The sequence below is a fragment of the Phyllobates terribilis genome, unplaced genomic scaffold, assembly GCF_046119375.1.
Source record: "Phyllobates terribilis strain yellow unplaced genomic scaffold, ASM4611937v1 Scaffold_182__1_contigs__length_3807330, whole genome shotgun sequence".
Classification (NCBI taxonomy): Eukaryota; Metazoa; Chordata; class Amphibia; order Anura; family Dendrobatidae; genus Phyllobates; species Phyllobates terribilis.
The window spans coordinates 1,381,503-1,453,591 of NW_027362942.1; positions in this window are offsets into that span (position 1 = coordinate 1,381,503).

Genomic DNA, 72,089 nt, shown 5'->3' on the forward strand with positions numbered 1-72,089 from the left:
TCCAGGCCAAAATATTACTCCACCTCCTCCTTGTTGGCGCTGTAGTCGTGTTTGCGTGGGGTGTCCATCAACCAGCCATCCTCCACTCCATCCATCTGGACCATCGAGCGCTGCACGGCACTCATCCGTGAACAAAACAGTTTTGAAATCAGTCTTCATGTAATGTTTGGCCCACTGGAGCCGTTTCTGCTTGTGTGAAGTGGATAGAGGAGGTCGACAGGATGGCGTATGCACAGCTGCAAACCTCTGAAGGACCCTGCATCTTGTTGTTCGGGGGACGTTGGAGGCACAAGCAGCTTCAAAAACTTGTCTGCTGCTATGACAAGGCTTTTTTGCCGCTGCTCTTTCAACCTGACGTAATTGCCTGTAGGAAAGAGTCCTCAATTTGCCCTTATCAGCACGCACACGTGTGTACTGTGAATCAGCTACATACTTCTTGATTGCCAAGACACTTCATCCTGATCATCGCACAATGTTGATTGTAGTCATGCCTTGACCTAAACACTCCACAATTTGTTGCTTCTCAGCAGCCGACACATCCTTTTTCTTTCCCATTTTGGCAGAAAATGTAGGCTGCTTAATAATGTGAGACAGCCTTCTTAAGTAGTCTTGCCTTTCATTGGACACACCTGCCAAACTAATTAGCACAGGTGTCTGCAATTGCTTACAGTGATATAAAGAGCCCTGACACACATCACCATCAATGAGTTTAACTGACAAACAAACAAATTCTTCCCTTATCACTCCTAAACACTTTTTGCATAATAATTTGGAACGCGGTGTACATGTGCTTTTCCACAAAACACCAGTGGTTCACGTAGTGAATCTTACAGTTCTAACTTGCCAACCGTGGTCTGTATGGAGTTGTTCAATAAAGGGCCCAAAATTAAGATAACATAGATGGGAGAGGTCTCTATGAATAGGAATTCCTAAGTATTTGATACCCTGTGAGGGCCAGGCAAAGGGAAAGTTGGACTGGATGGAATCCTATATGGATTTGGGGAGGGAGACATCGAGGGCCTCAGACTTCGCTGCATTGATTTTAAAATTTGACCATGTAACAAAGTGATCTATTTCAGCCATAACAGCATGGATGGATATATGTGATTGAGTGATATATACTAGGACATCATCAGCAAATAGAGAGCACTTGTACTCGGTGCCTCCCACCTCAATCCACCTAATATTGGGGTTATGGCGAATTGATGAGAGCAGGTGCTCCGTCACTAGGATGTATAAGAGAGGGGACAGAGGACATCCCTGCCTTGTCCCATTGGTGATTGTGAAAGGTGATGAAAATGTTCTGACGCACCCCCTGGGCCTTGGGACACCCGGAGTCGGACCCTTTTTGGTGGATGCTGGTGGTTGTAGTCTTCGTGGCGGCGATCCGGTTCCGTGGCTCAGGGTGGTCAAACCAGTGGCGTAACTATTTATGTGGTTTTGATGTTTAAATGTCCGACTACGCCACCCGTGGATTGCGGTCAGAGTGAACCGCCGCTACAGGGCAGACCGCTAAGGCTGGTGTTGTGGGTGCAGCAGAGCGTAGCATAACTCCCCACAGGAGGAGTATAGCCTCAGGGCAGTGTATGCGGAGGATGGGGGTGATGGTGCAAGGCAGCAGCAGTAACGACACGGAGTCAGTGATGCAGTTCAGGGCCTTTACTCACAGTTCTTATTATCCAGACCACGTCTGCAGGTAACGGCTGCCCACGTCGTACTGTGCTCACCAGGTGAGGGGCTCAGACAACTCCCAGATAACTTTGGAGCGCTTCACAGGACCCCCTTTGTGTGTCCTTTGTCTGGCCTTTCTTACCAACACTTCTGTCCGGCTGCCTCGGGCCTCCTCTTGGTAAACTTGGCGCCAGTTTCCCTGACCTTATGTGGTGCCTTCCTAGCGGGTGTAGCAAGGGGCTGCGCCACATAAAATGTCAGAGCCTCCGGTTTCTAGCTGAGGGTCGTTTCCTGCCTCCACTAGTTCGGGGACCGGTCTCCCCCTTTGGCCTGACCCCTCCACGCAGGTGGATTTGGGCGTGCGGTGGCGACTCGCCCGTCCACACCTCTGGGATCCCTTCATTCCTCGTTCCTGGAGCCTTCTCCGCTCCTCTTCCTTCCTTCTCCCTCTTGCAGGCCTGGGCCTCTGTTACTAGGCCCGCCTCCGGAGCAGAGCTCATGCAGAGCCCCTGCTCCCTGCCACTTCTGCTCAGACTTCTCTGCACTGAACTAAGATGGTGCCCACCTTTTATACTCCCTTCTCAATGCACCCAGGAACTGCTTCCTCCCTGCTCCTGCACTGCAGGGTTCCCCTTCCTCAGTGTTCCCTCCCCCCACTCCAGCCAGGGACAGGGACTGTCGTGCCCATCTCAGGGGCATATTGGTCGCCCTGCCCCACGGCAATGTGGTGTAATGCATGCAGGTGTCGGGTCCTGATCCACACTCCATCCTTATCTGAGAGTGAGATATCACACCTCTGGGTGAGGTGCAATACGTCTGTAGCAACCGAGCCCTCAGGGTGCTACAGTTCCATTTATCTTCAGCCTAGGTGACGTATTGTGATACAGGGCCGTGATTTTGGCTATAAAAGGGTCCCCTAGACCCCTACCCCAAGCTTTTTAAGAGAATCATATATGGCGTGCCAGGAGACTCTATGGAATGCTTTCTCAGCATCCAACGAGAGTATCTACTTACAAATTTTTAACTGCATCTAGCCCAGGAAATACTTTGTGCCTAGTAGCAGTATCTGCTAGTCAGCGGATTATCCCGGCTGTTAAGCAAGCTACACGACCTGTAGTTTGGACACTTAATTTTTTCAAAGGAAATGCTTCAGGACCACGGGATACTCAGTGAAGAGCATCAGGAGGCACCCCAAGGCATAGGGGCTGGGACTGGCAGTAGGATGCCTTGCGGTGGACAGCCGAGCTCGATCCTTATAAAAGCTTTTTAACTGCAGCAGCTTTAGTGGACGCTACTGGAGCTGGAATTACGCGGCTGCTGGCATGAGACTTGCCCTCCAATAGATCCTTGTAAATGGATTTAAAGTGTATTCATTCAAATTAGAGAGACAATTTAAATTAAAAAGCTTAGAGCTGCCTCCACCACAGGGGGGCTCGCTCGACCCACCAGCGGACAGGCACCAGTATTGGGAGAGGGGGGCTGGCCGTCAGGGTTCACCGCGGCTCTGGCACAAACCCGGCGACACGGAGGTGGCAAGGGCAGGAGCGGACTGGCCGTGTCGGCTTCTCACTTTTTGGATTTTAGAAGGGCATGACATGCCTATATCTGTGTCTACCCCTCCTTTTACTCCTCCACCTCTTTTCTTTTCGCATGACTATATGTACTTGTCACTTTTCCATGTGTTAGTTGTGTCTTCTGAGCAGTTTTTCAGCTTTTGGACACCTTTGAAGGTGTTTTATATGTGTTTCTATGTGTTTTTGTTTGCCTGCCATTGGTTTTAATGGTGTTCGAAGGTGTTCGACGAACAGTTCGACGAACAGTTCGGCGAACACACGGGTGTTCGACGAACCGAACCGAACTCGAACACTACGGGGGTGGCTCAACACTACTCCTCTTAGCATGATAAAGAAGATTCAAAGAGAGTGAGATGCCAGCTCTTTTCATTCAGTCAGTAGCTTCAAACATTTCTGGTATATGAATAACATGATGTTTTTCAATGGCAAAAATCAATGAATATTGTAAATGCACAAACAGTAATTTCTCCGCATTGCAAGGTGCAATTCTGAAATTTTTTGCTTTTTCCTGCTCCTCTTAGCATGATAAAGAAGATTTAAAGAGAGTGAGATGCCAGCTCCTTTCATTCAGTCAGGAGCTTCAAACATTTCTGGACGTTTTTCAATGGCAAAAATCAATGAATATTGTAAATGCACAAACAGTAATTTCTCCACATTGCAAGGTGTAATTCTGAAATTTTTTGCTTTTTCCTGCTCCTCTTAGCATGGTAAAGAAGATTCAAAGAGAGTGAGATGCCAGCTCTTTTCATTCAGTCAGTAGCTTCAAACATTTCTGGATGTTTTTCAATGGCAAAAACCAATGAATATTGTAAATGCACAAATAGTAATTTCTCCACATTGCAAGGTGCAATTCTGAAATGTTTTGCTTTTTCCGGCTCCTCTTAGCATGATAAAGAAGATTCAAAGAGAGTGAGATGCCAGCTCTTTTCATTCAGTCAGTAGCTTCAAACATTTCTGGTATATGAATAACATGATGTTTTTCAATGGCAAAAATCAATGAATATTGTAAATGCACAAACAGTAATTTCTCCGCATTGCAAGGTGCAATTCTGAAATTTTTTGCTTTTTCCTGCTCCTCTTAGCATGATAAAGAAGATTTAAAGAGAGTGAGATGCCAGCTCCTTTCATTCAGTCAGGAGCTTCAAACATTTCTGGACGTTTTTCAATGGCAAAAATCAATGAATATTGTAAATGCACAAACAGTAATTTCTCCACATTGCAAGGTGTAATTCTGAAATTTTTTTGCTTTTTCCTGCTCCTCTTAGCATGGTAAAGAAGATTCAAAGAGAGTGAGATGCCAGCTCTTTTCATTCAGTCAGTAGCTTCAAACATTTCTGGATGTTTTTCAATGGCAAAAACCAATGAATATTGTAAATGCACAAATAGTAATTTCTCCACATTGCAAGGTGCAATTCTGAAATGTTTTGCTTTTTCCGGCTCCTCTTAGCATGATAAAGAAGATTCAAAGAGAGTGAGATGCCAGCTCTTTTCATTCAGTCAGTAGCTTCAAACATTTCTGGTATATGAATAACATGATGTTTTTCAATGGCAAAAATCAATTAATATTGTAAGTGCACAAACAGTAATTTCTCCGCATTGCAAGGTGCAATTCTGAAATTTTTTGCTTTTTCCTGCTAATCCTAGCATGATAAAGAAGATTCAAAGAGAGTGAGATGCCAGCTCCTTTCATTCAGTCAGGAGCTTCAAACATTTCTGGACGTTTTTCAATGGAAAAAACCAATGAATATTGTAAATGCACAAACAGTAATTTTTCCACATTGCAAGGTGCAATTCTGGAATTTTTTGCTTTTTCCTGCTCCTCTTAGCATGATAAAGAAGATTCAAAGAGAGTGAGATGCCAGCTCTTTTCATTCAGTCAGTAGCTTCAAACATTTCTGGTATATGAATAACATGATGTTTTTCAATGGCAAAAATCAATGAATATTGTAAATGCACAAACAGTAATTTCTCCGCATTGCAAGGTGCAATTCTGAAATTTTTTTGCTTTTTCCTGCTCCTCTTAGCATGATAAAGAAGATTTAAAGAGAGTGAGATGCCAGCTCCTTTCATTCAGTCAGGAGCTTCAAACATTTCTGGACGTTTTTCAATGGCAAAAATCAAAGAATATTGTAAATGCACAAACAGTAATTTCTCCACATTGCAAGGTGTAATTCTGAAATTTTTTGCTTTTTCCTGCTCCTCTTAGCATGGTAAAGAAGATTCAAAGAGAGTGAGATGCCAGCTCTTTTCATTCAGTCAGTAGCTTCAAACATTTCTGGTATATGAATAACATGATGTTTTTCAATGGCAAAAATCAATGAATATTGTAAATGCACAAACAGTAATTTCTCCGCATTGCAAGGTGCAATTCTGAAATTTTTTGCTTTTTCCTGCTCCTCTTAGCATGATAAAGAAGATTCAAAGAGAGTGAGATGCCAGCTCCTTTCATTCAGTCAGTAGCTTCAAACATTTCTGGACGTTTTTCAATGGCAAAAATCAATGAATATTGTAAATGCACAAACAGTAATTTCTCCACATTGCAAGGTGAAATTCTGAAATTTTTTGCTTTTTCCTGCTCCTCTTAGCATGATAAAGAAGATTCAAAGAGAGTGAGATGCCAGCTCCTTTCATTCAGTCAGTAGCTTCAAACATTTCTGTTATATGAATAACATGATGTTTTTCAATGGCAAAAATCAATGAATATTGTAAATGCACAAACATTAATTTCTCCGCATTGCAAAGTGCAATTCTGAAATTTTTCCTTTTTCCTGCTCCTCTTAGCATGATAAAGAAGATTCAAAGAGAGTGAGATGCCAGCTCCTTTCATTCAGTCAGTAGCTTCAAACATTTCTGGTATATGAATAACATGATGTTTTTCAATGGCAAAAATCAATTAATATTGTAAATGCACAAACAGTAATTTCTCCGCATTGCAAGGTGCAATTCTGAAATTTTTTGCTTTTTCCTGCTAATCCTAGCATGATAAAGAAGATTCAAAGAGAGTGAGATGCCAGCTCCTTTCATTCAGTCAGGAGCTTCAAACATTTCTGGACGTTTTTCAATGGAAAAAACCAATGAATATTGTAAATGCACAAACAGTAATTTCTCCACATTGCAAGGTGCAATTCTGGAATTTTTTGCTTTTTCCTGCTCCTCTTCGAATGATAAAGAAGATTCAAAGAGAGTGAGATGCCAGCTCTTTTCATTCAGTAAGTAGCTTCAAACATTTCTGGTATATGAATAACATGATGTTTTTCAATGGCAAAAATCAATGAATATTGTAAATGCACAAACAGTAATTTCTCCGCATTGCAAGGTGCAATTCTGAAATTTTTTGCTTTTTCCTGCTCCTCTTAGCATGATAAAGAAGATTCAAAGAGAGTGAGATGCCAGCTCCTTTCATTCAGTCAGTAGCTTCAAACATTTCTGGACGTTTTTCAATGGCAAAAATCAATGAATATTGTAAATGCACAAACAGTAATTTCTCCACATTGCAAGGTGTAATTCTGAAATTTTTTGCTTTTTCCTGCTCCCCTTAGCATGATAAAGAAGATTCAAAGAGAGTGAGATGCCAGCTCTTTTCATTCAGTCAGTAGCTTCAAACATTTCTGGTATATGAATAACATGATGTTTTTCAATGGCAAAAATCAATGAATATTGTAAATGCACAAACAGTAATTTCTCCGCATTGCAAGGTGCAATTCTGAAATTTTTTGCTTTTTCCTGCTCCTCTTAGCATGATAAAGAAGATTCAAAGAGAGTGAGATGCCAGCTCCTTTCATTCAGTCAGTAGCTTCAAACATTTCTGGACGTTTTTCAATTTCAAAAATCAATGAATATTGTAAATGCACAAACAGTAATTTCTCCACATTGCAAGGTGCAATTCTGAAATTTTTTGCTTTTTCCTGCTCCTCTTAGCATGATAAAGAAGATTCAAAGAGAGTGAGATGCCAGCTCTTTTAATTCAGTCAGTAGCTTCAAACATTTCTGGTATATGAATAACATGATGTTTTTCAATGGCAAATATCAATTAATATTGTAAATGCACAAACAGTAATTTCTCCGCATTGCAAGGTGCAATTCTGAAATTTTTTGCTTTTTCCTGCTAATCCTAGCATGATAAAGAAGATTCAAAGAGAGTGAGATGCCAGCTCCTTTCATTCAGTCAGGAGCTTCAAACATTTCTGGACGTTTTTCAATGGAAAAAAACAATGAATATTGTAAATGCACAAAGAGTAATTTCTCCACATTGCAAGGTGCAATTCTGGAATTTTTTGCTTTTTCCTGCTCCTCTTAGCATGATAAAGAAGATTCAAAGAGAGTGAGATGCCAGCTCTTTTCATTCAGTAAGTAGCTTCAAACATTTCTGGTATATGAATAACATGATGTTTTTCAATGGCAAAAATCAATGAATATTGTAAATGCACAAACAGTAATTTCTCCGCATTGCAAGGTGCAATTCTGAAATTTTTTGCTTTTTCCTGCTCCTCTTAGCATGATAAAGAAGATTCAAAGAGAGTGAGATGCCAGCTCCTTTCATTCAGTCAGTAGCTTCAAACATTTCTGGACGTTTTTCAATGGCAAAAATCAATGAATATTGTAAATGCACAAACAGTAATTTCTCCACATTGCAAGGTGTAATTCTGAAATTTTTTGCTTTTTCCTGCTCCTCTTAGCATGATAAAGAAGATTCAAAGAGAGTGAGATGCCAGCTCTTTTCATTCAGTCAGTAGCTTCAAACATTTCTGGTATATGAATAACATGATGTTTTTCAATGGCAAAAATCAATGAATATTGTAAATGCACAAACAGTAATTTCTCCGCATTGCAAGGTGCAATTCTGAAATTTTTTGCTTTTTCCTGCTCCTCTTAGCATGATAAAGAAGATTCAAAGAGAGTGAGATGCCAGCTCCTTTCATTCAGTCAGTAGCTTCAAACATTTCTGGACGTTTTTCAATTTCAAAAATCAATGAATATTGTAAATGCACAAACAGTAATTTCTCCACATTGCAAGGTGCAATTCTGAAATTTTTTGCTTTTTCCTGCTCCTCTTAGCATGATAAAGAAGATTCAAAGAGAGTGAGATGCCAGCTCTTTTCATTCAGTCAGTAGCTTCAAACATTTCTGGTATATGAATAACATGTTTTTCAATGGCAAAAATCAATGAATATTGTAAATGCACAAACAGTAATTTCTCCGCATTGCAAGGTGCAATTCTGAAATTTTTTGCTTTTTCCTGCTCCTCTTAGCATGATAAAGAAGATTCAAAGAGAGTGAGATGCCAGCTCCTTTCATTCAGTCAGTAGCTTCAAACATTTCTGGACATTTTTCAATGGCAAAAATCAATGAATATTTTAAATGCACAAATAGTAATTTCTCCGCATTGCAAGGTGCAATTCTGAAATTTTTTGCTTTTTCCTGCTAATCCTAGCATGATAAAGAAGATTTAAAGAGAGTGAGATGCCAGCTCCTTTCATTCAGTCAGTAGCTTCAAACATTTCTGGACGTTTTTCAATGGCAAAAACCAATGAATATTGTAAATGCACAAACAGTAATTTCTCCACATTGCAAGGTGCAATTCTGAAATTTTTTGCTTTTTCCTGCTCCTCTTAGCATGATAAAGAAGATTCAAAGAGAGTGAGATGCCAGCTCTTTTCATTCAGTCAGTAGCTTCAAACATTTCTGGTATATGAGTAACATGATGTTTTTCAATGGCAAAAATCAATGAATATTGTAAATGCACAAACAGTAATTTCTCCGCATTGCAAGGTGCAATTCTGAAATTTTTTGCTTTTTCCTGCTCCTCTTAGCATGATAAAGAAGATTCAAAGAGAGTGAGATGCCAGCTCCTTTCATTCAGTCAGTAGCTTCAAACATTTCTGGACGTTTTTCAATGGCAAAAATCAATGAATATTGTAAATGCACAAATAGTAATTTCTCCACATTGCAAGGTGCAATTCTGAAATTTTTTGCTTTTTCCTGCTCCTCTTAGCATGATAAAGAAGATTCAAAGAGAGTGAGATGCCAGCTCTTTTCATTCAGTCAGTAGCTTCAAACATTTCTGGTATATGAATAACATGATGTTTTTCAATGGCAAAAATCAATGAATATTGTAAATGCACAAACAGTAATTTCTCCGCATTGCAAGGTGCAATTCTGAAATTTTTTGCTTTTTCCTGCTAATCCTAGCATGATAAAGAAGATTCAAAGAGAGTGAGATGCCAGCTCCTTTCATTCAGTCAGTAGCTTCAAACATTTCTGGACGTTTTTCAATGGCAAAAATCAATGAATATTGTAAATGCACAAACAGTAATTTCTCCACATTGCAAGGTGTAATTCTGAAATTTTTTGCTTTTTCCTGCTCCCCTTAGCATGATAAAGAAGATTCAAAGAGAGTGAGATGCCAGCTCTTTTCATTCAGTCAGTAGCTTCAAACATTTCTGGTATATGAATAACATGATGTTTTTCAATGGCAAAAATCAATGAATATTGTAAATGCACAAACAGTAATTTCTCCGCATTGCAAGGTGCAATTCTGAAATTTTTTGCTTTTTCCTGCTCCTCTTAGCATGATAAAGAAGATTCAAAGAGAGTGAGATGCCAGCTCCTTTCATTCAGTCAGTAGCTTCAAACATTTCTGGACGTTTTTCAATTTCAAAAATCAATGAATATTGTAAATGCACAAACAGTAATTTCTCCACATTGCAAGGTGCAATTCTGAAATTTTTTGCTTTTTCCTGCTCCTCTTAGCATGATAAAGAAGATTCAAAGAGAGTGAGATGCCAGCTCTTTTAATTCAGTCAGTAGCTTCAAACATTTCTGGTATATGAATAACATGATGTTTTTCAATGGCAAATATCAATTAATATTGTAAATGCACAAACAGTAATTTCTCCGCATTGCAAGGTGCAATTCTGAAATTTTTTGCTTTTTCCTGCTAATCCTAGCATGATAAAGAAGATTCAAAGAGAGTGAGATGCCAGCTCCTTTCATTCAGTCAGGAGCTTCAAACATTTCTGGACGTTTTTCAATGGAAAAAAACAATGAATATTGTAAATGCACAAAGAGTAATTTCTCCACATTGCAAGGTGCAATTCTGGAATTTTTTGCTTTTTCCTGCTCCTCTTAGCATGATAAAGAAGATTCAAAGAGAGTGAGATGCCAGCTCTTTTCATTCAGTAAGTAGCTTCAAACATTTCTGGTATATGAATAACATGATGTTTTTCAATGGCAAAAATCAATGAATATTGTAAATGCACAAACAGTAATTTCTCCGCATTGCAAGGTGCAATTCTGAAATTTTTTGCTTTTTCCTGCTCCTCTTAGCATGATAAAGAAGATTCAAAGAGAGTGAGATGCCAGCTCCTTTCATTCAGTCAGTAGCTTCAAACATTTCTGGACGTTTTTCAATGGCAAAAATCAATGAATATTGTAAATGCACAAACAGTAATTTCTCCACATTGCAAGGTGTAATTCTGAAATTTTTTGCTTTTTCCTGCTCCTCTTAGCATGATAAAGAAGATTCAAAGAGAGTGAGATGCCAGCTCTTTTCATTCAGTCAGTAGCTTCAAACATTTCTGGTATATGAATAACATGATGTTTTTCAATGGCAAAAATCAATGAATATTGTAAATGCACAAACAGTAATTTCTCCGCATTGCAAGGTGCAATTCTGAAATTTTTTGCTTTTTCCTGCTCCTCTTAGCATGATAAAGAAGATTCAAAGAGAGTGAGATGCCAGCTCCTTTCATTCAGTCAGTAGCTTCAAACATTTCTGGACGTTTTTCAATTTCAAAAATCAATGAATATTGTAAATGCACAAACAGTAATTTCTCCACATTGCAAGGTGCAATTCTGAAATTTTTTGCTTTTTCCTGCTCCTCTTAGCATGATAAAGAAGATTCAAAGAGAGTGAGATGCCAGCTCTTTTCATTCAGTCAGTAGCTTCAAACATTTCTGGTATATGAATAACATGTTTTTCAATGGCAAAAATCAATGAATATTGTAAATGCACAAACAGTAATTTCTCCGCATTGCAAGGTGCAATTCTGAAATTTTTTGCTTTTTCCTGCTCCTCTTAGCATGATAAAGAAGATTCAAAGAGAGTGAGATGCCAGCTCCTTTCATTCAGTCAGTAGCTTCAAACATTTCTGGACGTTTTTCAATGGCAAAAATCAATGAATATTTTAAATGCACAAATAGTAATTTCTCCGCATTGCAAGGTGCAATTCTGAAATTTTTTGCTTTTTCCTGCTAATCCTAGCATGATAAAGAAGATTTAAAGAGAGTGAGATGCCAGCTCCTTTCATTCAGTCAGTAGCTTCAAACATTTCTGGACGTTTTTCAATGGCAAAAACCAATGAATATTGTAAATGCACAAACAGTAATTTCTCCACATTGCAAGGTGCAATTCTGAAATTTTTTGCTTTTTCCTGCTCCTCTTAGCATGATAAAGAAGATTCAAAGAGAGTGAGATGCCAGCTCTTTTCATTCAGTCAGTAGCTTCAAACATTTCTGGTATATGAATAACATGATGTTTTTCAATGGCAAAAATCAATGAATATTGTAAATGCACAAACAGTAATTTCTCCGCATTGCAAGGTGCAATTCTGAAATTTTTTGCTTTTTCCTGCTCCTCTTAGCATGATAAAGAAGATTCAAAGAGAGTGAGATGCCAGCTCCTTTCATTCAGTCAGTAGCTTCAAACATTTCTGGACGTTTTTCAATGGCAAAAATCAATGAATATTGTAAATGCACAAATAGTAATTTCTCCACATTGCAAGGTGCAATTCTGAAATTTTTTGCTTTTTCCTGCTCCTCTTAGCATGATAAAGAAGATTCAAAGAGAGTGAGATGCCAGCTCTTTTCATTCAGTCAGTAGCTTCAAACATTTCTGGTATATGAATAACATGATGTTTTTCAATGGCAAAAATCAATGAATATTGTAAATGCACAAACAGTAATTTCTCCGCATTGCAAGGTGCAATTCTGAAATTTTTTGCTTTTTCCTGCTAATCCTAGCATGATAAAGAAGATTCAAAGAGAGTGAGATGCCAGCTCCTTTCATTCAGTCAGGAGCTTCAAACATTTCTGGATGTTTTTCAATGGCAAAAACCAATGAATATTGTAAATGCACAAACAGTAATTTCTCCACATTGCAAGGTGCAATTCTGAAATTTTTTGCTTTTTCCTGCTCCTCTTAGCATGATAAAGAAGATTCAAAAAGAGTGAGATGCCAGCTCTTTTCATTCAGTCAGTAGCTTCAAACATTTCTGGTATATGAATAACATGATGTTTTTCAATGGCAAAAATCAATGAATATTGTAAATGCACAAACAGTAATTTCTCCGCATTGCAAGGTGCAATTCTGAAATTTTTTGCTTTTTCCTGCTCCTCTTAGCATGATAAAGAAGATTCAAAGAGAGTGAGATGCCAGCTCCTTTCATTCAGTCAGTAGCTTCAAACATTTCTGGACGTTTTTCAATTTCAAAAATCAATGAATATTGTAAATGCACAAACAGTAATTTCTCCACATTGCAAGGTGCAATTCTGAAATTTTTTGCTTTTTCCTGCTCCTCTTAGCATGATAAAGAAGATTCAAAGAGAGTGAGATGCCAGCTCTTTTCATTCAGTCAGTAGCTTCAAACATTTCTGTTATATGAATAACATGATGTTTTTCAATGGCAAAAATCAATGAATATTGTAAATGCACAAACAGTAATTTCTCCGCATTGCAAAGTGCAATTCTGAAATTTTTTGCTTTTTCCTGCTCTTCTTAGCATGATAAAGAAGATTCAAAGAGAGTGAGATGCCAGCTCCTTTCATTCAGTCAGTAGCTTCAAACATTTCTGGACGTTTTTCAATGGCAAAAACCAATGAATATTGTAAATGCACAAATAGTAATTTCTTCACATTGCAAGGTGCAATTCTGAAATTTTTTGCTTTTTCCTGCTCCTCTTAGCATGATAAAGAAGATTCAAAGAGAGTGAGATGCCAGCTCTTTTAATTCAGTCAGTAGCTTCAAACATTTCTGGTATATGAATAACATGATGTTTTTCAATGGCAAAAATCAATGAATATTGTAAATGCACAAACAGTAATTTCTCCGCATTGCAAGGTGCAATTCTGAAATTTTTTGCTTTTTCCTGCTAATCCTAGCATGATAAAGAAGATTCAAAGAGAGTGAGATGCCAGCTCCTTTCATTCAGTCAGGAGCTTCAAACATTTCTGGACGTTTTTCAATGGAAAAAAACTATGAATATTGTACTTGCACAAAGAGTAATTTCTCCACATTGCAAGATGCAATTCTGGAATTTTTTGCTTTTCCCTGCTCCTCTTAGCATGATAAAGAAGATTCAAAGAGAGTGAGATGCCAGCTCTTTTCATTCAGTAAGTAGCTTCAAACATTTCTGGTATATGAATAACATGATGTTTTTCAATGGCAAAAATCAATGAATATTGTAAATGCACAAACAGTAATTTCTCCGCATTGCAAGGTGCAATTCTGAAATTTTTTGCTTTTTCCTGCTCCTCTTAGCATGATAAAGAAGATTCAAAGAGAGTGAGATGCCAGCTCCTTTCATTCAGTCAGTAGCTTCAAACATTTCTGGACGTTTTTCAATGGCAAAAATCAATGAATATTGTAAATGCACAAACAGTAATTTCTCCACATTGCAAGGTGTAATTCTGAAATTTTTTGCTTTTTCCTGCTCCTCTTAGCATGATAAAGAAGATTCAAAGACAGTGAGATGCCAGCTCTTTTCATTCAGTCAGTAGCTTCAAACATTTCTGGTATATGAATAACATGATGTTTTTCAATAGCAAAAATCAATGAATATTGTAAATGCACAAACAGTAATTTCTCCGCATTGCAAGGTGCAATTCTGAAATTTTTTGCTTTTTCCTGCTCCTCTTAGCATGATAAAGAAGATTCAAAGAGAGTGAGATGCCAGCTCCTTTCATTCAGTCAGTAGCTTCAAACATTTCTGGACGTTTTTCAATTTCAAAAATCAAGGAATATTGTAAATGCACAAACAGTAATTTCTCCACATTGCAAGGTGCAATTCTGAAATTTTTTGCTTTTTCCTGCTCCTCTTAGCATGATAAAGAAGATTCAAAGAGAGTGAGATGCCAGCTCTTTTCATTCAGTCAGTAGCTTCAAACATTTCTGGTATATGAATAACATGTTTTTCAATGGCAAAAATCAATGAATATTGTAAATGCACAAACAGTAATTTCTCCGCATTGCAAGGTGCAATTCTGAAATTTTTTGCTTTTTCCTGCTCCTCTTAGCATGATAAAGAAGATTCAAAGAGAGTGAGATGCCAGCTCCTTTCATTCAGTCAGTAGCTTCAAACATTTCTGGACGTTTTTCAATGGCAAAAATCAATGAATATTTTAAATGCACAAATAGTAATTTCTCCGCATTGCAAGGTGCAATTCTGAAATTTTTTTGCTTTTTCCTGCTAATCCTAGCATGATAAAGAAGATTTAAAGAGAGTGAGATGCCAGCTCCTTTCATTCAGTCAGTAGCTTCAAACATTTCTGGACGTTTTTCAATGGCAAAAACCAATGAATATTGTAAATGCACAAACAGTAATTTCTCCACATTGCAAGGTGCAATTCTGAATTTTTTTGCTTTTTCCTGCTCCTCTTAGCATGATAAAGAAGATTCAAAGAGAGTGAGATGCCAGCTCTTTTCATTCAGTCAGTAGCTTCAAACATTTCTGGTATATGAATAACATGATGTTTTTCAATGGCAAAAATCAATGAATATTGTAAATGCACAAACAGTAATTTCTCCGCATTGCAAGGTGCAATTCTGAAATTTTTTGCTTTTTCCTGCTCCTCTTAGCATGATAAAGAAGATTCAAAGAGAGTGAGATGCCAGCTCCTTTCATTCAGTCAGTAGCTTCAAACATTTCTGGACGTTTTTCAATGGCAAAAATCAATGAATATTGTAAATGCACAAATAGTAATTTCTCCACATTGCAAGGTGCAATTCTGAAATTTTTTGCTTTTTCCTGCTCCTCTTAGCATGATAAAGAAGATTCAAAGAGAGTGAGATGCCAGCTCTTTTCATTCAGTCAGTAGCTTCAAACATTTCTGGTATATGAATAACATGATGTTTTTCAATGGCAAAAATCAATGAATATTGTAAATGCACAAACAGTAATTTCTTCGCATTGCAAGGTGCAATTCTGAAATTTTTTGCCTTTTCCTGCTAATCCTAGCATGATAAAGAAGATTCAAAGAGAGTGAGATGCCAGCTCCTTTCATTCAGTCAGGAGCTTCAAACATTTCTGGATGTTTTTCAATGGCAAAAACCAATGAATATTGTAATTGCACAAACAGTAATTTCTCCACATTGCAAGGTGCAATTCTGAAATTTTTTGCTTTTTCCTGCTCCTCTTAGCATGATAAAGAATATTCAAAGAGAGTGAGATGCCAGCTTTTTTCATTCAGTCAGTAGCTTCAAACATTTCTGGTATATGAATAACATGATGTTTTTCAATGGCAAAAATCAATGAATATTGTAAATGCACAAACAGTAATTTCTCCGCATTGCAAGGTGCAATTCTGAAATTTTTTGCTTTTTCCTGCTAATCCTAGCATGATAAAGAAGATTCAAAGAGAGTGAGATGCCAGCTCCTTTCATTCAGTCAGGAGCTTCAAACATTTCTGGATGTTTTTCAATGGCAAAAACCAATGAATATTGTAAATGCACAAACAGTAATTTCTCCACATTGCAAGGTGCAATTTTGAAATTTTTTGGTTTTTCCTGCTCCTCTTAGCATGATAAAGAAGATTCAAAGAGAGTGAGATGCCAGCTCTTTTCATTCAGTCAGTAGCTTCAAACATTTCTGGTATATGAATAACATGTTTTTCAATGGCAAAAATCAATGAATATTGTAAATGCACAAACAGTAATTTCTCCGCATTGCAAGGTGCAATTCTGAAATTTTTTGCTTTTTCCTGCTCCTCTTAGCATGATAAAGAAGATTCAAAGAGAGTGAGATGCCAGCTCCTTTCATTCAGTCAGTAGCTTCAAACATTTCTGGACGTTTTTCAATGGCAAAAATCAATGAATATTTTAAATGCACAAATAGTAATTTCTCCACATTGCAAGGTGCAATTCTGAAATTTTTTGCTTTTTCCTGCTAATCCTAGCATGATAAAGAAGATTTAAAGAGAGTGAGATGCCAGCTCCTTTCATTCAGTCAGTAGCTTCAAACATTTCTGGACGTTTTTCAATGGCAAAAACCAATGAATATTGTAAATGCACAAACAGTAATTTCTCCACATTGCAAGGTGCAATTCTGAAATTTTTTGCTTTTTCCTGCTCCTCTTAGCATGATAAAGAAGATTCAAAGAGAGTGAGATGCCAGCTCTTTTCATTCAGTCAGTAGCTTCAAACATTTCTGGTATATGAATAACATGATGTTTTTCAATGGCAAAAATCAATGAATATTGTAAATGCACAAACAGTAATTTCTCCGCATTGCAAGGTGCAATTCTGAAATTTTTTGCTTTTTCCTGCTCCTCTTAGCATGATAAAGAAGATTCAAAGAGAGTGAGATGCCAGCTCCTTTCATTCAGTCAGTAGCTTCAAACATTTCTGGACGTTTTTCAATGGCAAAAATCAATGAATATTGTAAATGCACAAATAGTAATTTCTCCACATTGCAAGGTGCAATTCTGAAATTTTTTGCTTTTTCCTGCTCCTCTTAGCATGATAAAGAAGATTCAAAGAGAGTGAGATGCCAGCTCTTTTCATTCAGTCAGTAGCTTCAAACATTTCTGGTATATGAATAACATGATGTTTTTCAATGGCAAAAATCAATGAATATTGTAAATGCACAAACAGTAATTTCTCCGCATTGCAAGGTGCAATTCTGAAATTTTTTGCCTTTTCCTGCTAATCCTAGCATGATAAAGAAGATTCAAAGAGAGTGAGATGCCAGCTCCTTTCATTCAGTCAGGAGCTTCAAACATTTCTGGATGTTTTTCAATGGCAAAAACCAATGAATATTGTAAATGCACAAACAGTAATTTCTCCACATTGCAAGGTGCAATTCTGAAATTTTTTGCTTTTTCCTGCTCCTCTTAGCATGATAAAGAATATTCAAAGAGAGTGAGATGCCAGCTCTTTTCATTCAGTCAGTAGCTTCAAACATTTCTGGTATATGAATAACATGATGTTTTTCAATGGGAAAAATCAATGAATATTGTAAATGCACAAACAATAATTTCTCCGTATTGCAAGGTGCAATTCTGAAATTTTTTGATTTTTCCTGCTCCTCTTAGCATGATATAGAAGATTCAAAGAGAGTGAGATGCCAGCTCCTTTCATTCAGTCAGTAGCTTCAAACATTTCTGGACGTTTTTCAATGGCAAAAATCAATGAATATTGTAAATTCACAAACAGTAAATTCTCCACATTGCAAGGTGTAATTCTGAAATTTTTTGCTTTTTCCTGCTCCTCTTAGCATGATAAAGAAGATTCAAAGAGAGTGAGATGCCAGCTCTTTTCATTCAGTCAGTAGCTTCAAACATTTCTGGTATATGAATAACATGATGTTTTTCAATGGCAAAAATCAATGAATATTGTAAATGCACAAACAGTAATTTCTCCGCATTGCAAGGTGCAATTCTGAAATTTTTTGCTTTTTCCTGCTCCTCTTAGCATGATAAAGAAGATTCAAAGACATTGAGATGCCAGCTCCTTTCATTCAGTCAGTAGCTTCAAACATTTCTGGACGTTTTTCAATGGCAAAAATCAATGAATATTGTAAATGCACAAACAGTAATTTCTCCACATTGCAAGGTGCAGTTCTGAAATTTTTTGCCTTTTCCTGCTCCTCTTAGCATGATAAAGAAGATTCAAAGAGAGTGAGATGCCAGCTCTTTTCATTCAGTCAGTAGCTTCAAACATTTCTGGTATATGAATAACATGATGTTTTTCAATGGCAAAAATCAATGAATATTGTAAATGCACAAACAGTAATTTCTCCGCATTGCAAGGTGCAATTCTGAATTTTTTTGCTTTTTCCTGCTCCTCTTAGCATGATAAAGAAGATTCAAAGAGTGAGATGCCAGCTCCTTTCATTCAGTCAGTAGCTTCAAACATTTCTGGACGTTTTTCAATGGCAAAAATCAATGAATATTGTAAATGCACAAACAGTAATTTCTCCACATTGCAAGGTGCAATTCTGAAATTTTTTGCTTTTTCCTGCTCCTCTTAGCATGATAAAGAAGATTCAAAGAGAGTGAGATGCCAGCTCTTTTCATTCAGTCAGTAGCTTCAAACATTTCTGGTATATGAATAACATGATGTTTTTCAATGGCAAAAATCAATGAATATTGTAAATGCACAAACAGTAATTTCTCCGCATTGCAAGGTGCAATTCTGAAATTTTTTGCTTTTTCCTGCTAATCCTAGCATGATAAAGAAGATTCAAAGAGAGTGAGATGCCAGCTCTTTTCATTCAGTCAGTAGCTTCAAACATTTCTGGACGTTTTTCAATGGCAAAAACCAATGAATATTGTAAATGCACAAACAGTAATTTCTCCACATTGCAAGGTGCAATTCTGAAATTTTTTGCTTTTTCCTGCTCCTCTTAGCATGATAAAGAAGATTCAAAGAGAGTGAGATTCCAGCTCTTTTCATTCAGTCAGTAGCTTCAAACATTTCTGGTATATGAATAACATGATGTTTTTCAATGGCAAAAATCAATGAATATTGTAGATGCACAAACAGTAATTTCTCCGCATTGCAAGGTGCAATTCTGAAATTTTTTGCTTTTTCCTGCTCCTCTTAGCATGATAAAGAAGATTCAAAGAGAGTGAGATGCCAGCTCCTTTCATTCAGTCAGTAGCTTCAAACATTTCTGGACGTTTCTCAATGGCAAAAATCAATGAATATTGTAAATGCACAAACAGTAATTTCTCCACATTGCAAGGTGCAATTCTGAAATTTTTTGCCTTTTCCTGCTCCTCTTAGCATGATAAAGAAGATTCAAAGAGAGTGAGATGCCAGCTCTTTTCATTCAGTCAGTAGCTTCAAACATTTCTGGTATATGAATAACATGATGTTTTTCAATGGCAAAAATCAATGAATATTGTAAATGCACAAACAGTAATTTCTCCGCATTGCAAGGTGCAATTCTGAAATTTTTTGCTTTTTCCTGCTCCTCTTAGCATGATAAAGAAGATTCAAAGAGTGAGATGCCAGGTCCTTTCATTCAGTCAGTAGCTTCAAACATTTCTGGACGTTTTTCAATGGCAAAAATCAATGAATATTGTAAATGCACAAATAGTATTTTCTCCACATTGCAAGGTGCAATTCTGAAATTTTTTGCTTTTTCCTGCTCCTCTTAGCATGATAAAGAAGATTCAAAGAGAGTGAGATGCCAGCTCTTTTCATTCAGTCAGTAGCTTCAAACATTTCTGGTATATGAATAACATGATGTTTTTCAATGGCAAAAATCAATGAATATTGTAAATGCACAAACAGTAATTTCTCCGCATTGCAAGGTGCAATTCTGAAATTTTTTGCTTTTTCCTGCTAATCCTAGCATGATAAAGAAGATTCAAAGAGAGTGAGATGCCAGCTCCTTTCATTCAGTCAGTAGCTTCAAACATTTCTGGACGTTTTTCAATGGCAAAAACCAATGAATATTGTAAATGCACAAACAGTAATTTCTCCACATTGCAAGGTGCAATTCTGAAATTTTTTGCTTTTTCCTGCTCCTCTTAGCATGAAAAAGAAGATTCAAAGAGAGTGAGATTCCAGCTCTTTTCATTCAGTCAGTAGCTTCAAACATTTCTGGTATATGAATAACATGATGTTTTTCAATGGCAAAAATCAATGAATATTGTAAATGCACAAACAGTAATTTCTCCACATTGCAAGGTGCAATTCTGAAATTTTTTGCTTTTTCCTGCTAATCCTAGCATGATAAAGAAGATTCAAAGAGAGTGAGATGCCAGCTCCTTTCATTCAGTCAGGAGCTTCAAACATTTCTGGACGTTTTTCAATGGCAAAAAACAATGAATATTGTAAATGCACAAACCGTAATTTCTCCACATTGCAAGGTGCAGTTCTGAAGTTTTTTGCTTTTTCCTGCTCCTCTTAGCATGATAAAGAAAATTCAAAGAGAGTGAGATGCCAGCTCTTTTCATTCAGTCAGTAGCTTCAAACATTTCTGGTATATGAATAACATGATGTTTTTCAATGGGAAAAATCAATGAATATTGTAAATGCACAAACAGTAATTTCTCCGCATTGCAAGGTGCAATTCTGAAATTTTTTGATTTTTCCTGCTCCTCTTAGCATGATATAGAAGATTCAAAGAGAGTGAGATGCCAGCTCCTTTCTTTCAGTCAGTAGCTTCAAACATTTCTGGACGTTTTTCAATGGCAAAAATCAATGAATATTGTAAATTCACAAACAGTAAATTCTCCACATTGCAAGGTGTAATTCTGAAATTTTTTGCTTTTTCCTTCTCCTCTTAGCATGATAAAGAAGATTCAAAGAGAGTGAGATGCCAGCTCTTTTCATTCAGTCAGTAGCTTCAAACATTTCTGGTATATGAATAACATGATGTTTTTCAATGGCAAAAATCAATGAATATTGTAAATGCACAAACAGTAATTTCTCCGCATTGCAAGGTGCAATTCTGAAATTTTTTGCTTTTTCCTGCTCCTCTTAGCATGATAAAGAAGATTCAAAGACATTGAGATGCCAGCTCCTTTCATTCAGTCAGTAGCTTCAAACATTTCTGGACGTTTTTCAATGGCAAAAATCAATGAATATTGTAAATGCACAAACAGTAATTTCTCCACATTGCAAGGTGCAGTTCTGAAATTTTTTGCCTTTTCCTGCTCCTCTTAGCATGATAAAGAAGATTCAAAGAGAGTGAGATGCCAGCTCTTTTCATTCAGTCAGTAGCTTCAAACATTTCTGGTATATGAATAACATGATGTTTTTCAATGGCAAAAATCAATGAATATTGTAAATGCACAAACAGTAATTTCTCCGCATTGCAAGGTGCAATTCTGAATTTTTTTGCTTTTTCCTGCTCCTCTTAGCATGATAAAGAAGATTCAAAGAGTGAGATGCCAGCTCCTTTCATTCAGTCAGTAGCTTCAAACATTTCTGGACGTTTTTCAATGGCAAAAATCAATGAATATTGTAAATGCACAAACAGTAATTTCTCCACATTGCAAGGTGCAATTCTGAAATTTTTTGCTTTTTCCTGCTCCTCTTAGCATGATAAAGAAGATTCAAAGAGAGTGAGATGCCAGCTCTTTTCATTCAGTCAGTAGCTTCAAACATTTCTGGTATATGAATAACATGATGTTTTTCAATGGCAAAAATCAATGAATATTGTAAATGCACAAACAGTAATTTCTCCGCATTGCAAGGTGCAATTCTGAAATTTTTTGCTTTTTCCTGCTAATCCTAGCATGATAAAGAAGATTCAAAGAGAGTGAGATGCCAGCTCTTTTCATTCAGTCAGTAGCTTCAAACATTTCTGGACGTTTTTCAATGGCAAAAACCAATGAATATTGTAAATGCACAAACAGTAATTTCTCCACATTGCAAGGTGCAATTCTGAAATTTTTTGCTTTTTCCTGCTCCTCTTAGCATGATAAAGAAGATTCAAAGAGAGTGAGATTCCAGCTCTTTTCATTCAGTCAGTAGCTTCAAACATTTCTGGTATATGAATAACATGATGTTTTTCAATGGCAAAAATCAATGAATATTGTAGATGCACAAACAGTAATTTCTCCACATTGCAAGGTGCAATTCTGAAATTTTTTGCTTTTTCCTGCTCCTCTTAGCATGATAAAGAAGATTCAAAGAGAGTGAGATGCCAGCTCCTTTCATTCAGTCAGTAGCTTCAAACATTTCTGGACGTTTTTCAATGGCAAAAATCAATGAATATTGTAAATGCACAGACAGTAATTTCTCCACATTGCAAGGTGCAATTCTGAAATTTTTTGCTTTTTCCTGCTCCTCTTAGCATGATAAAGAAGATTCAAAGAGAGTGAGATGCCAGCTCTTTTCATTCAGTCAGTAGCTTCAAACATTTCTGGTATATGAATAACATGATGTTTTTCAATGGCAAAAATCAATGAATATTGTAAATGCACAAACAGTAATTTCTCCACATTGCAAGGTTCAATTCTGAAATTTTTTGCTTTTTCCTGCTCCTCTTAGCATGATAAAGAAGATTCAAAGAGTGAGATGCCAGCTCCTTTCATTCAGTCAGTAGCTTCAAACATTTCTGGATGTTTTTCAATGGCAAAAATCAATGAATATTGTAAATGCACAAATAGTAATTTCTCCACATTGCAAGGTGCAATTCTGAATTTTTTTTGCTTTTTCCTGCTCCTCTTAGCATGATAAAGAAGATTCAAAGAGAGTGAGATGCCAGCTCTTTTCATTCAGTCAGTAGCTTCAAACATTTCTGGTATATGAATAACATGATGTTTTTCAATGGCAAAAATCAATGAATAATGTAAATGCACAAACAGTAATTTCTCCGCATTGCAAGGTGCAATTCTGACATTTTTTGCTTTTTCCTGCTAATCCTAGCATGATAAAGAAGATTCAAAGAGAGTGAGATGCCAGCTCCTTTCATTCAGTCAGGAGCTTCAAACATTTCTGGACGTTTTTCAATGGCAAAAACCAATGAATATTGTAAATGCACAAACAGTAATTTCTCCACATTGCAAGGTGCAATTCTGAAATTTTTTGCTTTTTCCTGCTCCTCTTAGCATGATAAAGAAGATTCAAAGAGAGTGAGATGCCAGCTCTTTTCATTCAGTCAGTAGCTTCAAACATTTCTGGTATATGAATAACATGATGTTTTTCAATGGGAAAAATCAATGAATATTGTAAATGCACAAACAGTAATTTCTCCGCATTGCAAGGTGCAATTCTGAAATTTTTTGCTTTTTCCTGCTCCTCTTAGCATGATAAAGAAGATTCAAAGAGAGTGAGATGCCAGCTCCTTTCATTCAGTCAGTAGCTTCAAACATTTCTGGACGTTTTTCAATGGCAAAAATCAACGAATATTGTAAATGCACAAACAGTAATTTCTCCGCATTGCAAGGTGCAATTCTGAAATTTTTTGCTTTTTCCTGCTCCTCTTAGCATGATAAAGAAGATTCAAAGAGAGTGAGATGCCAGCTCCTTTCATTCAGTCAGTAGCTTCAAACATTTCTGGATGTTTTTCAATGGCAAAAATCAATGAATATTGTAAATGCACAAACAGTAATTTCTCCACATTGCAAGGTGCAATTCTGAAATTTTTTGCTTTTTCCTGCTCCTCTTAGCATGATAAAGAAGATTCAAAGAGAGTGAGATGCCAGCTATTTTCATTCAGTCAGTAGCTTCAAACATTTCTGGTTTATGAATAACATGATGTTTTTCAATGGCAAAAATCAATGAATATTGTAAATGCACAAACAGTAATTTCTCCGCATTGCAAGGTGCAATTCTGAAATTTTTTGCTTTTTCCTGCTCCTCTTAGCATGATAAAGAAGATTCAAAGAGTGAGATGCCAGCTCCATTCATTCAGTCAGTAGCTTCAAACATTTCTGGACGTTTTTCAATGGCAAAAATCAATGAATATTGTAAATGCACAAACAGTAATTTCTCCACATTGCAAGGTGCAATTCTGAAATTTTTTGCTTTTTCCTGCTCCTCTTAGCATGATAAAGAAGATTCAAAGAGAGTGAGATGCCAGCTCTTTTCATTCAGTCAGTAGCTTCAAACATTTCTGGTATATGAATAACATGATGTTTTTCAATGGCAAAAATCAATGAATATTGTAAATGCACAAACAGTAATTTCTCCGCATTGCAAGGTGCAATTCTGAAATTCTTTGCTTTTTCCTGCTAATCCTAGCATGATAAAGAAGATTCAAAGAGAGTGAGATGCCAGCTCCTTTCATTCAGTCAGTAGCTTCAAACATTTCTGGACGTTTTTCAATGGCAAAAACCAATGAATATTGTAAATGCACAAACAGTAATTTCTCCACATTGCAAGGTGCAATTCTGAAATTTTTTGCTTTTTCCTGCTCCTCTTAGCATGATAAAGAAGATTCAAAGAGAGTGAGATTCCAGCTCTTTTCATTCAGTCAGTAGCTTCAAACATTTCTGGTATATGAATAACATGATGTTTTTCAATGGCAAAAATCAATGAATATTGTAGATGCACAAACAGTAATTTCACCGCATTGCAAGGTGCAATTCTGAAATTTTTTGCTTTTTCCTGCTCCTCTTAGCATGATAAAGAAGATTCAAAGAGAGTGAGATGCCAGCTCCTTTCATTCAGTCAGTAGCTTCAAACATTTCTGGACGTTTTTCAATGGCAAAAATCAATGAATATTGTAAATGCACAAACAGTAATTTCTCCACATTGCAAGGTGCAATTCTGAAATTTTTTGCTTTTTCCTGCTCCTCTTAGCATGATAAAGAAGATTCAAAGAGAGTGAGATGCCAGCTCTTTTCATTCAGTCAGTAGCTTCAAACATTTCTGGTATATGAATAACATGATGTTTTTCAATGGCAAAAATCAATGAATATTGTAAATGCACAAACAGTAATTTCTCCACATTGCAAGGTTCAATTCTGAAATTTTTTGCTTTTTCCTGCTCCTCTTAGCATGATAAAGAAGATTCAAAGAGTGAGATGCCAGCTCCTTTCATTCAGTCAGTAGCTTCAAACATTTCTGGACGTTTTTCAATGGCAAAAATCAATGAATATTGTAAATGCACAAAGAGTAATTTCTCCACATTGCAAGGTGCAATTCTGAAATTTTTTTGCTTTTTCCTGCTCCTCTTAGCATGATAAAGAAGATTCAAAGAGAGTGAGATGCCAGCTCTTTTCATTCAGTCAGTAGCTTCAAACATTTCTGGTATATGAATAACATGATGTTTTTCAATGGCAAAAATCAATGAATAATGTAAATGCACAAACAGTAATTTCTCCGCATTGCAAGGTGCAATTCTGAAATTTTTTGCTTTTTCCTGCTAATCCTAGCATGATAAAGAAGATTCAAAGAGAGTGAGATGCCAGCTCCTTTCATTCAGTCAGGAGCTTCAAACATTTCTGGACGTTTTTCAATGGCAAAAACCAATGAATATTGTAAATGCACAAACAGTAATTTCTCCACATTGCAAGGTGCAATTCTGAAATTTTTTGCTTTTTCCTGCTCCTCTTATCATGATAAAGAAGATTCAAAGAGAGTGAGATGCCAGCTCTTTTCATTCAGTCAGTAGCTTCAAACATTTCTGGTATATGAATAACATGATGTTTTTCAATGGGAAAAATCAATGAATATTGTAAATGCACAAACAGTAATTTCTCCGCATTGCAAGGTGCAATTCTGAAATTTTTTGCTTTTTCCTGCTCCTCTTAGCATGATAAAGAAGATTCAAAGAGAGTGAGATGCCAGCTCCTTTCATTCAGTCAGTAGCTTCAAACATTTCTGGACGTTTTTCAATGGCAAAAATCAACGAATATTGTAAATGCACAAACAGTAATTTCTCCGCATTGCAAGGTGCAATTCTGAAATTTTTTGCTTTTTCCTGCTCCTCTTAGCATGATAAAGAAGATTCAAAGAGAGTGAGATGCCAGCTCCTTTCATTCAGTCAGTAGCTTCAAACATTTCTGGACGTTTTTCAATGGCAAAAATCAATGAATATTGTAAATGCACAAACAGTAATTTCTCCACATTGCAAGGTGCAATTCTGAAATTTTTTGCTTTTTCCTGCTCCTCTTAGCATGATAAAGAAGATTCAAAGAGAGTGAGATGCCAGCTCTTTTCATTCAGTCAGTAGCTTCAAACATTTCTGGTATATGAATAACATGATGTTTTTCAATGGCAAAAATCAATGAATATTGTAAATGCACAAACAGTAATTTCTCCGCATTGCAAGGTGCAATTCTGAATTTTTTTGCTTTTTCCTGCTCCTCTTAGCATGATAAAGAAGATTCAAACAGTGAGAAGCCAGCTCCTTTCATTCAGTCAGTAGCTTCAAACATTTCTGGACGTTTTTCAATGGCAAAAATCAATGAATACTGTAAATGCACAAATAGTAATTTCTCCACATTGCAAGGTGCAATTCTGAAATTTTTTGCTTTTTCCTGCTCCTCTTAGCATGATAAAGAAGATTCAAAGAGAGTGAGATGCCAGCTCTTTTCATTCAGTCAGTAGCTTCAAACATTTCTGGTATATGAATAACATGATGTTTTTCAATGGCAAAAATCAATGAATATTGTAAATGCACAAACAGTAATTTCTCCGCATTGCAAGGTGCAATTCTGAAATTTTTTGCTTTTTCCTGCTAAACCTAGCATGATAAAGAAGATTCAAAGAGAGTGAGATGCCAGCTCCTTTCATTCAGTCAGTAGCTTCAAACATTTCTGGACGTTTTTCAATGGCAAAAACCAATGAATATTGTAAATGCACAAACAGTAATTTCTCCACATTGCAAGGTGCAATTCTGAAATTTTTTGCTTTTTCCTGCTCCTCTTAGCATGATAAAGAAGATTCAAAGAGAGTGAGATGCCAGCTCTTTTCATTCAGTCAGTAGCTTCAAACATTTCTGGTATATGAATAACATGATGTTTTTCAATGGCAAAAATCAATGAATATTGTAAATGTACAAACAGTAATTTCTCCGCATTGCAAGGTGCAATTCTGAAATTTTTTGCTTTTTCCTGCTAATCCTAGCATGATAAAGAAGATTCAAAGATAGTGAGATGCCAGCTCCTTTCATTCAGTCAGGAGCTTCAAACATTTCTGGACGTTTTTCAATGGCAAAAACCAATGAATATTGTAAATGCACAAACAGTAATTTCTCCACATTGCAAGGTGCAATTCTGAAATTTTTTGCTTTTTCCTGCTCCTCTTAGCATGATAAAGAAGATTCAAAGAGAGTGAGATGCCAGCTCTTTTCATTCAGTCAGTAGCTTCAAACATTTCTGGTATATGAATAACATGATGTTTTTCAATGGCAAAAATCAATGAATATTGTAAATGCACAAACAGTAATTTCTCCGCATTGCAAGGTGCAATTCTGAAATTTTTTGCTTTTTCCTGCTCCTCTTAGCATTATAAAGAAGATTCAAAGAGAGTGAGATGCCAGCTCCTTTCATTCAGTCAGTAGCTTCAAACATTTCTGGACGTTTTTCAATGGCAAAAATCAATGAATATTGTAAATGCACAAACAGTAATTTCTCCACACTGCAAGGTGCAATTCTGAAATTTTTTGATTTTTCCTGCTCCTCTTAGCATGATAAAGAAGATTCAAAGAGAGTGAGATGCCAGCTCTTTTCATTCAGTCAGTAGCTTCAAACATTTCTGGTATATGAATAACATGATGTTTTTCAATGGCAAAAATCAATGAATATTGTAAATGCACAAACAGTAATTTCTCCGCATTGCAAGGTGCAATTCTGAAATTTTTTGCTTTTTCCTGCTCCTCTTAGCATGATAAAGAAGATTCAAAGAGAGTGAGATGCCAGCTCTTTTCATTCAGTCAGTAGCTTCAAACATTTCTGGTATATGAATAACATGATGTTTTTCAATGGCAAAAATCAATGAATATTGTAAATGCACAAACAGCAATTTCTCCGCATTGCAAGGTGCAATTCTGAAATTTTTTGCTTTTTCCTGCTCCTCTTAGCATGATAAAGAAGATTCAAAGAGAGTGAGATGCCAGCTCCTTTCATTCAGTCAGTAGCTTCAAACATTTCTGGACGTTTTTCAATGGCAAAAATCAATGAATATTGTAAATGCACAAACAGTAATTTCTCCACATTGCAAGGTGTAATTCTGAAATTTTTTGCTTTTTCCTGCTCCTCTTAGCATGATAAAGAAGATTCAAAGAGAGTGAGATGCCAGCTCTTTTCATTCAGTCAGTAGATTCAAACATTTCTGGTATATGAATAACATGATGTTTTTCAATGGCAAAAATCAATGAATATTGTAAATGCACAAACAGTAATTTCTCCGCATTGCAAGGTGCAATTCTGAAATTTTTTGCTTTTTCCTGCTCCTCTTAGCATGATAAAGAAGATTCAAAGAGAGTGAGATGCAAGCTCCTTGCATTCAGTCAGTAGCTTCAAACATTTCTGGACGTTTTTCAATGGCAAAAATCAATGAATATTGTAAATGCACAAATAGTAATTTCTCCACATTGCAAGGTGCAATTCTGAAATTTTTTGCTTTTTCCTGCTCCTCTTAGCATGATAAAGAAGATTCAAAGAGAGTGAGATGCCAGCTCTTTTCATTCAGTCAGTAGCTTCAAACATTTCTGGTATATGAATAACATGATGTTTTTCAATGGCAAAAATCAATGAATATTGTAAATGCACAAACAGTAATTTCTCCGCATTGCAAGGTGCAATTCTGAAATATTTAGCTTTTTCCTGCTAATCCTAGCATGATAAAGAAGATTCAAAGAGAGTGAGATGCCAGCTCCTTTCATTCAGTCAGGAGCTTCAAACATTTCTGGACGTTTTTCAATGGCAAAAACCAATGAATATTGTAAATGCACAAACAGTAATTTCTCCACATTGCAAGGTGCAATTCTGAAATTTTTTGCTTTTTCCTGCTCCTTTTAGCATGATAAGGAAGATTCAAAGAGAGTGAGATGCCAGCTCTTTTCATTCAGTCAGTAGCTTCAAACATTTCTGGTATATGAATAACATGATGTTTTTCAATGGCAAAAATCAATGAATATTGTGAATGCACAAACAGTAATTTCTCCGCATTGCAAGGTGCAATTCTGAAATTTTTTGCTTTTTCCTGCTAAACCTAGCATGATAAAGAAGATTCAAAGAGAGTGAGATGCCAGCTCCTTTCATTCAGTCAGTAGCTTCAAACATTTCTGGACGTTTATCAATGGCAAAAACCAATGAATATTGTAAATGCACAAACAGTAATTTCTCCACATTGCAAGGTGCAATTCTGAAATTTTTTGCTTTTTCCTGCTCCTCTTAGCATGATAAAGAAGATTCAAAGAGAGTGAGATGCCAGCTCTTTTCATTCAGTCAGTAGCTTCAAACATTTCTGGTATATGAATAACATGATGTTTTTCAATGGCAAAAATCAATGAATACTGTAAATGTACAAACAGTAATTTCTCCGCATTGCAAGGTGCAATTCTGAAATTTTTTGCTTTTTCCTGCTAATCCTAGCATGATAAAGAAGATTCAAAGACAGTGAGATACCAGCTCCTTTCATTCAGTCAGGAGCTTCAAACATTTCTGGACGTTTTTCAATGGCAAAAACCAATGAATATTGTAAATGCACAAACAGTAATTTCTCCACATTGCAAGGTGCAATTCTGAAATTTTTTGCTTTTTCCTGCTCCTCTTAGCATGATAAAGAAGATTCAAAGAGAGTGAGATGCCAGCTCTTTTCATTCAGTCAGTAGCTTCAAACATTTCTGGTATATGAATAACATGATGTTTTTCAATGGCAAAAATCAATGAATATTGTAAATGCACAAACAGTAATTTCTCCGCATTGCAACGTGCAATTCTGAAATTTTTTGCTTTTTCCTGCTCCTCTTAGCATGATAAAGAAGATTCAAAGAGAGTGAGATGCCAGCTCTTTTCATTCAGTCAGTAGCTTCAAACATTTCTGGTATATGAATAACATGATGTTTTTCAATGGCAAAAATCAATGAATATTGTAAATGTACAAACAGTAATTTCTCCGCATTGCAAGGTGCAATTCTGAAATTTTTTGCTTTTTCCTGCTAATCCTAGCATGATAAAGAAGATTCAAAGATAGTGAGATGCCAGCTCCTTTCATTCAGTCAGGAGCTTCAAACATTTCTGGACGTTTTTCAATGGCAAAAATCAATGAATATTGTAAATGCACAAACAGTAATTTCTCCACATTGCAAGGTGCAATTCTGAAATTTTTTGATTTTTCCTGCTCCTCTTAGCATGATAAAGAAGATTCAAAGAGAGTGAGATGCCAGCTCTTTTCATTCAGTCAGTAGCTTCAAACATTTCTGATATATGAATAACATGATGTTTTTCAATGACAAAAATCAATGAATATTGTAAATGCACAAACAGTAATTTCTCCGCATTGCAAGGTGCAATTCTGAAATTTTTTGCTTTTTCCAGCTCCTCTTAGCATGATAAAGAAGATTCAAAGAGAGTGAGATGCCAGCTCTTTTCATTCAGTCAGTAGCTTCAAACATTTCTGGTATATGAATAACATGATGTTTTTCAATGGCAAAAATCAATGAATATTGTAAATGCGCAAACAGTAATTTCTCCGCATTGCAAGGTGCAATTCTGAAATTTTTTGCTTTTTCCTGCTCCTCTTAGCATGATAAAGAAGATTCAAAGAGAGTGAGATGCCAGCTCCTTTCATTCAGTCAGTAGCTTCAAACATTTCTGGACGTTTTTCAATGGCAAAAATCAATGAATATTGTAAATGCACAAACAGTAATTTCTCCACATTGCAAGGTGTAATTCTGAAATTTTTTGCTTTTTCCTGCTCCTCTTAGCATGATAAAGAAGATTCAAAGAGAGTGAGATGCCAGCTCTTTTCATTCAGTCAGTAGCTTCAAACATTTCTGGTATATGAATAACATGATGTTTTTCAATGGCAAAAATCAATGAATATTGTAAATGCACAAACAGTAATTTCTCCGCATTGCAAGGTGCAATTCTGAAATTTTTTGCTTTTTCCTGCTCCTCTTAGCATGATAAAGAAGATTCAAAGAGAGTGAGATGCAAGCTCCTTTCATTCAGTCAGTAGCTTCAAACATTTCTGGACGTTTTTCAATGGCAAAAATCAATGAATATTGTAAATGCACAAATAGTAATTTCTCCACATTGCAAGGTGCAATTCTGAAATTTTTTGCTTTTTCCTGCTCCTCTTAGCATGATAAAGAAGATTCAAAGAGAGTGAGATGCCAGCTCTTTTCATTCAGTCAGTAGCTTCAAACATTTCTGGTATATGAATAACATGATGTTTTTCAATGGCAAAAATCAATGAATATTGTAAATGCACAAACAGTAATTTCTCCACATTGCAAGGTGCAATTCTGAAATTTTTTGCTTTTTCCTGCTCCTCTTAGCATGATAAAGAAGATTCAAAGAGAGTGAGATGCCAGCTCCTTTCATTCAGTCAGTAGCTTCAAACATTTCTGGACGTTTTTCAATGGCAAAAATCAATCAATATTGTAAATGCACAAACAGTAATTTCTCCACATTGCAAGGTGTAATTCTGAAATTTTTTGCTTTTTCCTGCTCCTCTTAGCATGATAAAGAAGATTCAAAGAGAGTGAGATGCCAGCTCTTTTCATTCAGTCAGTAGCTTCAAACATTTCTGGTATATGAATAACATGATGTTTTTCAATGGCAAAAATCAATGAATATTGTAAATGCACAAACAGTAATTTCTCCGCATTGCAAGGTGCAATTCTGAAATTTTTTGCTTTTTCCTGCTCCTATTAGCATGATAAAGAAGATTCAAAGAGAGTGAGATGCCAGCTCCTTTCATTCAGTCAGTAGCTTCAAACATTTCTGGACGTTTTTCAATGGCAAAAATCAATGAATATTGTAAATGCACAAACAGTCATTTCTCCACATTGCAAGGTGCAATTCTGAAATTTTTTGCTTTTTCCTGCTCCTCTTAGTATGATAAAGAAGATTCAAAGAGAGTGAGATGTCAGCTCTTTTCATTCAGTCAGTAGCTTCAAACATTTCTGGTATATGAATAACATGATGTTTTTCAATGGCAAAAATCAATGAATATTGTAAATGCACAAACAGTAATTTCTCCGCATTGCAAGGTGCAATTCTGAAATTTTTTGCTTTTTCCTGCTCCTCTTAGCATGATAAAGAAGATTCAAAGAGAGTGAGATGCCAGCTCCTTTCATTCAGTCAGTAGCTTCAAACATTTCTGGACATTTTTCAATGGCAAAAATCAATGAATATTGTAAATGCACAAATAGTAAATTCTCCACATTGCAAGGTGCAATTCTGAAATTTTTTGCTTTTTCCTGCTCCTCTTAGCATGATAAAGAAGATTCAAAGAGAGTGAGAGGCCAGCTCTTTTCATTCAGTCAGTAGCTTCAAACATTTCTGGTATATGAATAACATGATGTTTTTCAATGGCAAAAATCAATGAATATTGTAACTGCACAAAGAGTAATTTCTCCACATTGCAAGGTGCAATTCTGAAATTTTTTGCTTTTTCCTGCTAATCCTAGCATGATAAAGAAGATTCAAAGAGAGTGAGATGCCAGCTCCGTTCATTCAGTCAGTAGCTTAAAACATTTCTGGACGTTTTTCAATGGCAAAAATCAATGAATATTGTAAATGCACAAACAGTAATTTCTCCACATTGCAAAGTGTAATTCTGAAATTTTTTGCTTTTTCCTGCTCCTCTTAGCATGATAAAGAAGATTCAAAGAGAGTGAGATGCCAGCTCTTTTCATTCAGTCAGTAGCTTCAAACATTTCTGGTATATGAATAACATGATGTTTTTCAATGGCAAAAATCAATGAATATTGTAAATGCACAAACAGTAATTTCTCCACATTGCAAGGTGCAGTTCTGAAATTTTTTGCTTTTTCCTGCTCCTCTTAGCATGATAAAGAAGATTCAAAGAGAGTGAGATGCCATCTCCTTTCATTCAGTCAGTAGCTTCAAACATTTCTGGACGTTTTTCAATGGCAAAAATCAATGAATATTGTAAATGCACAAACAGTAATTTCTCCACATTGCAAGGTGCAATTCTGAAATTTTTTGCTTTTTCCTGCTCCTCTTAGCATGATAAAGAAGATTCAGAGTGAGATGCCAGCTCCTTTCATTCAGTCAGTAGCTTCAAACATTTCTGGACGTTTTTCAATGGCAAAAATCAATGAATATTGTAAATGCACAAACAGTAATTTCTCCACATTGCAAGGTGTAATTCTGAAATTTTTTGCTTTTTCCTGCTCCTCTTAGCATGATAAAGAAGATTCAAAGAGAGTGAGATGCCAGCTCTTTTCATTCAGTCAGTAGCTTCAAACATTTCTGGTATATGAATAACACGATGTTTTTCAATGGCAAAAATCAATGAATATTGTAAATGCACAAACAGTAATTTCTCCGCATTGCAAGGTGCAATTCTGAAATTTTTTTGCTTTTTCCTGCTCCTCTTAGCATGATAAAGAAGATTCAAAGAGAGTGAGATGCCAGCTCCTTTCATTCAGTCAGTAGCTTCAAACATTTCTGGACGTTTTTCAATGGCAAAAATCAATGAATATTGTAAATGCACAAATAGTAATTTCTCCACATTGCAAGGTGCAATTCTGAAATTTTTTGCTTTTTCCTGCTCCTCTTAGCATGATAAAGAAGATTCAAAGAGAGTGAGATGCCATCTCTTTTCATTCAGTCAGTAGCTTCAAACATTTCTGGTATATGAACAACATGATGTTTTTCAATGGCAAAAATCAATGAATATTGTAAATGCACAAACAGTAATTTCTCCGCATTGCAAGGTGCAATTCTGAAATTTTTTGCTTTTTACTGCTAATCCTAGCATGATAAAGAAGATTCAAAGAGAGTGAGAGGCCAGCTCCTTTCATTTAGTCAGGAGCTTCAAACATTTCTGGACGTTTTTCAATGGCAAAAACCAATGAATATTGTAAATGCACAAACAGTAATTTCTCCACATTGCAAGGTGCAATTCTGAAATTTTTTGCTTATTCCTGCTCCTCTTAGCATGATAAAGAAGATTCAAAGAGAGTGAGATGCCAGCTCTTTTCATTCAGTCAGTAACTTCAAACATTTCTGGTATATGAATAACATGATGTTTTTCAATGGCAAAAATCAATGAATATTGTAAATGCACAAACAGTAATTTCTCCGCATTGCAAGGTGCAATTCTGAAATTTTTTGCTTTTTCCTGCTCCTCTTAGCATGATAAAGAAGATTCAAAGAGAGTGAGATGCCAGCTCCTTTCATTCAGTCAGTAGCTTCAAACATTTCTGGACGTTTTTCAATGGCAAAAATCAATGAATATTGTAAATGCACAAACAGTAATTTCTCCACATTGCAAGGTGCAATTCTGATATTTTTTGCTTTTTCCTGCTCCTCTTAGCATGATAAAGAAGATTCAAAGAGAGTGAGATGCCAGCTCTTTTCATTCAGTCAGTAGCTTCAAACATTTCTGGTATATGAATAACATGATGTTTTTCAATGGCAAAAATCAATGAATATTGTAAATGCGCAAACAGTAATTTCTCCGCATTGCAAGGTGCAATTCTGAAATTTTTTGCTTTTTCCAGCTCCTCTTAGCATGATAAAGAAGATTCAAAGAGAGTGAGATGCCAGCTCTTTTCATTCAGTCAGTAGCTTCAAACATTTCTGGTATATGAATAACATGATGTTTTTCAATGGCAAAAATCAATGAATATTGTAAATGCGCAAACAGTAATTTCTCCGCATTGCAAGGTGCAATTCTGAAATTTTTTGCTTTTTCCTGCTCCTCTTAGCATGATAAAGAAGATTCAAAGAGAGTGAGATGCCAGCTCCTTTCATTCAGTCAGTAGCTTCAAACATTTCTGGACGTTTTTCAATGGCAAAAATCAATGAATATTGTAAATGCACAAACAGTAATTTCTCCACATTGCAAGGTGTAATTCTGAAATTTTTTGCTTTTTCCTGCTCCTCTTAGCATGATAAAGAAGATTCAAAGAGAGTGAGATGCCAGCTCTTTTCATTCAGTCAGTAGCTTCAAACATTTCTGGTATATGAATAACATGATGTTTTTCAATGGCAAAAATCAATGAATATTGTAAATGCACAAAAAGTAATTTCTCCGCATTGCAAGGTGCAATTCTGAAATTTTTTGCTTTTTCCTGCTCCTCTTAGCATGATAAAGAAGATTCAAAGAGAGTGAGATGCAAGCTCCTTTCATTCAGTCAGTAGCTTCAAACATTTCTGGACGTTTTTCAATGGCAAAAATCAATGAATATTGTAAATGCACAAATAGTAATTTCTCCACATTGCAAGGTGCAATTCTGAAATTTTTTGCTTTTTCCTGCTCCTCTTAGCATGATAAAGAAGATTCAAAGAGAGTGAGATGCCAGCTCTTTTCATTCAGTCAGTAGCTTCAAACATTTCTGGTATATGAATAACATGATGTTTTTCAATGGCAAAAATCAATGAATATTGTAAATGCACAAACAGTAATTTCTCCACATTGCAAGGTGCAATTCTGAAATTTTTTGCTTTTTCCTGCTCCTCTTAGCATGATAAAGAAGATTCAAAGAGAGTGAGATGCCAGCTCCTTTCATTCAGTCAGTAGCTTCAAACATTTCTGGACGTTTTTCAATGGCAAAAATCAATCAATATTGTAAATGCACAAACAGTAATTTCTCCACATTGCAAGGTGTAATTCTGAAATTTTTTGCTTTTTCCTGCTCCTCTTAGCATGATAAAGAAGATTCAAAGAGAGTGAGATGCCAGCTCTTTTCATTCAGTCAGTAGCTTCAAACATTTCTGGTATATGAATAACATGATGTTTTTCAATGGCAAAAATCAATGAATATTGTAAATGCACAAACAGTAATTTCTCCGCATTGCAAGGTGCAATTCTGAAATTTTTTGCTTTTTCCTGCTCCTATTAGCATGATAAAGAAGATTCAAAGAGAGTGAGATGCCAGCTCCTTTCATTCAGTCAGTAGCTTCAAACATTTCTGGACGTTTTTCAATGGCAAAAATCAATGAATATTGTAAATGCACAAACAGTCATTTCTCCACATTGCAAGGTGCAATTCTGAAATTTTTTGCTTTTTCCTGCTCCTCTTAGTATGATAAAGAAGATTCAAAGAGAGTGAGATGTCAGCTCTTTTCATTCAGTCTGTAGCTTCAAACATTTCTGGTATATGAATAACATGATGTTTTTCAATGGCAAAAATCAATGAATATTGTAAATGCACAAACAGTAATTTCTCCGCATTGCAAGGTGCAATTCTGAAATTTTTTGCTTTTTCCTGCTCCTCTTAGCATGATAAAGAAGATTCAAAGAGAGTGAGATGCCAGCTCCTTTCATTCAGTCAGTAGCTTCAAACATTTCTGGACATTTTTCAATGGCAAAAATCAATGAATATTGTAAATGCACAAATAGTAAATTCTCCACATTGCAAGGTGCAATTCTGAAATTTTTTGCTTTTTCCTGCTCCTCTTAGCATGATAAAGAAGATTCAAAGAGAGTGAGAGGCCAGCTCTTTTCATTCAGTCAGTAGCTTCAAACATTTCTGGTATATGAATAACATGATGTTTTTCAATGGCAAAAATCAATGAATATTGTAAATGCACAAAGAGTAATTTCTCCACATTGCAAGGTGCAATTCTGAAATTTTTTGCTTTTTCCTGCTAATCCTAGCATGATAAAGAAGATTCAAAGAGAGTGAGATGCCAGCTCCTTTCATTCAGTCAGTAGCTTAAAACATTTCTGGACGTTTTTCAATGGCAAAAATCAATGAATATTGTAAATGCACAAACAGTAATTTCTCCACATTGCAAAGTGTAATTCTGAAATTTTTTGCTTTTTCCTGCTCCTCTTAGCATGATAAAGAAGATTCAAAGAGAGTGAGATGCCAGCTCTTTTCATTCAGTCAGTAGCTTCAAACATTTCTGGTATATGAATAACATGATGTTTTTCAATGGCAAAAATCAATGAATATTGTAAATGCACAAACAGTAATTTCTCCACATTGCAAGGTGCAGTTCTGAAATTTTTTGCTTTTTCCTGCTCCTCTTAGCATGATAAAGAAGATTCAAAGAGAGTGAGATGCCAGCTCCTTTCATTCAGTCAGTAGCTTCAAACATTTCTGGACGTTTTTCAATGGCAAAAATCAATGAATATTGTAAATGCACAAACAGTAATTTCTCCACATTGCAAGGTGCAATTCTGAAATTTTTTGCTTTTTCCTGCTCCTCTTAGCATGATAAAGAAGATTCAGAGTGAGATGCCAGCTCCTTTCATTCAGTCAGTAGCTTCAAACATTTCTGGTATATGAATAACACGATGTTTTTCAATGGCAAAAATCAATGAATATTGTAAATGCACAAACAGTAATTTCTCCGCATTGCAAGGTGCAATTCTGAAATTTTTTTGCTTTTTCCTGCTCCTCTTAGCATGATAAAGAAGATTCAAAGAGAGTGAGATGCCAGCTCCTTTCATTCAGTCAGTAGCTTCAAACATTTCTGGACGTTTTTCAATGGCAAAAATCAATGAATATTGTAAATGCACAAATAGTAATTTCTCCACATTGCAAGGTGCAATTCTGAAATTTTTTGCTTTTTCCTGCTCCTCTTAGCATGATAAAGAAGATTCAAAGAGAGTGAGATGCCAGCTCTTTTCATTCAGTCAGTAGCTTCAAACATTTCTGGTATATGAATAACATGATGTTTTTCAATGGCAAAAATCAATGAATATTGTAAATGCACAAACAGTAATTTCTCCACATTGCAAGGTGCAATTCTGAAATTTTTTGCTTTTTCCTGCTCCTCTTAGCATGATAAAGAAGATTCAAAGAGAGTGAGATGCCAGCTCCTTTCATTCAGTCAGTAGCTTCAAACATTTCTGGACGTTTTTCAATGGCAAAAATCAATCAATATTGTAAATGCACAAACAGTAATTTCTCCACATTGCAAGGTGTAATTCTGAAATTTTTTGCTTTTTCCTGCTCCTCTTAGCATGATAAAGAAGATTCAAAGAGAGTGAGATGCCAGCTCTTTTCATTCAGTCAGTAGCTTCAAACATTTCTGGTATATGAATAACATGATGTTTTTCAATGGCAAAAATCAATGAATATTGTAAATGCACAAACAGTAATTTCTCCGCATTGCAAGGTGCAATTCTGAAATTTTTTGCTTTTTCCTGCTCCTATTAGCATGATAAAGAAGATTCAAAGAGAGTGAGATGCCAGCTCCTTTCATTCAGTCAGTAGCTTCAAACATTTCTGGACGTTTTTCAATGGCAAAAATCAATGAATATTGTAAATGCACAAACAGTCATTTCTCCACATTGCAAGGTGCAATTCTGAAATTTTTTGCTTTTTCCTGCTCCTCTTAGTATGATAAAGAAGATTCAAAGAGAGTGAGATGTCAGCTCTTTTCATTCAGTCTGTAGCTTCAAACATTTCTGGTATATGAATAACATGATGTTTTTCAATGGCAAAAATCAATGAATATTGTAAATGCACAAACAGTAATTTCTCCGCATTGCAAGGTGCAATTCTGAAATTTTTTTGCTTTTTCCTGCTCCTCTTAGCATGATAAAGAAGATTCAAAGAGAGTGAGATGCCAGCTCCTTTCATTCAGTCAGTAGCTTCAAACATTTCTGGACGTTTTTCAATGGCAAAAATCAATGAATATTGTAAATGCACAAATAGTAATTTCTCCACATTGCAAGGTGCAATTCTGAAATTTTTTGCTTTTTCCTGCTCCTCTTAGCATGATAAAGAAGATTCAAAGAGAGTGAGATGCCATCTCTTTTCATTCAGTCAGTAGCTTCAAACATTTCTGGTATATGAACAACATGATGTTTTTCAATGGCAAAAATCAATGAATATTGTAAATGCACAAACAGTAATTTCTCCGCATTGCAAGGTGCAATTCTGAAATTTTTTGCTTTTTACTGCTAATCCTAGCATGATAAAGAAGATTCAAAGAGAGTGAGAGGCCAGCTCCTTTCATTTAGTCAGGAGCTTCAAACATTTCTGGACGTTTTTCAATGGCAAAAACCAATGAATATTGTAAATGCACAAACAGTAATTTCTCCACATTGCAAGGTGCAATTCTGAAATTTTTTGCTTATTCCTGCTCCTCTTAGCATGATAAAGAAGATTCAAAGAGAGTGAGATGCCAGCTCTTTTCATTCAGTCAGTAGCTTCAAACATTTCTGGTATATGAATAACATGATGTTTTTCAATGGCAAAAATCAATGAATATTGTAAATGCACAAACAGTAATTTCTCCGCATTGCAAGGTGCAATTCTGAAATTTTTTGCTTTTTCCAGCTCCTCTTAGCATGATAAAGAAGATTCAAAGAGAGTGAGATGCCAGCTCTTTTCATTCAGTCAGTAGCTTCAAACATTTCTGGTATATGAATAACATGATGTTTTTCAATGGCAAAAATCAATGAATATTGTAAATGCGCAAACAGTAATTTCTCCGCATTGCAAGGTGCAATTCTGAAATTTTTTGCTTTTTCCTGCTCCTCTTAGCATGATAAAGAAGATTCAAAGAGAGTGAGATGCCAGCTCCTTTCATTCAGTCAGTAGCTTCAAACATTTCTGGACGTTTTTCAATGGCAAAAATCAATGAATATTGTAAATGCACAAACAGTAATTTCTCCACATTGCAAGGTGTAATTCTGAAATTTTTTGCTTTTTCCTGCTCCTCTTAGCATGATAAAGAAGATTCAAAGAGAGTGAGATGCCAGCTCTTTTCATTCAGTCAGTAGCTTCAAACATTTCTGGTATATGAATAACATGATGTTTTTCAATGGCAAAAATCAATGAATATTGTAAATGCACAAACAGTAATTTCTCCGCATTGCAAGGTGCAATTCTGAAATTTTTTGCTTTTTCCTGCTCCTCTTAGCATGATAAAGAAGATTCAAAGAGAGTGAGATGCAAGCTCCTTTCATTCAGTCAGTAGCTTCAAACATTTCTGGACGTTTTTCAATGGCAAAAATCAATGAATATTGTAAATGCACAAATAGTAATTTCTCCACATTGCAAGGTGCAATTCTGAAATTTTTTGCTTTTTCCTGCTCCTCTTAGCATGATAAAGAAGATTCAAAGAGAGTGAGATGCCAGCTCTTTTCATTCAGTCAGTAGCTTCAAACATTTCTGGTATATGAATAACATGATGTTTTTCAATGGCAAAAATCAATGAATATTGTAAATGCACAAACAGTAATTTCTCCACATTGCAAGGTGCAATTCTGAAATTTTTTGCTTTTTCCTGCTCCTCTTAGCATGATAAAGAAGATTCAAAGAGAGTGAGATGCCAGCTCCTTTCATTCAGTCAGTAGCTTCAAACATTTCTGGACGTTTTTCAATGGCAAAAATCAATCAATATTGTAAATGCACAAACAGTAATTTCTCCACATTGCAAGGTGTAATTCTGAAATTTTTTGCTTTTTCCTGCTCCTCTTAGCATGATAAAGAAGATTCAAAGAGAGTGAGATGCCAGCTCTTTTCATTCAGTCAGTAGCTTCAAACATTTCTGGTATATGAATAACATGATGTTTTTCAATGGCAAAAATCAATGAATATTGTAAATGCACAAACAGTAATTTCTCCGCATTGCAAGGTGCAATTCTGAAATTTTTTGCTTTTTCCTGCTCCTATTAGCATGATAAAGAAGATTCAAAGAGAGTGAGATGCCAGCTCCTTTCATTCAGTCAGTAGCTTCAAACATTTCTGGACGTTTTTCAATGGCAAAAATCAATGAATATTGTAAATGCACAAACAGTCATTTCTCCACATTGCAAGGTGCAATTCTGAAATTTTTTGCTTTTTCCTGCTCCTCTTAGTATGATAAAGAAGATTCAAAGAGAGTGAGATGTCAGCTCTTTTCATTCAGTCAGTAGCTTCAAACATTTCTGGTATATGAATAACATGATGTTTTTCAATGGCAAAAATCAATGAATATTGTAAATGCACAAACAGTAATTTCTCCGCATTGCAAGGTGCAATTCTGAAATTTTTTGCTTTTTCCTGCTCCTCTTAGCATGATAAAGAAGATTCAAAGAGAGTGAGATGCCAGCTCCTTTCATTCAGTCAGTAGCTTCAAACATTTCTGGACATTTTTCAAAGGCAAAAATCAATGAATATTGTAAATGCACAAATAGTAAATTCTCCACATTGCAAGGTGCAATTCTGAAATTTTTTGCTTTTTCCTGCTCCTCTTAGCATGATAAAGAAGATTCAAAGAGAGTGAGAGGCCAGCTCTTTTCATTCAGTCAGTAGCTTCAAACATTTCTGGTATATGAATAACATGATGTTTTTCAATGGCAAAAATCAATGAATATTGTAAATGCACAAAGAGTAATTTCTCCACATTGCAAGGTGCAATTCTGAAATTTTTTGCTTTTTCCTGCTAATCCTAGCATGATAAAGAAGATTCAAAGAGAGTGAGATGCCAGCTCCTTTCATTCAGTCAGTAGCTTAAAACATTTCTGGACGTTTTTCAATGGCAAAAATCAATGAATATTGTAAATGCACAAACAGTAATTTCTCCACATTGCAAAGTGTAATTCTGAAATTTTTTGCTTTTTCCTGCTCCTCTTAGCATGATAAAGAAGATTCAAAGAGAGTGAGATGCCAGCTCTTTTCATTCAGTCAGTAGCTTCAAACATTTCTGGTATATGAATAACATGATGTTTTTCAATGGCAAAAATCAATGAATATTGTAAATGCACAAACAGTAATTTCTCCACATTGCAAGGTGCAGTTCTGAAATTTTTTGCTTTTTCCTGCTCCTCTTAGCATGATAAAGAAGATTCAAAGAGAGTGAGATGCCAGCTCCTTTCATTCAGTCAGTAGCTTCAAACATTTCTGGACGTTTTTCAATGGCAAAAATCAATGAATATTGTAAATGCACAAACAGTAATTTCTCCACATTGCAAGGTGCAATTCTGAAATTTTTTGCTTTTTCCTGCTCCTCTTAGCATGATAAAGAAGATTCAGAGTGAGATGCCAGCTCCTTTCATTCAGTCAGTAGCTTCAAACATTTCTGGACGTTTTTCAATGGCAAAAATCAATGAATATTGTAAATGCACAAACAGTAATTTCTCCACATTGCAAGGTGTAATTCTGAAATTTTTTGCTTTTTCCTGCTCCTCTTAGCATGATAAAGAAGATTCAAAGAGAGTGAGATGCCAGCTCTTTTCATTCAGTCAGTAGCTTCAAACATTTCTGGTATATGAATAACACGATGTTTTTCAATGGCAAAAATCAATGAATATTGTAAATGCACAAACAGTAATTTCTCCGCATTGCAAGGTGCAATTCTGAAATTTTTTTGCTTTTTCCTGCTCCTCTTAGCATGATAAAGAAGATTCAAAGAGAGTGAGATGCCAGCTCCTTTCATTCAGTCAGTAGCTTCAAACATTTCTGGACGTTTTTCAATGGCAAAAATCAATGAATATTGTAAATGCACAAATAGTAATTTCTCCACATTGCAAGGTGCAATTCTGAAATTTTTTGCTTTTTCCTGCTCCTCTTAGCATGATAAAGAAGATTCAAAGAGAGTGAGATGCCATCTCTTTTCATTCAGTCAGTAGCTTCAAACATTTCTGGTATATGAACAACATGATGTTTTTCAATGGCAAAAATCAATGAATATTGTAAATGCACAAACAGTAATTTCTCCGCATTGCAAGGTGCAATTCTGAAATTTTTTGCTTTTTACTGCTAATCCTAGCATGATAAAGAAGATTCAAAGAGAGTGAGAGGCCAGCTCCTTTCATTTAGTCAGGAGCTTCAAACATTTCTGGACGTTTTTCAATGGCAAAAACCAATGAATATTGTAAATGCACAAACAGTAATTTCTCCACATTGCAAGGTGCAATTCTGAAATTTTTTGCTTATTCCTGCTCCTCTTAGCATGATAAAGAAGATTCAAAGAGAGTGAGATGCCAGCTCTTTTCATTCAGTCAGTAGCTTCAAACATTTCTGGTATATGAATAACATGATGTTTTTCAATGGCAAAAATCAATGAATATTGTAAATGCACAAACAGTAATTTCTCCGCATTGCAAGGTGCAATTCTGAAATTTTTTGCTTTTTCCTGCTCCTCTTAGCATGATAAAGAAGATTCAAAGAGAGTGAGATGCCAGCTCCTTTCATTCAGTCAGTAGCTTCAAACATTTCTGGACGTTTTTCAATGGCAAAAATCAATGAATATTGTAAATGCACAAACAGTAATTTCTCCACATTGCAAGGTGCAATTCTGATATTTTTTGCTTTTTCCTGCTCCTCTTAGCATGATAAAGAAGATTCAAAGAGAGTGAGATGCCAGCTCTTTTCATTCAGTCAGTAGCTTCAAACATTTCTGGTATATGAATAACATGATGTTTTTCAATGGCAAAAATCAATGAATATTGTAAATGCACAAACAGTAATTTCTCCGCATTGCAAGGTGCAATTCTGAAATTTTTTTGCTTTTTCCTGCTCCTCTTAGCATGATAAAGAAGATTCAAAGAGAGTGAGATGCCAGCTCCTTTCATTCAGTCAGTAGCTTCAAACATTTCTGGACGTTTTTCAATGGCAAAAATCAATGAATATTGTAAATGCACAAAGAGTAATTTCTCCACATTGCAAGGTGCAATTCTGAAATTTTTTGCTTTTTCCTGCTCCTCTTAGCATGATAAAGAAGATTCAAAGAGAGTGAGATGCCAGCTCTTTTCATTCAGTCAGTAGCTTCAAACATTTCTGGTATATGAATAACATGATGTTTTTCAATGGCAAAAATCAATGAATATTGTAAATGCACAAACAGTAATTTCTCCGCATAGCAAAGGTGCAATTCTGAAATTTTTTGCTTTTTCCTGCTAATCCTAGCATGATAAAGAAGATTCAAAGAGAGTGAGATGCCAGCTCCTTTCATTCAGTCAGTAGCTTCAAACATTTCTGGACGTTTTTCAATGGCAAAAACCAATGAATATTGTAAATGCACAAACAGTAATTTCTCCACATTGCAAGGTGCAATTCTGAAATTTTTTGCTTTTTCCTGCTCCTCTTAGCATGATAAAGAAGATTCAAAGAGAGTGAGATGCCAGCTCTTTTCATTCAGTCAGTAGCTTCAAACATTTCTGGTATATGAATAACATGATGTTTTTCAATGGCAAAAATCAATGAATATTGTAAATGAACAAACAGTAATTTCTCCGCATTGCAAGGTGCAATTCTGAAATTTTTTGCTTTTTCCTGCTAATCCTAGCATGATAAAGACGATTCAAAGAGAGTGAAATGCCAGCTCCTTTCATTCAGTCAGTAGCTTCAAACATTTCTGGACGTTTTTCAATGGCAAAAACCAATGAATATTGTAAACGCACAAACAGTAATTTCTCCACATTGCAAGGTGCAATTCTGAAATTTTTTGCTTTTTCCTGCTCCTCTTAGCATGATAAAGAAGATTCAAAGACAGTGAGATGCCAGCTCCTTTCATTCAGTCAGTAGCTTCAAACATTTCTGGACGTTTTTCAATGGCAAAAATCAATGAATATTGTAAATGCACAAACAGTAATTTCTCCACATTGCAAAGTGTAATTCTGAAATTTTTTGCTTTTTCCTGCTCCTCTTAGCATGATAAAGAAGATTCAAAGAGAGTGAGATGCCAGCTATTTTCATTCAGTCAGTAGCTTGAAACATTTCTGGTATATGAATAACATGATGTTTTTCAATGGCAAAAATCAATGAATATTGTAAATGCACAAACAGTAATTTCTCCGCATTACAAGGTGCAATTCTGAAATTTTTTGCTTTTTCCTGCTCCTCTTAGCATGATAAAGAAGATTCAAAGAGAGTGAGATGCCAGCTCCTTTCATTCAGTCAGTAGCTTCAAACATTTCTGGACGTTTTTCAATGGCAAAAATCAATGAATATTGTAAATGCACAAACAGTAATTTCTCCACATTGCAAGGTGCAATTCTGAAATTTTTTGCTTTTTCCTGCTCCTCTTAGCATGATAAAGAAGATTCAGAGTGAGATGCCAGCTCCTTTTATTCAGTCAGTAGCTTCAAACATTTCTGGACGTTTTTCAATGGCAAAAATCAATGAATATTGTAAATGCACAAACAGTAATTTTTCCACATTGCAAGGTGTAATTCTGAAATGTTTTGCTTTTTCCTACTCCTCTTAGCATGGTAAAGAAGTTTCAAAGAGAGTGAGATGCCAGCTCTTTTCATTCAGTCAGTAGCTTCAAACATTTCTGGTATATGAATAACATGATGTTTTTCAATGGCAAAATCAATGAATATTGTAAATGCACAAACAGTAATTTCTCCGCATTGCAAGGTGCAATTCTGAAATTTTTTTGCTTTTTCCTGCTCCTCTTAGCATGATAAAGAAGATTCAAAGAGAGTGAGATGCCAGCTCCTTTCATTCAGTCAGTAGCTTCAAACATTTCTGGATGTTTTTCAATGGCAAAAATCAATGAATATTGCAAATGCACAAATAGTAATTTCTCCACATTGCAAGGTGCAATTCTGAAATTTTTTGCTTTTTCCTGCTCCTCTTAGCATGATAAAGAAGATTCAAAGAGAGTGAGATGCCAGCTCTTTTCATTCAGTCAGTAGCTTCAAACATTTCTGGTATATGAACAACATGATGTTTTTCAATGACAAAAATCAATGAATATTGTAAATGCACAAACAGTAATTTCTCCGCATTGCAAGGTGCAATTCTGAAATTTTTTGCTTTTTACTGCTAATCCTACCATGATAAAGAAGATTCAAAGAGAGTGAGATGCCAGCTCCTTTCATTCAGTCAGGAGCTTCAAACATTTCTGGATGTTTTTCAATGGCAAAAACCAATGAATATTGTAAATGCACAAACAGTAATTTCTCCACATTGCAAGGTGCAATTCTGAAATTTTTTGCTTTTTCCTGCTCCTCTTAGCATGATAAAGAAGATTCAAAGAGAGTGAGATGCCAGCTCTTTTCATTCAGTCAGTAGCTTCAAGCATTTCTGGTATATGAATAACATGATGTTTTTCAATGGCAAAAATCAATGAATATTGTAAATGCACAAACAGTAATTTCTCCGCATTGCAAGGTGCAATTCTGAAATTTTTTGCTTTTTCCTGCTCCTCTTAGCATGATAAAGAAGATTCAAAGAGAGTGAGATGCCAGCTCCTTTCATTCAGTCAGTAGCTTCAAACATTTCTGGACGTTTTTCAATGGCAAAAATCAATGAATATTGTAAATGCACAAACAGTAATTTCTCCACATTGCAAGGTGCAATTCTGAAATTTTTTGCTTTTTCCTGCTCCTCTTAGCATGATAAAGAAGATTCAAAGAGAGTGAGATGCCAGCTCCTTTCATTCAGTCAGTAGCTTCAAACATTTCTGGACGTTTTTCAATGGCAAAAATCAATGAATATTGTAAATGCACAAACAGTAATTTCTCCACATTGCAAGGTGCAATTCTGAAATTTTTTGCTTTTTCCTGCTCCTCTTAGCATGATAAAGAAGATTCAGAGTGAGATGCCAGCTCCTTTTATTCAGTCAGTAGCTTCAAACATTTCTGGACGTTTTTCAATGGCAAAAATCAATGAATATTGTAAATGCACAAACAGTAATTTTTCCACATTGCAAGGTGTAATTCTGAAATGTTTTGCTTTTTCCTACTCCTCTTAGCATGGTAAAGAAGTTTCAAAGAGAGTGAGATGCCAGCTCTTTTCATTCAGTCAGTAGCTTCAAACATTTCTGGTATATGAATAACATGATGTTTTTCAATGGCAAAATCAATGAATATTGTAAATGCACAAACAGTAATTTCTCCGCATTGCAAGGTGCAATTCTGAAATTTTTTTGCTTTTTCCTGCTCCTCTTAGCATGATAAAGAAGATTCAAAGAGAGTGAGATGCCAGCTCCTTTCATTCAGTCAGTAGCTTCAAACATTTCTGGATGTTTTTCAATGGCAAAAATCAATGAATATTGCAAATGCACAAATAGTAATTTCTCCACATTGCAAGGTGCAATTCTGAAATTTTTTGCTTTTTCCTGCTCCTCTTAGCATGATAAAGAAGATTCAAAGAGAGTGAGATGCCAGCTCTTTTCATTCAGTCAGTAGCTTCAAACATTTCTGGTATATGAACAACATGATGTTTTTCAATGGCAAAAATCAATGAATATTGTAAATGCACAAACAGTAATTTCTCCGCATTGCAAGGTGCAATTCTGAAATTTTTTGCTTTTTACTGCTAATCCTAGCATGATAAAGAAGATTCAAAGAGAGTGAGATGCCAGCTCCTTTCATTCAGTCAGGAGATTCAAACATTTCTGGATGTTTTTCAATGGCAAAAACCAATGAATATTGTAAATGCACAAACAGTAATTTCTCCACATTGCAAGGTGCAATTCTGAAATTTTTTGCTTTTTCCTGCTCCTCTTAGCATGATAAAGAAGATTCAAAGAGAGTGAGATGCCAGCTCTTTTCATTCAGTCAGTAGCTTCAAGCATTTCTGGTATATGAATAACATGATGTTTTTCAATGGCAAAAATCAATGAATATTGTAAATGCACAAACAGTAATTTCTCCGCATTGCAAGGTGCAATTCTGAAATTTTTTGCTTTTTCCTGCTCCTCTTAGCATGATAAAGAATATTCAAAGAGAGTGAGATGCCACATCCTTTCATTCAGTCAGTAGCTTCAAACATTTCTGGACGTTTTTCAATGGCAAAAATCAATGAATATTGTAAATGCACAAACAGTAATTTCTCCACATTGCAAGGTGCAATTCTGAAATTTTTTGCTTTTTCCTGCTCCTCTTAGCATGATAAAGAAGATTCAAAGAGAGTGAGATGCCAGCTCTTTTCATTCAGTCAGTAGCTTCAAACATTTCTGGTATATGAATAACATAATGTTTTTCAATGGCAAAAATCAATGAATATTGTAAATGCACAAACAGTAATTTCTCCGCATTGCAAAGGTGCAATTCTGAAATTTTTTGCTTTTTCCTGCTAATCCTAGCATGATAATGAAGATTCAAAGAGAGTGAGATGCCAGCTCCTTTCATTCAGTCAGTAGCTTCAAACATTTCTGGACGTTTTTCAATGGCAAAAACCAATGAATATTGTAAATGCACAAACAGTAATTTCTCCACATTGCAAGGTGCAATTCTGAAATTTTTTGCTTTTTCCTGCTCCTCTTAGCATGGTAAAGAAGATTCAAAGACAGTGAGATGCCAGCTCTTTTCATTCAGTCAGTAGCTTCAAACATTTCTGGTATATGAATAACATGATGTTTTTCAATGGCAAAAGTCAATGAATATTGTAAATGCACAAACAGTAATTTCTCCGCATTGCAAGGTGCAATTCTGAAATTTTTTGCTTTTTCCTGCTAATCCTAGCATGATAAAGAAGTTTCAAAGAGAGTGAGATACCAGCTCCTTTCATTCAGTCAGGAGCTTCAAACATTTCTGGACATTTTTCAATGGCAAAAACCAATGAATATTGTAAATGCACAAACAGTAATTTCTCCACATTGCAAGGTGCAATTCTGAAATTTTTTGCTTTTTCCTGCTCCTCTTAGCATGATAAAGAAGATTCAAAGAGAGTGAGATACCAGCTCTTTTCATTCAGTCAGTAGCTTCAAACATTTCTGGTATATGAATAACATGATGTTTTTCAATGGGAAAAATCAATAAATATTGTAAATGCACAAACAGTAATTTCTCCGCATTGCAAGGTGCAATTCTGAAATTTTTTGCTTTTTCCTGCTCCTCTTAGCATGATAAAGAAGATTCAAAGAGAGTGAGATGCCATCTCCTTTCATTCAGTCAGTAGCTTCAAACATTTCTGGACATTTTTCAATGGCAAAAATCAATGAATATTGTAAATGCACAAACAGTAATTTCTCCACATTGCAAGGTGTAATTCTGAAATTTTTTGCTTTTTCCTGCTCCTCTTAGCATGATAAAGAAGATTCAAAGAGAGTGAGATGCCAGCTCTTTTTATTCAGTCAGTAGCTTCAAACATTTCTGGTATATGAATAACATGATGTTTTTCAATGGCAAAAATCAATGAATATTGTAAATGCACAAACAGTAATTTCTCCGCATTGCAAGGTGCAATTCTGAAATGTTTTGCTTTTTCCTGCTCCTCTTAGCATGATAAAGAAGATTCAAAGAGATTGAGATGCCAGCTCCTTTCATTCAGTCAGTAGCTTCAAACATTTCTGGACGTTTTTCAATGGCAAAAATCAATGAATATTGTAAATGCACAAACAGTAATTTCTCCACATTGCAAGGTGCAATTCTGAAATTTTTTGCTTTTTCCTGCTCCTCTTAGCATGATAAAGAAGATTCAAAGAGAGTGAGATGCCAGCTCTTTTCATTCAGTCAGTAGCTTCAAACATTTCTGGTATATGAATAACATGTTGTTTTTCAATGGCAAAAATCAATGAATATTGTAAATGCACAAACAATAATTTCTCCACATTGCAAGGTGCAATTCTGAAATTTTTTGCTTTTTCCTGCTCCTCTTAGCATGATAAAGAAGATTCAAAGAGTGAGATGCCAGCTCCTTTCATTCAGTCAGTAGCTTCAAACATTTCTGGACGTTTTTCAATGGCAAAAATCAATGAATATTGTAAATGCACAAATAGTAATTTCTCCACATTGCAAGTTGCAATTCTGAAATTTTTTGCTTTTTCCTGCTCCTCTTAGCATGATAAAGAAGATTCAAAGAGAGTGAGATGCCAGCTCTTTTCATTCAGTCAGTAGCTTCAAACATTTCTGGTATATGAATAACATGATGTTTTTCAATGGCAAAAATCAATGAATATTGTAAATGCACAAACAGTAATTTCTCCGCATTGCAAGGTGCAATTCTGAAATTTTTTGCTTTTTCCTGCTCCTCTCAGCATGATAAAGAAGATTCAAAGAGAGTGAGATGCCAGCTCCTTTCATTCAGTCAGTAGCTTTAAACATTTCTGGACATTTTTCAATGGCAAAAATCAATGAATATTGTAAATGCACAAACAGTAATTTCTCCACATTGCAAGGTGTAATTCTGAAATTTTTTGCTTTTTCCTGCTCCTCTTAGCATGATAAAGAAGATTCAAAGAGAGTGAGATGCCAGCTCTTTTCATTCAGTCAGTAGCTTCAAACATTTCTGGTATATGAATAACATGATGTTTTTCAATGGCAAAAATCAATGAATATTGTAAATGCACAAACAGTAATTTCTCCGCATTGCAAGGTGCAATTCTGAAATTTTTTGCTTTTTCCTGCTCCTCTTAGCATGATAAAGAAGATTCAAAGAGATTGAGATGCCAGCTCCTTTCATTCAGTCAGTAGCTTCAAACATTTCTGGACGTTTTTCAATGGCAAAAATCAATGAATATTGTAAATGCACAAACAGTAATTTCTCCACATTGCAAGGTGCAATTCTGAAATTTTTTGCTTTTTCCTGCTCCTCTTAGCATGATAAAGAAGATTCAAAGAGAGTGAGATGCCAGCTCTTTTCATTCAGTCAGTAGCTTCAAACATTTCTGGTATATGAATAACATGATGTTTTTCAATGGCAAAAATTAATGAATATTGTAAATGCACAAACAGTAATTTCTCCACATTGCAAGGTGCAATTCTGAAATTTTTTGCTTTTTCCTGCTCCTCTTAGCATGATAAAGAAGATTCAAAGAGTGAGATGCCAGCTCCTTTCATTCAGTCAGTAGCTTCAAACATTTCTGGACGTTTTTCAATGGCAAAAATCAATGAATATTGTAAATGCACAAAGAGTAATTTCTCCACATTGCAAGGTGCAATTCTGAAATTTTTTTGCTTTTTCCTGCTCCTCTTAGCATGATAAAGAAGATTCAAAGAGAGTGAGATGCCAGCTCTTTTCATTCAGTCAGTAGCTTCAAACATTTCTGGTATATGAATAACATGATGTTTTTCAATGGCAAAAATTAATGAATATTGTAAATGCACAAACAGTAATTTCTCCGCATTGCAAGGTACAATTCTGAAATTTTTTGCTTTTTCCTGCTAATCCTAGCATGATAAAGAAGATTCAAAGAGAGTGAGATGCTAGCTCCTTTCATTCAGTCAGGAGCTTCAAACATTTCTGGACGTTTTTCAATGGCAAAAACCAATGAATATTGTAAATGCACAAACAGTAATTTCTCCACATTGCAAGGTGCAATTCTGAAATTTTTTGCTTTTTCCTGCTCCTCTTAGCATGATAAAGAAGATTCAAAGAGAGTGAGATGCCAGCTCTTTTCATTCAGTCAGTAGCTTCAAACATTTCTGGTATATGAATAACATGATGTTTTTCAATGGGAAAAATCAATGAATATTGTAAATGCACAAACAGTAATTTCTCCGCATTGCAAGGTGCAATTCTGAAATTTTTTGCTTTTTCCTGCTCCTCTTAGCATGATAAAGAAGATTCAAAGAGAGTGAGATGCCAGCTCCTTTCATTCAGTCAGTAGCTTCAAACATTTCTGGACGTTTTTCAATGGCAAAAATCAATGAATATTGTAAATGCACAAACAGTAATTTCTCCACATTGCAAGGTGCAATTCTGAAATTTTTTGCTTTTTCCTGCTCCTCTTAGCATGATAAAGAAGATTCAAAGAGAGTGAGATGCCAGCTCCTTTCATTCAGTCAGTAGCTTCAAACATTTCTGGACGTTTTTCAATGGCAAAAATCAATGAATATTGTAAATGCACAAACAGTAATTTCTCCACATTGCAAGGTGCAATTCTGAAATTTTTTGCTTTTTCCTGCTCCTCTTAGCATGATAAAGAAGATTCAAAGAGAGTGAGATGCCAGCTCTTTTCATTCAGTCAGTAGCTTCAAACATTTCTGGTATATGAATAACATGATGTTTTTCAATGGCAAAAATCAATGAATATTGTAAATGCACAAACAGTAATTTCTCCGCATTGCAAGGTGCAATTCTGAAATTTTTTGCTTTTTCCTGCTAATCCTAGCATGATAAAGAAGATTCAAAGAGAGTGAGATGCCAGCTCCTTTCATTCAGTCAGTAGCTTCAAACATTTCTGGTATATGAATAACATGACGTTTTTCAGTGGCAAAAATCAATGAATATTGTAAATGCACAAATAGTAATTTCTCCACATTGCAAGGTGCAATTCTGAAATTTTTTGCTTTTTCCTGCTCCTCTTAGCATGATAAAGAAGATTCAAAGAGAGTGAGATGCCAGCTCTTTTCATTCAGTCAGTAGCTTCAAACATTTCTGGTATATGAATAACATGATGTTTTTCAATGGCAAAAATCAATGAATATTGTAAATGCACAAACAGTAATTTCTCCGCATTGCAAGGTGCAATTCTGAAATTTTTTGCTTTTTCCTGCTAATCCTAGCATGATAAAGAAGATTCAAAGAGAGTGAGATGCCAGCTCCTTTCATTCAGTCAGTAGCTTCAAACATTTCTGGAGGTTTTTCAATGGCAAAAACCAATGAATATTGTAAATGCACAAACAGTAATTTCTCCACATTGCAAGGTGCAATTCTGAAATTTTTTGCTTTTTCCTGCTCCTCTTAGCATGATAAAGAAGATTCAAAGAGAGTGAGATGCCAGCTCTTTTCATTTAGTCAGTAGCTTCAAACATTTCTGGTATATGAATAACATGATGCTTTTCAATGGCAAAAATCAATGAATATTGTAAATGCACAAACAGTAATTTCTCCGCATTGCAAGGTGCAATTCTGAAATTTTTTGCTTTTTCCTGCTCCTCTTAGCATGATAAAGAAGATTCAAAGAGAGTGAGATGCCAGCTCCTTTCATTCAGTCAGTAGCTTCAAACATTTCTGGACGTTTTTCAATGGCAAAAATCAATGAATATTGTAAATGCACAAACAGTAATTTCTCCACATTGCAAGGTGCAATTCTGAAATTTTTTGCTTTTTCCTGCTCCTCTTAGCATGATAAAGAAGATTCAAAGAGAGTGAGATGCCAGCTCTTTTCATTCAGTCAGTAGCTTCAAACATTTCTGGTATATGACTAACATGATGTTTTTCAATGGCAAAAATCAATGAATATTGTAAATGCACAAACAGTAATTTCTCCGCATTGCAAGGTGCAATTCTGAAATTTTTTGCTTTTTCCTGCTCCTCTTAGCATGATAAAGAAGATTCAAAGAGAGTGAGATGCCAGCTCCTTTCATTCAGTCAGTAGCTTCAAACATTTCTGGACGTTTTTCAATGGCAAAAATCAATGAATATTGTAAATGCACAAACAGTAATTTCTCCACATTGCAAGGTGCAATTCTGAATTTTTTTGCTTTTTCCTGCTCCTCTTAGCATGATAAAGAAGATTCAAAGAGAGTGAGATGCCAGCTCTTTTCATTCAGTCAGTAGCTTCAAACATTTCTGGTATATGACTAACATGATGTTTTTCAATGGCAAAAATCAATGAATATTGTAAATGCACAAACAGTAATTTCTCCGCATTGCAAGGTGCAATTCTGAAATTTTTTGCTTTTTCCTGCTCCTCTTAGCATGATAAAGAAGATTCAAAGAGTGAGATGCCAGCTCCTTTCATTCAGTCAGTAGATTCAAACATTTCTGGACGTTTTTCAATAGCAAAAATCAATGAATATTGTAAATGCACAAATAGTAATTTCTCCACATTGCAAGGTGCAATTCTGAAATTTTTTGCTTTTTCCTGCTCCTCTTAGCATGATAAAGAAGATTCAAAGAGAGTGAGATGCCAGTTCTTTTCATTCAGTCAGTAGCTTCAAACATTTCTGGTATATGAATAACATGATGTTTTTCAATGGCAAAAATCAATGAATATTGTAAATGCACAAACAGTAATTTCTCCGCATTGCAAGGTGCAATTCTGAAATTTTTTGCTTTTTCCTACTAATCCTAGCATGATAAAGAAGATTCAAAGAGAGTGAGATGCCAGTTCCTTTCATTCAGTCAGGAGCTTCAAACATTTCTGGACGTTTTTCAATGGCAAAAACCAATGAATATTGTAAATGCACAAACAGTAATTTCTCCACATTGCAAGGTGCAATTCTAAAATTTTTTGCTTTTTCCTCCTCCTCTTAGCATGATAAAGAAGATTCAAAGAGAGTGAGATGCCAGCTCTTTTCATTCAGTCAGTAGCTTCAAACATTTCTGGTATATGAATAACATGATGTTTTTCAATGGGAAAAATCAATGAATATTGTAAATGCACAAACAGTAATTTCTCCGCATTGCAAGGTGCAATTCTGAAATTTTTTGCTTTTTCCTGCTCCTCTTAGCATGATAAAGAAGATTCAAAGAGAGTGAGATGCCAGCTCCTTTCATTCAGTCAGTAGCTTCAAACATTTCTGGACGTTTTTCAATGGCAAAAATCAATGAATATTGTAAATGCACAAACAGTAATTTCTCCACATTGCAAGGTGTAATTCTGAATTTTTTGCTTTTTCCTGCTCCTCTTAGCATGGTAAAGAAGATTCAAAGAGAGTGAGATGCCAGCTCTTTTCATTCAGTCAGTAGCTTCAAACATTTCTGGTATATGAATAACATGATGTTTTTCAATGGCAAAAATCAATGAATATTGTAAATGCACAAACAGTAATTTCTCCGCATTGCAAGGTGCAATTCTGAAATTTTTTGCTTTTTCCTACTAATCCTAGCATGATAAAGAAGATTCAAAGAGAGTGAGATGCCAGTTCCTTTCATTCAGTCAGGAGCTTCAAACATTTCTGGACGTTTTTCAATGGCAAAAACCAATGAATATTGTAAATGCACAAACAGTAATTTCTCCACATTGCAAGGTGCAATTCTAAAATTTTTTGCTTTTTCCTCCTCCTCTTAGCATGATAAAGAAGATTCAAAGAGAGTGAGATGCCAGCTCTTTTCATTCAGTCAGTAGCTTCAAACATTTCTGGTATATGAATAACATGATGTTTTTCAATGGGAAAAATCAATGAATATTGTAAATGCACAAACAGTAATTTCTCCGCATTGCAAGGTGCAATTCTGAAATTTTTTGCTTTTTCCTGCTCCTCTTAGCATGATAAAGAAGATTCAAAGAGAGTGAGATGCCAGCTCCTTTCATTCAGTCAGTAGCTTCAAACATTTCTGGACGTTTTTCAATGGCAAAAATCAATGAATATTGTAAATGCACAAACAGTAATTTCTCCACATTGCAAGGTGTAATTCTGAATTTTTTGCTTTTTCCTGCTCCTCTTAGCATGGTAAAGAAGATTCAAAGAGAGTGAGATGCCAGCTCTTTTCATTCAGTCAGTAGCTTCAAACATTTCTGGTATATGAATAACATGATGTTTTTCAATGGCAAAAATCAATGAATATTGTAAATGCACAAACAGTAATTTCTCCGCATTGCAAGGTGCAATTCTGAAATTTTTTGCTTTTTCCTGCTCCTCTTAGCATGATAAGGAAGATTCAAAGAGAGTGAGATGCCAGCTCCTTTCATTCAGTCAGTAGCTTCAAACATTTCTGGACGTTTTTCAATGGCAAAAATCAATGAATATTGTAAATGCACAAACAGTAATTTCTCCACATTGCAAGGTGTAATTCTGAAATTTTTTGCTTTTTCCTGCTCCTCTTAGCATGATAAAGAAGATTCAAAGAGAGTGAGATGCCAGCTCTTTTCATTTAGTCAGTAGCTTCAAACATTTCTGGTATATGAATAACATAATGTTTTTCAATGGCAAAAATCAATGAATATTGTAAATGCACAAACAGTAATTTCTCCGCATTGCAAGGTGCAATTCTGAAATTTTTTGCTTTTTCCTTCTCCTCTTAGCATGATAAAGAAGATTCAAAGAGAGTGAGATGCCAGCTCCTTTCATTCAGTCAGTAGCTTCAAACATTTCTGGACGTTTTTCAATGGCAAAAATCAATGAATATTGTAAATGCACAAACAGTAATTTCTCCACATTGCAAGGTGCAATTCTGAAATTTTTTGCTTTTTCCTGCTCCTCTTAGCATGATAAAGAAGATTCAAAGAGAGTGAGATGCCAGCTCTTTTCATTCAGTCAGTAGCTTCAAACATTTCTGGTATATGACTAACATGATGTTTTTCAATGGCAAAAATCAATGAATATTGTAAATGCACAAACAGTAATTTCTCCGCATTGCAAGGTGCAATTCTGAAATTTTTTGCTTTTTCCTGCTCCTCTTAGCATGATAAAGAAGATTCAAAGAGTGAGATGCCAGCTCCTTTCATTCAGTCAGTAGCTTCAAACATTTCTGGACGTTTTTCAATGGCAAAAATCAATGAATATTGTAAATGCACAAATAGTAATTTCTCCACATTGCAAGGTGCAATTCTGAAATTTTTTGCTTTTTCCTGCTCCTCTTAGCATGATAAGGAAGATTCAAAGAGAGTGAGATGCCAGCTCTTTTCATTCAGTCAGTAGCTTCAAACATTTCTGGTATATGAATAACATGATGTTTTTCAATGGCAAAAATCAATGAATATTGTAAATGCACAAACAGTAATTTCTCCGCATTGCAAGGTGCAATTCTGAAATTTTTTGCTTTTTCCTGCTAATCCTAGCATGATAAAGAAGATTCAAAGAGAGTGAGATGCCAGCTCCTTTCATTCAGTCAGTAGCTTCAAACATTTCTGGACGTTTTTCAATGGCAAAAATCAATGAATATTGTAAATGCACAAACAGTAATTTCTCCACATTGCAAGGTGCAATTCTGAAATTTTTTGCTTTTTCCTGCTCCTCTTAGCATGATAAAGAAGATTCAAAGAGAGTGAGATGCCAGCTCTTTTCATTCAGTCAGTAGCTTCAAACATTTCTGGTATATGACTAACATGATGTTTTTCAATGGCAAAAATCAATGAATATTGTAAATGCACAAACAGTAATTTCTCCGCATTGCAAGGTGCAATTCTGAAATTTTTTGCTTTTTCCTGCTCCTCTTAGCATGATAAAGAAGATTCAAAGAGTGAGATGCCAGCTCCTTTCATTCAGTCAGTAGCTTCAAACATTTCTGGACGTTTTTCAATGGCAAAAACCAATGAATATTGTAAATGCACAAACAGTAATTTCTCCACATTGCAAGGTGCAATTCTGAAATTTTTTGCTTTTTCCTGCTCCTCTTAGCATGATAAAGAAGATTCAGAGAGTGAGATGCCAGCTCTTTTCATTCAGTCAGTAGCTTCAAACATTTCTGGTATATGAATAACATGATGTTTTTCAATGGCAAAAATCAATGAATATTGTAAATGCACAAACAGTAATTTCTCCTCATTGCAAGGTGCAATTCTGAAATTTTTTGCTTTTTCCTGCTAATCCTAGCATGATAAAGAAGATTCAAAGAGAGTGAGATGCCAGCTCCTTTCATTCAGTCAGGAGCTTCAAACATTTCTGGACGTTTTTCAATGGCAAAAACCAATGAATATTGTAAATGCACAAACAGTAATTTCTCCACATTGCAAGGTGCAATTCTAAAATTTTTTGCTTTTTCCTGCTCCTCTTAGCATGATAAAGAAGATTCAAAGAGAGTGAGATGCCAGCTCTTTTCATTCAGTCAGTAGCTTCAAACATTTCTGGTATATGAATAACATGATGTTTTTCAATGGGAAAAATCAATGAATATTGTAAATGCACAAACAGTAATTTCTCCGCATTGCAAGGTGCAATTCTGAATTTTTTTGCTTTTTCCTGCTCCTCTTAGCATGATAAAGAAGATTCAAAGAGAGTGAGATGCCAGCTCCATTCATTCAGTCAGTAGCTTCAAACATTTCTGGACGTTTTTCAATGGCAAAAATCAATGAATATTGTAAATGCACAAACAGTAATTTCTCCACATTGCAAGGTGTAATTCTGAAATTTTTTGCTTTTTCCTGCTCCTCTTAGCATGGTAAAGAAGATTCAAAGAGAGTGAGATGCCAGCTCTTTTCATTCAGTCAGTAGCTTCAAACATTTCTGGTATATGAATATCATGATGTTTTTCAATGGCAAAAATCAATGAATATTGTAAATGCACAAACAGTAATTTCTCCGCATTGCAAGGTGCAATTCTGAAATTTTTTGCTTTTTCCTGCTCCTCTTAGCATGATAAAGAAGATTCAAAGAGAGTGAGATGCCAGCTCCTTTCATTCAGTCAGTAGCTTCAAACATTTCTGGACGTTTTTCAATGGCAAAAATCAATGAATATTGTAAATGCACAAACAGTAACTTCTCCACATTGCAAGGTGCAATTCTGAAATTTTTTGCTTTTTCCTGCTCCTCTTAGCATGATAAAGAAGATTCAAAGAGAGTGAGATGCCAGCTCTTTTCATTCAGTCAGTAGCTTCAAACATTTCTGGTATATGAATAACATGAGGTTTTTCAATGGCAAAAATCAATGAATATTGTAAATGCACAAACAGTAATTTCTCCGCATTGCAAGGTGCAATTCTGAAATTTTTTGCTTTTTCCTGCTCCTCTTAGCATGATAAAGAATATTCAAAGAGTGAGATGCCAGCTCCTTTCATTCAGTCAGTAGCTTCAAACATTTCTAGACGTTTTTCAATGGCAAAAATCAATGAATATTGTAAATGCACAAATAGTTATTTCTCCACATTGCAAGGTGCAATTCTGAAATTTTTTGCTTTTTCCTGCTCCTCTTAGCATGATAAAGAAGATTCAAAGAGAGTGAGATGCCAGCTCTTTTCATTCAGTCAGTAGCTTCAAACATTTCTGGTATATGAATAACATGATGTTTTTCAATGGCAAAAATCAATGAATATTGTAAATGCACAAACAGTAATTTCTCCGCATTGCAAGGTGCAATTCTGAAATTTTTTGCTTTTTCCTGCTCCTCTTAGCATGATAAAGAAGATTCAAAGAGTGAGATGCCAGCTCCTTTCATTCAGTCAGTAGCTTCAAACATTTCTGGACGTTTTTCAATGGCAAAAATCAATGAATATTGTAAATGCACAAATAGTTATTTCTCCACATTGCAAGGTGCAATTCTGAAATTTTGTTCTTTTTCCTGCTCCTCTTAGCATGATAAAGAAGATTCAAAGAGAGTGAGATGCCAGCTCTTTTCATTCAGTCAGTAGCTTCAAACATTTCTGGTATATGAATAACATGATGTTTTTCAATGGCAAAAATCAATGAATATTGTAAATGCACAAACAGTAATTTCTCCGCATTACAAGGTGCAATTCTGAAATTTTTTGCTTTTTCCTGCTAATCCTAGCATGGTAAAGAAGATTCAAAGAGAGTGAGATGCCAGCTCCTTTCATTCAGTCAGTAGCTTCAAACATTTCTGGACGTTTTTCAATGGCAAAAACCAATGAATATTGTAAATGCACAAACAGTAATTTCTCCACATTGCAAGGTGCAATTCTAAAATTTTTTGCTTTTTCCTGCTCCTCTTAGCATGATAAAGAAGATTCAAAGAGAGTGAGATGCCAGCTCTTTTCATTCAGTCAGTAGCTTCAAACATTTCTGGTATATGAATAACATGATGTTTTTCAATGGGAAAAATCAATGAATATTGTAAATGCACAAACAGTAATTTCTCCGCATTGCAAGGTGCAATTCTGAAATTTTTTGCTTTTTCCTGCTCCTCTTAGCATGATAAAGAAGATTCAAAGAGAGTGAGATGCCAGCTCCTTTCATTCAGTCAGTAGCTTCAAACATTTCTGGACGTTTTTCAATGGCAAAAATCAATGAATATTGTAAATGCACAAACAGTAATTTCTCCACATTGCAAGGTGTAATTCTGAAATTTTTTGCTTTTTCCTGCTCCTCTTAGCATGGTAAAGAAGATTCAAAGAGAGTGAGATGCCAGCTCTTTTCATTCAGTCAGTAGCTTCAAACATTTCTGGTATATGAATATCATGATGTTTTTCAATGGCAAAAATCAATGAATATTGTAAATGCACAAACAGTAATTTCTCCGCATTGCAAGGTGCAATTCTGAAATTTTTTGCTTTTTCCTGCTCCTCTTAGCATGATAAAGAAGATTCAAAGAGAGTGAGATGCCAGCTCCTTTCATTCAGTCAGTAGCTTCAAACATTTCTGGACGTTTTTCAATGGCAAAAATCAATGAATATTGTAAATGCACAAACAGTAACTTCTCCACATTGCAAGGTGCAATTCTGAAATTTTTTGCTTTTTCCTGCTCCTCTTAGCATGATAAAGAAGATTCAAAGAGAGTGAGATGCCAGCTCTTTTCATGCAGTCAGTAGCTTCAAACATTTCTGGTATATGAATAACATGATGTTTTTCAATGGCAAAAATCAATGAATATTGTAAATGCACAAACAGTAATTTCTCCGCATTGCAAGGTGCAATTCTGAAATTTTTTGCTTTTTCCTGCTCCTCTTAGCATGATAAAGAATATTCAAAGAGTGAGATGCCAGCTCCTTTCATTCAGTCAGTAGCTTCAAACATTTCTAGACGTTTTTCAATGGCAAAAATCAATGAATATTGTAAATGCACAAATAGTTATTTCTCCACATTGCAAGGTGCAATTCTGAAATTTTTTGCTTTTTCCTGCTCCTCTTAGCATGATAAAGAAGATTCAAAGAGAGTGAGATGCCAGCTCTTTTCATTCAGTCAGTAGGTTCAAACATTTCTGGTATATGAATAACATGATGTTTTTCAATGGCAAAAATCAATGAATATTGTAAATGCACAAACAGTAATTTCTCCGCATTGCAAGGTGCAATTCTGAAATTTTTTGCTTTTTCCTGCTCCTCTTAGCATGATAAAGAAGATTCAAAGAGTGAGATGCCAGCTCCTTTCATTCAGTCAGTAGCTTCAAACATTTCTGGACGTTTTTCAATGGCAAAAATCAATGAATATTGTAAATGCACAAATAGTTATTGCTCCACATTGCAAGGTGCAATTCTGAAATTTTGTGCTTTTTCCTGCTCCTCTTAGCATGATAAAGAAGATTCAAAGAGAGTGAGATGCCAGCTCTTTTCATTCAGTCAGTAGCTTCAAACATTTCTGGTATATGAATAACATGATGTTTTTCAATGGCAAAAATCAATGAATATTGTAAATGCACAAACAGTAATTTCTCCGCATTACAAGGTGCAATTCTGAAATTTTTTGCTTTTTCCTGCTAATCCTAGCATGATAAAGAAGATTCAAAGAGAGTGAGATGCCAGCTCCTTTCATTCAGTCAGTAGCTTCAAACATTTCTGGACGTTTTTCAATGGCAAAAACCAATGAATATTGTAAATGCACAAACAGTAATTTCTCCACATTGCAAGGTGCAATTCTGAAATTTTTTGCTTTTTCCTGCTCCTCTTAGCATGATAAAGAAGATTCAAAGAGAGTGAGATGCCAGCTCTTTTCATTCAGTCAGTAGCTTCAAACATTTCTGGTATATGAATAACATGATGTTTTTCAATGGCAAAAATCAATGAATATTGTAAATGCACAAACAGTAATTTCTCCGCATTGCAAGGTGCAATTCTGAAATTTTTTGCTTTTTCCTGCTAATCCTAGCATGATAAAGAAGATTCAAAGAGAGTGAGATGCCAGCTCCTTTCATTCAGTCAGTAGCTTCAAACATTTCTGGACGTTTTTCAATGGCAAAAACGAATGAATATTGTAAATGCTCAAACAGTAATTTCTCCACATTGCAAGGTGCAATTCTGAAATTTTTTGCTTTTTCCTGCTCCTCTTAGCATGATAAAGAAGATTCAAAGAGAGTGAGATGCCAGCTCTTTTCATTCAGTCAGTAGCTTCAAACATTTCTGGTATATGAATAACATGATGTTTGTCAATGGCAAAAATCAATGAATATTGTAAATGCACAAACAGTAATTTCTCCGCATTGCAAGGTGCAATTCAGAAATTTTTTGCTTTTTCCTGCTAATCCTAGCATGATAAAGAAGATTCAAAGAGAGTGAGATGCCAGCTCCTTTCATTCAGTCAGGAGCTTCAAACATTTCTGGACGTTTTTCAATGGCAAAAACCAATGAATATTGTAAATGCACAAACAGTAATTTCTCCACATTGCAAGGTGCAATTCTGAAATTTTTTGCTTTTTCCTGCTCCTCTTAGCATGATAAAGAAGATTCAAAGAGAGTGAGATGCCAGCTCTTTTCATTCAGTCAGTAGCTTCAAACATTTCTGGTATATGAATAACATGATGTTTTTCAATGGCAAAAATCAATGAATATTGTAAATGCACAAACAGTAATTTCTCCGCATTGCAAGGTGCAATTCTGAAATTTTTTGCTTTTTCCTGCTAATCCTAGCATGATAAAGAAGATTCAAAGAGAGTGAGATGCCAGCTCCTTTCATTCAGTCAGTAGCTTCAAACATTTCTGGACGTTTTTCAATGGCAAAAACCAATGAATATTGTAAATGCACAAACAGTAATTTCTCCACATTGCAAGGTGCAATTCTGAAATTTTTTGCTTTTTCCTGCTCCTCTTAGCATGATAAAGAAGATTCAAAGAGAGTGAGATGCCAGCTCTTTTCATTCAGTCAGTAGCTTCAAACATTTCTGGTATATGAATAACATGATGTTTTTCAATGGCAAAAATCAATGAATATTGTAAATGCACAAACAGTAATTTCTCCGCATTGCAAGGTGCAATTCTGAAATTTTTTGCTTTTTCCTGCTAATCCTAGCATGATAAAGAAGATTCAAAGAGAGTGAGATGCCAGCTCCTTTCATTCAGTCAGTAGCTTCAAACATTTCTGGACGTTTTTCAATGGCAAAAACCAATGAATATTGTAAATGCACAAACAGTAATTTCTCCACATTGCAAGGTGCAATTCTGAAATTTTTTGCTTTTTCCTGCTCCTCTTAGCATGATAAAGAAGATTCAAAGAGAGTGAGATGCCAGCTCTTTTCATTCAGTCAGTAGCTTCAAACATTTCTGGTATATGAATAACATGATGTTTTTCAATGGCAAAAATCAATGAATATTGTAAATGCACAAACAGTAATTTCTCCGCATTGCAAGGTGCAATTCAGAAATTTTTTGCTTTTTCCTGCTAATCCTAGCATGATAAAGAAGATTCAAAGAGAGTGAGATGCCAGCTCCTTTCATTCAGTCAGGAGCTTCAAACATTTCTGGACGTTTTTCAATGGCAAAAACCAATGAATATTGTAAATGCACAAACAGTAATTTCTCCACATTGCAAGGTGCAATTCTGAAATTTTTTGCTTTTTCCTGCTCCTCTTAGCATGATAAAGAAGATTCAAAGAGAGTGAGATGCCAGCTCTTTTCATTCAGTCAGTAGCTTCAAACATTTCTGGTATATGAATAACATGATGTTTTTCAATGGCAAAAATCAATGAATATTGTAAATGCACAAACAGTAATTTCTCCGCATTGCAAGGTGCAATTCTGAATTTTTTTGCTTTTTCCTGCTAATCCTAGCATGATAAAGAAGATTCAAAGAGAGTGAGATGCCAGCTCCTTTCATTCAGTCAGGAGCTTCAAACATTTCTGGACGTTTTTCAATGGCAAAAACCAATGAATATTGTAAATGCACAAACAGTAATTTCTCCACATTGCAAGGTGCAATTCTGAAATTTTTTGCTTTTTCCTGCTCCTCTTAGCATGATAAAGAAGATTCAAAGAGAGTGAGATGCCAGCTCTTTTCATTCAGTCAGTAGCTTCAAACATTTCTGGTATATGAATAACATGATGTTTTTCAATGGCAAAAATCAATGAATATTGTAAATGCACAAACAGTAATTTCTCCGCATTGCAAGGTGCAATTCTGAAATTTTTTGCTTTTTCCTGCTCCTCTTAGCATGATAAAGAAGATTCAAAGAGTGAGATGCCAGCTCCTTTCATTCAGTCAGTAGCTTCAAACATTTCTGGACGTTTTTCAATGGCAAAAATCAATGAATATTGTAAATGCACAAATAGTTATTTCTCCACATTGCAAGGTGCAATTCTGAAATTTTGTGCTTTTTCCTGCTCCTCTTAGCATGATAAAGAAGATTCAAAGAGAGTGAGATGCCAGCTCTTTTCATTCAGTCAGTGGCTTCAAACATTTCTGGTATATGAATAACATGATGTTTTTCAATGGCAAAAATCAATGAATATTGTAAATGCACAAACAGTAATTTCTCCGCATTGCAAGGTGCAATTCTGAAATTTTTTGCTTTTTCCTGCTAATCCTAGCATGATAAAGAAGATTCAAAGAGAGTGAGATGCCAGCTCTTTTCATTCAGTCAGTAGCTTCAAACATTTCTGGACGTTTTTCAATGGCAAAAACCAATGAATATTGTAAATGCACAAACAGTAATTTCTCCACATTGCAAGGTGCAATTCTGAAATTTTTTGCTTTTTCCTGCTCCTCTTAGCATGATAAAGAAGATTCAAAGAGAGTGAGATGCCAGCTCTTTTCATTCAGTCAGTAGCTTCAAACATTTCTGGTATATGAATAACATGATGTTTTTCAATGGCAAAAATCAATGAATATTGTAAATGCACAAACAGTAATTTCTCCGCATTGCAAGGTGCAATTCTGAATTTTTTTGCTTTTTCCTGCTAATCCTAGCATGATAAAGAAGATTCAAAGAGAGTGAGATGCCAGCTCCTTTCATTCAGTCAGTAGCTTCAAACATTTCTGGACGTTTTTCAATGGCAAAAACCAATGAATATTGTAAATGCACAAACAGTAATTTCTCCACATTGCAAGGTGCAATTCTGAAATTTTTTGCTTTTTCCTGCTCCTCTTAGCATGATAAAGAAGATTCAAAGAGAGTGAGATGCCAGCTCTTTTCAATCAGTCAGTAGCTTCAAACATTTCTGGTATATGAATAACATGATGTTTTTCAATGGCAAAAATCAATGAATATTGTAAATGCACAAACAGTAATTTCTCCGCATTGCAAGGTGCAATTCTGAAATTTTTTGCTTTTTCCTGCTCCTCTTAGCATGATAAAGAAGATTCAAAGAGAGTGAGATGCCCGCTCTTTTCGTTCAGTCAGTAGCTTCAAACATTTCTGGTATATGAATAACATGATGTTTTTCAATGGCAAAAATCAATGAATATTGTAAATGCACAAACAGTAATTTCTCCGCATTGCAAGGTGCAATTCTGAAGTTTTTTGCTTTTTCCTGCTCCTCTTAGCATGATAAAGAAGATTCAAAGAGTGAGATGCCAGCTCCTTTCATTCAGTCAGTAGCTTCAAACATTTCTGGACGTTTTTCAATGGCAAAAATCAATGAATATTGTAAATGCACAAATAGTAATTTCTCCACATTGCAAGGTGTAATTCTGAAATTTTTTGCTTTTTCCTGCTCCTCTTAGCATGATAAAGAAGATTCAAAGAGAGTGAGATGCCAGCTCTTTTCATTCAGTCAGTAGCTTCAAACATTTCTGGTATATGAATAACATGATGTTTTTCAATGGCAAAAATCAATGAATATTGTAAATGCACAAACAGTAATTTCTCCGCATTGCAAGGTGCAATTCTGAAATTTTTTGCTTTTTCCTGCTAATCCTAGCATGATAAAGAAGATTCAAAGAGAGTGAGATGCCAGCTCCTTTCATTCAGTCAGTAGCTTCAAACATTTCTGGACGTTTTTCAATGGCAAAAACCAATGAATATTGTAAATGCACAAACAGTAATTTCTCCACATTGCAAGGTGCAATTCTGAAATTTTTTGCTTTTTCCTGCTCCTCTTAGCATGATAAAGAAGATTCAGAGAGTGAGATGCCAGCTCTTTTCATTCAGTCAGTAGCTTCAAACATTTCTGGTATATGAATAACATGATGTTTTTCAATGGCAAAAATCAATGAATATTGTAAATGCACAAACAGTAATTTCTCCGCATTGCAAGGTGCAATTCTGAAATTTTTTGCTTTTTCCTGCTAATCCTAGCATGATAAAGAAGATTCAAAGAGAGTGAGATGCCAGCTCCTTTCATTCAGTCAGGAGCTTCAAACATTTCTGGACGTTTTTCAATGGCAAAAATCAATGAATATTGTAAATGCACAAACAGTAATTTCTCCACATTGCAAGGTGCAATTCTGAAATTTTTTGCTTTTTCCTGCTCCTCTTAGCATGATAAAGAAGATTCAAAGAGAGTGAGATGCCAGCTCCTTTCATTCAGTCAGTAGCTTCAAACATTTCTGGACGTTTTTCAATGGCAAAAATCAATGAATATTGTAAATGCACAAACAGTAATTTCTCCACATTGCAAGGTGTAATTCTGAAATTTCTTGCTTTTTCCTGCTCCTCTTAGCATTATAAAGAAGATTCAAAGAGAGTGAGATGCCAGTTCTTTTCATTCAGTCAGTAGCTTCAAACATTTCTGGTATATGAATAACATGATGTTTTTCAATGGCAAAAATCAATGAATATTGTAAATGCACAAACAGTAATTTCTCCGCATTGCAAGGTGCAATTCTGAAATTTTTTGCTTTTTCATGCTCCTCTTAGCATGATGAAGAAGATTCAAAGAGTGAGATGCCAGCTCCTTTCATTCAGTCAGTAGCTTCAAACATTTCTGGACGTTTTTCAATGGCAAAAATCAATGAATATTGTAAATGCACAAATAGTAATTTCTCCACATTGCAAAGTGCAATTCTGAAATTTTTTGCTTTTTCCTGCTCCTCTTAGCATGATAAAGAAGATTCAAAGAGAGTGAGATGCCAGCTCTTTTCATTCAGTCAGTAGCTTCAAACATTTCTGGTATATGAATAACATGAGGTTTTTCAATGGCAAAAATCAATGAATATTGTAAATGCACAAACAGTAATTTCTCCGCATTGCAAGGTGCAATTCAGAAATTTTTTGCTTTTTCCTGCTAATCCTAGCATGATAAAGAAGATTCAAAGAGAGTGAGATGCCAGCTCCTTTCATTCAGTCAGGAGCTTCAAACATTTCTGGACGTTTTTCAATGGCAAAAACCAATGAATATTGTAAATGCACAAACAGTAATTTCTCCACATTGCAAGGTGCAATTCTGAAATTTTTTGCTTTTTCCTGCTCCTCTTAGCATGATAAAGAAGATTCAAAGAGAGTGAGATGCCAGCTCTTTTCATTCAGTCAGTAGCTTCAAACATTTCTGGTATATGAATAACATGATGTTTTTCAATGGCAAAAATCAATGAATATTGTAAATGCACAAACAGTAATTTCTCCGCATTGCAAGGTGCAATTCTGAATTTTTTTGCTTTTTCCTGCTAATCCTAGCATGATAAAGAAGATTCAAAGAGAGTGAGATGCCAGCTCCTTTCATTCAGTCAGGAGCTTCAAACATTTCTGGACGTTTTTCAATGGCAAAAACCAATGAATATTGTAAATGCACAAACAGTAATTTCTCCACATTGCAAGGTGCAATTCTGAAATTTTTTGCTTTTTCCTGCTCCTCTTAGCATGATAAAGAAGATTCAAAGAGAGTGAGATGCCAGCTCTTTTCATTCAGTCAGTAGCTTCAAACATTTCTGGTATATGAATAACATGATGTTTTTCAATGGCAAAAATCAATGAATATTGTAAATGCACAAACAGTAATTTCTCCGCATTGCAAGGTGCAATTCTGAAATTTTTTGCTTTTTCCTGCTCCTCTTAGCATGATAAAGAAGATTCAAAGAGTGAGATGCCAGCTCCTTTCATTCAGTCAGTAGCTTCAAACATTTCTGGACGTTTTTCAATGGCAAAAATCAATGAATATTGTAAATGCACAAATAGTTATTTCTCCACATTGCAAGGTGCAATTCTGAAATTTTGTGCTTTTTCCTGCTCCTCTTAGCATGATAAAGAAGATTCAAAGAGAGTGAGATGCCAGCTCTTTTCATTCAGTCAGTAGCTTCAAACATTTCTGGTATATGAATAACATGATGTTTTTCAATGGCAAAAATCAATGAATATTGTAAATGCACAAACAGTAATTTCTCCGCATTGCAAGGTGCAATTCTGAAATTTTTTGCTTTTTCCTGCTAATCCTAGCATGATAAAGAAGATTCAAAGAGAGTGAGATGCCAGCTCTTTTCATTCAGTCAGTAGCTTCAAACATTTCTGGACGTTTTTCAATGGCAAAAACCAATGAATATTGTAAATGCACAAACAGTAATTTCTCCACATTGCAAGGTGCAATTCTGAAATTTTTTGCTTTTTCCTGCTCCTCTTAGCATGATAAAGAAGATTCAAAGAGAGTGAGATGCCAGCTCTTTTCATTCAGTCAGTAGCTTCAAACATTTCTGGTATATGAATAACATGATGTTTTTCAATGGCAAAAATCAATGAATATTGTAAATGCACAAACAGTAATTTCTCCGCATTGCAAGGTGCAATTCTGAATTTTTTTGCTTTTTCCTGCTAATCCTAGCATGATAAAGAAGATTCAAAGAGAGTGAGATGCCAGCTCCTTTCATTCAGTCAGTAGCTTCAAACATTTCTGGACGTTTTTCAATGGCAAAAACCAATGAATATTGTAAATGCACAAACAGTAATTTCTCCACATTGCAAGGTGCAATTCTGAAATTTTTTGCTTTTTCCTGCTCCTCTTAGCATGATAAAGAAGATTCAAAGAGAGTGAGATGCCAGCTCTTTTCAATCAGTCAGTAGCTTCAAACATTTCTGGTATATGAATAACATGATGTTTTTCAATGGCAAAAATCAATGAATATTGTAAATGCACAAACAGTAATTTCTCCGCATTGCAAGGTGCAATTCTGAAATTTTTTGCTTTTTCCTGCTCCTCTTAGCATGATAAAGAAGATTCAAAGAGAGTGAGATGCCCGCTCTTTTCGTTCAGTCAGTAGCTTCAAACATTTCTGGTATATGAATAACATGATGTTTTTCAATGGCAAAAATCAATGAATATTGTAAATGCACAAACAGTAATTTCTCCGCATTGCAAGGTGCAATTCTGAAGTTTTTTGCTTTTTCCTGCTCCTCTTAGCATGATAAAGAAGATTCAAAGAGTGAGATGCCAGCTCCTTTCATTCAGTCAGTAGCTTCAAACATTTCTGGACGTTTTTCAATGGCAAAAATCAATGAATATTGTAAATGCACAAATAGTAATTTCTCCACATTGCAAGGTGTAATTCTGAAATTTTTTGCTTTTTCCTGCTCCTCTTAGCATGATAAAGAAGATTCAAAGAGAGTGAGATGCCAGCTCTTTTCATTCAGTCAGTAGCTTCAAACATTTCTGGTATATGAATAACATGATGTTTTTCAATGGCAAAAATCAATGAATATTGTAAATGCACAAACAGTAATTTCTCCGCATTGCAAGGTGCAATTCTGAAATTTTTTGCTTTTTCCTGCTAATCCTAGCATGATAAAGAAGATTCAAAGAGAGTGAGATGCCAGCTCCTTTCATTCAGTCAGTAGCTTCAAACATTTCTGGACGTTTTTCAATGGCAAAAACCAATGAATATTGTAAATGCACAAACAGTAATTTCTCCACATTGCAAGGTGCAATTCTGAAATTTTTTGCTTTTTCCTGCTCCTCTTAGCATGATAAAGAAGATTCAGAGAGTGAGATGCCAGCTCTTTTCATTCAGTCAGTAGCTTCAAACATTTCTGGTATATGAATAACATGATGTTTTTCAATGGCAAAAATCAATGAATATTGTAAATGCACAAACAGTAATTTCTCCGCATTGCAAGGTGCAATTCTGAAATTTTTTGCTTTTTCCTGCTAATCCTAGCATGATAAAGAAGATTCAAAGAGAGTGAGATGCCAGCTCCTTTCATTCAGTCAGGAGCTTCAAACATTTCTGGACGTTTTTCAATGGCAAAAATCAATGAATATTGTAAATGCACAAACAGTAATTTCTCCACATTGCAAGGTGCAATTCTGAAATTTTTTGCTTTTTCCTGCTCCTCTTAGCATGATAAAGAAGATTCAAAGAGAGTGAGATGCCAGCTCCTTTCATTCAGTCAGTAGCTTCAAACATTTCTGGACGTTTTTCAATGGCAAAAATCAATGAATATTGTAAATGCACAAACAGTAATTTCTCCACATTGCAAGGTGTAATTCTGAAATTTCTTGCTTTTTCCTGCTCCTCTTAGCATTATAAAGAAGATTCAAAGAGAGTGAGATGCCAGTTCTTTTCATTCAGTCAGTAGCTTCAAACATTTCTGGTATATGAATAACATGATGTTTTTCAATGGCAAAAATCAATGAATATTGTAAATGCACAAACAGTAATTTCTCCGCATTGCAAGGTGCAATTCTGAAATTTTTTGCTTTTTCATGCTCCTCTTAGCATGATGAAGAAGATTCAAAGAGTGAGATGCCAGCTCCTTTCATTCAGTCAGTAGCTTCAAACATTTCTGGACGTTTTTCAATGGCAAAAATCAATGAATATTGTAAATGCACAAATAGTAATTTCTCCACATTGCAAAGTGCAATTCTGAAATTTTTTGCTTTTTCCTGCTCCTCTTAGCATGATAAAGAAGATTCAAAGAGAGTGAGATGCCAGCTCTTTTCATTCAGTCAGTAGCTTCAAACATTTCTGGTATATGAATAACATGAGGTTTTTCAATGGCAAAAATCAATGAATATTGTAAATGCAGAAACAGAATTTTCTCCGCATTGCAAGGTGCAATTCTGAAATTTTTTGCTTTTTCCTGCTAATCCTAGCATGATAAAGAAGATTCAAAGAGAGTGAGATGCCAGCTCCTTTCATTCAGTCAGTAGCTTCAAACATTTCTGGACGTTTTTCAATGGCAAAAACCAATGAATATTGTAAATGCACAAACAGTAATTTCTCCACATTGCAAGGTGCAATTCTGAATTTTTTTGCTTTTTCCTGCTCCTCTTAGCATGATAAAGAAGATTCAAAGAGAGTGAGATGCCAGCTCTTTTCATTCAGTCAGTAGCTTCAAACATTTCTGGTATATGAATAACATGATGTTTTTCAATGGCAAAAATCAATGAATATTGTAAATGCACAAACAGTAATTTCTCCGCATTGCAAGGTGCAATTCTGAAATTTTTTGCTTTTTCCTTCTAATCCTAGCATGATAAAGAAGATTCAAAGAGAGTTAGATGCCAGCTCCTTTCATTCAGTCAGGAGCTTCAAACATTTCTGGACATTTTTCAATGGCAAAAACCAATGAATATTGTAAATGCACAAACAGTAATTTCTCCACATTGCAAGGTGCAATTCTGAAATTTTTTGCTTTTTCCTGCTCCTCTTAGCATGATAAAGAAGATTCAAAGAGAGTGAGATGCCAGCTCTTTTCATTCAGTCAGTAGCTTCAAACATTTCTGGTATATGAATAACATGATGTTTTTCAATGGCAAAAATCAATGAATATTGTAAATGCACAAACAGTAATTTCTCCGCATTGCAAGGTGCAATTCTGAAATTTTTGGCTTTTTCCTGCTCCTCTTAGCATGATAAAGAAGATTCAAAGAGAGTGAGATGCCAGCTCCTTTCATTCAGTCAGTAGCTTCAAACATTTCTGGACGTTTTTCTATGGCAAAAATCAATGAATATTGTAAATGCACAAACAGTAATTTCTCCACATTGCAAGGTGCAATTCTGAAATTTTTTGCTTTTTCCTGCTCCTCTTAGCATGATAAAGAAGATTCAAAGAGAGTGAGATGCCAGCTCTTTTCATTCAGTCAGTAGCTTCAAACATTTCTGGTATATGAATAACATGATGTTTTTCAATGGCAAAAATCAATGAATATTGTAAATGCACAAACAGTAATTTCTCCGCATTGCAAGGTGCAATTCTGAAATTTTTTGCTTTTCCTGCTCCTCTTAGCATGATAAAGAAGATTCAAAAAGTGAGATGCCAGCTCCTTTCATTCAGTCTGTAGCTTCAAACATTTCTGGACGTTTTTCAATGGCAAAAATCAATGAATATTGTAAATGCACAAATAGTAATTTCTCCACATTGCAAGGTGCAATTCTGAAATTTTTTGCTTTTTCCTGCTCCTCTTAGCATGATAAAGAAGATTCAAAGAGAGTGACATGCCAGCTCTTTTCATTCAGTCAGCAGCTTCAAACATTTCTGGTATATGAATAACATGATGTTTTTCAATGGCAAAAATCAATGAATATTGTAAATGCACAAACAGTAATTTCTCCGCATTGCAAGGTGCAATTCTGAAATTTTTTGCTTTTTCCTGCTAATCCTAGCATGATAAAGAAGATTCAAAGAGAGTGAGATGCCAGCTCCT